The 72,089-nt window shown below is 42.3% G+C and overlaps 1 pseudogene; it reads left to right on the top strand.

The window, feature by feature from the left end:
* Positions 1–23,749: 23,749 nt before the first annotated feature.
* Positions 23,750–68,061, top strand: LOC148138756 (uncharacterized; annotated as a pseudogene).
* Positions 68,062–72,089: the final 4,028 nt, after the last annotated feature.

Raw genomic sequence — 72,089 nt, 5'->3', positions numbered from 1 at the left:
GACACGTATTTGATTGGAATGAGTCAGTGGTAGCATGGGCTAGGTTTGGAGGGCTGAATGGTTTATGTTTATTCTTAATTATTGTGTCCTTATATCTGAAACGATGTGACAATTTGATGATCAGTCAACACAGTCGTAAGGTAAGAATGAATGAAGGATGTCCCTTTCACATTGGTGTTGTGCTGTCTCTGATGCCCTCATCCTCAGGGAGCAGTGTAGACTCGGTTAGTGAAAATACTCAAGGCTGAGTTCGACAGATATTTGCTGGGCAGCAGAGTCAAAGTTTATTGGGAACAGACGGGAGACGGATGGTCAGACACACTCGGATCTGCCATGAACATTCTGAATGGTGCAACGGAATGGCGAACTGCTGGTACTCCTCCATGCGTTTTTACCCTCAATCCGCCCTGGAGACTGTTACAGAGGTCATAGTCCACGCGATTCAACCATTCAGGATCGTTACCATGAAACGGGAGTAGGAAATTCCACCACTTAAGAAGTTACATAGAAATATCGAATGAAATAATTTGGTTCTTTGAGTACATTACACAAGAAAGGAGGAGGCCATTAAATCCAGCCCAAGCTGCTACACAGGAAGCTGTCACTAACAGGAAATAGACAGCAGAGATAAATCTTTATTTACAGGTTACAAAGCTGTAACTTGTGTAGTGCCTCCGATCACTGTGGTGTCATCAATGATCAATAATCTGTGCCAAAGTTCAGGACGAATGCTCCAAAATGGTCACTCATAATGTCGTCAAATACAGTGAGCGAGTCTGCATTGTGATTTCAGACAAATGCAGTTAGTGAGCAAACCATCGACAGAAAGAGCATGAGTTATCTATTTTGGCAGGATGAATAACACATTTGTAAACAATTTAAATGGAGAGAGGTTGCATAATTCTGTGATACAGATGCTTTGTATATTCCTGGTTCATGAATAATATGTAGTTAGTCTGAAGATACAACAAGTGATTTGGAAGATAAAGAGAATGAAGTTGTTTGCGGCAATGGATATCAGGATTAATTAGCTGAATCTTTTAATGCATCTGTATCGGGAGACTGTATATGCTTGAGATCGGAATCGAAAAGTGTGCCACTGCAAGAGCCCAGCAGTCAGGTAGCATCCGACGAGCAGGAGAGTCGACTTTTCTGGCATAAGGTCTTCATCAGGAACGTGCACGAAACGTCGACTCTACTGCTCCTTGTATGCTGTCTAACCTGCTGTGCACTTCTGGCATCAGTGTTTTCGACTCTGTATCTGAACAAAATCATTGCTTCGTGACAATCTGACGCTTTATGTGCAATTGTGATCCCATAAACTAAATAAAAGATATAATTGTTTCAGTAGATTATGTTTACACGTTCCTGGAAAGAAGACCTTTTCTAATGAAGCATTATCAGTTTTGGTCTCAGATAAGAAATATTTTTGAAGCATGCACGATTTTGAGAATAATAAGCTGGATACATATTTTCTCCTGTCAGCGAGACTAAAATTATGGAATGAATTTTAAGAATAAGATGCATTGAATTTAATTCAAATACTAGGAAGATATCAAACGATTTTTAAGCATTAAACAGATGCGTGAAAACATGTCATCAAATTATAAAGCAGGATTCTTTATTGCCAATGAATGATATGGTGTAGTACAACAGCAATGATGCATCGACGTACTGTCAATTATCATCCATTGCAGAGAATGTTCACAAAGAGCGCACATGGCCCATTTTGTTGTTCAGTTGACATTATTTCATGTTTCAATACACAGAAAGATAAAAGTGTTAACACCCTAAGAAGGGGCAGCCTATTGCTCTCTTTCTGTCCTACTTTCTTCCGCCTGACAACAGGAAAACGATGAATTATCTTCACTACTCGTGAAGATTCCACATGAAAGATTAATTGGCAACTTTACTCTATATGAAGCAAAGGGAATTCGACCAATTCCAACTGTTCTGGGTTAAAAAATATATATTGCCAGCAATTTGTCTGAGCAGAATAACTTCACATTACAGAATAACACTTGTGACACTCTCCCTTTTTCATTTGTTATGAGTGCAACAAATATAAACTCTCGAATGCTGTTGTTTTTTTTTTCTATTTTTTCTTATTATGTGTGTGTACGTGTGTGCACGTGTGCGTGTGTTTTTGTGTATCTCACATTCTCCGCGAAAATGACCAAACTTGGCACTTATATCATTGGCCTTCTCACTAAACTTTGAAATTCGTTGTAACCAATGGAGGTATGGGCTGTAAAAGGCATCAGGGACCGGCTACACTGGTGGGAACACGAATGAAAAATTCTGAAACGGCTGTTCAGGTGGGAATTCTCCAGAACTTTGTGGTGCCTGGGTGTTTGCATTTATTCAATATTGTGTCTGTTAAATCGTCGGCAGGCAATTGAATGAAGGAAAGCTTATGCCTACAGAAACGTCCTGCTGAGACCACAACCAGATTATTGTGCCTGGTAGAACAGTGAGAAAGTAGCTAAAGACCCACTCCTGTTCCTCATCAATTGTTACTCTGGTTTGTTGAGCCTCTCAAAGCGTCTTCACAGGAGCAGATGAAGGCCACTTCCTCAAAATACCTGGTATGCAGGAACACAGGATATCATTCCGTCCCGCAAGACTGCAATGCACGGCCTTTTGTGGTTTGGAAAATGCGGTCTCAAATGCAGGCTCGGTTGAAAAGATGCTTCTCGTCTCTTTGCAGAGTGTGTCTCCTCTCTCCTCTCTGTGCTTCACTCGTTGATCATGTTATAGACACAGATTCACTGTGAACACAGCCCCTATACATCACCCAGAGGTGATTCACAAAATGTTTTGTTCTCTCGGACTGCAGCATTCAGTAACAGAACTTCCACGAATATTGCAACCATTAACTTTCTAATTACACAATATGAGAACATAAGGAACTGAATAAGGTAGTTTGGACGGTAAAGCATGCCGTGCAGAGGTATAAGATCATGGATGATCTACGATTGAGATCAACTTCGCTTTAATTCTCAATTCCTCACACCCTGCAACTCCATAACAGGGCAAAACAAATCCATAGATCTCCTCTTTAAATACTTTTCGTGGTAGAACTCTCCGAGCTCTCTCGACCAGATAATTCCTGACAATCACTACCCTCTGTGGGAAGAAAATGCGACCAAACATACACCATAACCTATTGATACATTCAAAGGAGGTGAATGCAGGGTCTCAGGGAAGAGTGACAAACTGTGATATCAAGGCAAAAATTGACTCAGGATGGTATGAAGGAACGCTGACAAAATTAAAGTTAATCGGAATCAGTCGCAATCTCTCCATTGTTTATGGTCATCCAGCGCCCAAAGGATGATGTTCGTGGTTGGTGGACATCAAACTTTTCAGTCCCAGAACATCTCTTTGGGAGATCGTTAGCGTAGTTACCTCAGCAGAAACATCTTTGGCTGCTTCATCAATGTGTTTGCCCCATCATAACATTAGAAGTGGAAATGGTCACTGAAGATCACACAATGTTCAGAACAATCTGACCCCCTCAGTTCCTGAAGCAATCTGTCCATGTGCACCAAAACGTGGACACATTCAGGCTATGCTGTTAAAATATTGGTAACATTCATGTAACAACACTGCCAGACCCTGCACATTTCCACATTTAAAATTGGAGCTCATACAGCATTTCAAGTTGGTTGCACACGGATATGTGAAAAAGTATTTAACCCATCGAAACTACTGAACAGAAACAGTGACTGCCTTTCAAACCCCTTGACTGTTACTCAGGAAGAGAGGGAACGTGGTCAATGCATCGAACTGTGAATCAGGAACAGGCGGAGCTCAAACAGGTATCTCGGCCGGTTCCAAGGGGACCAAGAAGAGCGTATTCAGACACTCAAGATCTGATACAGGAACAAAAGGATATCATTGATGCTCCATTGCATCAATTCAAACCAATGGAGCAGAGACTGATAGCTGAATCCATGATGCTAATCGTGGCTCCATTGTTTATTCAACACATGATAATTTAACATGGTTTGCTGGCAGTGAGGAGTTAAGCCAAATGTTTTGTGTCAAGTCTCAAGGACACATGTTCCATCTCCGAGAAGACAGACCCATGTTCTGCGTGGAGGTAAGAAACTGGGGGGAATAGTTAACTGTTTTAGAATGAAGGTAATGTGGCTGCTGTTGGATTGTAAATAACATGTGCAGGATCATACACCAATTGAACTGTATTAATGTGGGGAGAGTTTAATCAAAGACTGCCCCCCCCTCTCTCTCTCTCTCTTAATCGACATGGGGAGTTGGGGTGGATGCCACTTGAACTATCGAGAATCATGTAAACCGATGTAAAAAAAAACAATGGAATTTATCACCTTCTCGATGTCTGTATGTAACAAATGTTAATCCCCCCTCAAGGGTCAATGCAATAAAATCTAATTGTCCCATAGCGCTACAGATTAATCTTCACTCTGTCCTCATGGTACGATAATATCAGGGATTAGTCTGTTGATACTCCTTTGCACTCTCTCTGTGGAAAGGTGGTCATTCCTTGTAAAGGTGATAAAATTTGTACACAATACCCCAAATACTGAATCAACAACACTGTGAAGTTTGATTATAACAATTCTTGCCACCCCCTCCCCTCCCCAGCTGTCTCCATTTCTTTCTTATGGCTTAAAACACCCATCCTTCTCAATGCACTACTACTGACGTGGAATTTGCAAGTTCCATACATCTGTATGTCAGCATCAATAACCAGAGCTGTCTATGGAGACGAACATCACTCTCGGGAAGAATTTCAATGAGGTAGAATACGCTATAAGAGGGAATGGTCACCTACCTGAATGGAGATGCGCTGTCAGAATACAGAAACAGGCAGAAGAAAGGAGCTATCTTTCCTTTTGTTCTTCCTTCACGCACGTGTGCAGCCCTGGTCAGGCCAGTCTGTTATGCCTATCTTGAAGTGAGTGGATGTTTGAACTGTTCCTCAGGACAGTAAAGAATAAAACACATTACGCTGGCTTTTCAGTCAAATTATGATTTATTCAGGAGCTGCACTGAGGCTGAGGACGAGGCTGGGATATCATTATGGTGGTACTGGGCAGGGTAGGTGAGCAGGGAGGTTACAAAGATGTAAATATGTGCAGACCAAAAAGGATTTTTGAGTTTGAGAACAGTCTGGTTCCTCCTCGTATATCAGTGAGTAATTTGGAAATAGTAACTTGATAGTTATAAATTATTAGGGAAGAAATTTTTGAATGTCACTGAAGAGATTGATTGCACTTTGCAAAATTTACATATCATGTCCAGAAATTCAGTTCAACCAGATTTAATAGACAAGCAGAATGCTTCACAAAGAGCACCAATTGCTGCAAGGACAGGATAGTAATCACATTGAATACTTCGAAATGCATTTTGGATCCGCGATGCTAATGATATCCAAGCCTAAAAAGCCACTAAGGACCACAGCGAGTGCTGGTTTATGGAAAATATTCTGTCCGGAGTCCAGTTACTAGTGGTGTGCCACAAGAACCTGCTTTGGGATCACTGCTGATTGTCATTTTTATAAATGACTTTGGCGCAGGCACGGGTGGATAAATTAGTAAATTTTCAGACGATACTAAAGTCGGTGGTGTAGTGTACAGTTTGGAAGAATGATACGGATTGCAGGGCGACTTGAATAAACTGCACAATTGGGCTGAGAAGTGGCAAACGGAGTTCAATGCAGTTAACTGTGAGGTGATGCACTTTGGGGAGAATAACAGGAAGGCAGAGTACTGGGTCAATGGAAATATTCTTGGTCGTGTAGATGTGCAGAGGGATCATGGAGTCCATGTGCATAGATCTCTGCCACCCAGATGGATAGTGCTGTTAAGAAGGCATACGGTGTGTTAGGTTTCATTTGTACAGTGATTGAGTTGCGGAACAGCTACATCTTGCTGCAACTATACAAAACGCTGATGCAGCCACACTTGGAATAATGTGTACAGTCCTGGTCGCCACATTACATGAAGGAGGTGGAAGCATTGCAAAAGGTGTAGAGGATATTTATTAGGATGTTACATGGTCTGGATGGAAGGTCCTATGAGGACAGGTTGAGAGACTTGGGTCTGTTCTCATTGGAAAGAAGAAGGCTAAGGGGGCAATAGAGACGTACAAGATGATCAGAGGATTAGATAGGGTAGATATTGAAAAACGTTTTCCTCGTATAATGACGTCAGTTTGTACGAGAGGGCATAATTACAAATTGAAAGGTGATAGATTTAAGACAGATGTCAGAGGCAGGTTCTTTATACAGAGAGAGGTACGGGCGTGGAATGTCCTCCATGCTAATGTCGTCAACTCAGCCACATTAGGAAGATTTAAACAATCCTTAGATGAGCACATGGATGATTTTGAGACAATGTAGGGAGACGAGATGAGAATAGTTCACGGGTCGGAGCAACATCGAGAGCCGAAGGGCCTTTTCTTCGCTGTATTATTCTATGTTCTATGTTCTAAGCTTCTGAACCACATTCTCCAGCTTTGTCCCGGTAACCTTTGATCCACTTTACAATCAAGAACCTTATCTATCTCAGTCATAAACGCACACAATGACATGGCCTCGACAGCCTTCTGTGGCAACGAATTCCACAGATTCCGTTCGGAAAGGACTCCCTTTTCTCTAAGGATGTGTTCTCTCACCCTCATCTGAATGTAAACATCATCCCCACATCTACTCTGTCCAGGTCATTCAGGATTCTGCATGTTTCAATTAGATCCGCCCACATTCTTCTAATATCCATCAATCCCAAAAACCTGAAAGTCCTCATATGCATAGCTTTTCATTCCTGGGACAATTCTTGTGAAGCTTACATTTACAAAAGTACACTTCAGACTGTCAGTACCATTTCGATCAGTAACCTCTGCCTGTTTATTGTTGGTCTTATCTGTACTGGTGTTAGTCTCCAACTATTCCTCAGTCACTGCCCTTGTGGACCTTTTTTGTCTGGTTCCCATTCCTCCACCACATTAATTTAAACCTTCCTGAGTTACAATATCAAACCTACCTGCCAGGAGATTGGCGCCAGTACTGGTGCATCTGGTCCTTCTTGTGGCGGGGCTACCGACCCATTGATCCACATATCGGAAGCACTACCTCGTCTACGAGCTCTTTGGCCATGTATATGACTGCACTACTCTCCTGTTTTTCACCTCACTGCAATGTGGCATATTCGAGTCTCTCCAAAATCAATATATCTTTTTAGCATAACTCTGTCAAGACCCCTTTTTTCAATGGTTAGATTTGATAATATAAATTAAATGTGACCTCAAAACCATGAAAGAAGATTCCATTGAATCATTTAATGACGACAAGATCTGATTATGTCAACTCCACGAAAAATGTTTGACAAGATATATCTATTGAATATCGATTTGCAGATGGACGAGGCAAAAAAAAAAACAGAAGTTAATCCATAAGACCAGAAAAAATCAGAGCAGGGATGCCATTCAGCACGTTTCCTCTGCTTTGCTGTTCAATGAGATTTTAGCTATTCTGTTAATTTCACTGGCAGGATCTTTATCCAGCATCACTAGCGGGTCAGAAAGTGCCCAGTGACTTTGCGTGCACAGCCCGAAGTAAGGAGTATCCAGTGATAGGCGATGGGTTATTGGGAGGCCTAAGAGTGGCACAAGACAAGGCTGCATGCAGTGACAAATTGACTGAGGGACTGAGAAAGATGAAGTGGGAGACGATGGACACTGCACTCACGTAAGTCGCTGGGCAAGATTCCCAAACGCCCAAGCCAGCCTGAGCATCAGGGCCGCTTTTATAACAAACGAGTGGCATTTGCCGCATTTCTCCATCGACCAAAAGCAATACTACAGCTAATGGCCGAAACCTGAAACACATACAAAGACATACTGTGGAGAGAGTAAAAGAGTTCATGCTTCTAATGCAGGCACGGGAAGAAAGCACGAACTCCACACAGATAGGCACCTGGGAATGGAAATCCAAGCAGGTCCTTGGCACTATGAGGCAGCAGTGCTGTGTCACCATGCCAGCCCATGACGTTTAATAGTTTCATTCTTGTTTTCGACAGTCAGTTCAGTGGAACACTTTCATTCGGTCTGCGTAAGATTGGGAACGTTTTACAAAGCAGCAGATGGCAATTAAAAAGCAATAAGATGGAGAATATGAAATATGTAAGGTGGTTCACTACAGAAAAGGATATTATAGGAGTTTGGTTAACTTATATAAAAGAAAGGGGGCAAAAGTGTATAATTGGATAACGAAAACATGAGGCTGTCTATGGAGAAACGGAGAACGAACAATTCGTGGATGAACTGAACAGGTACTTTGCACCAGTCTTCAGAATGGAAGACACTAGTTTTATTTCAGAATCTCAAGAGAATCAATGCTACAGATGAGTGTGGTGATCGGCACTGAGAAGAAGGTGCTGGGGAAGCTGGAATGTTCAAAGTTGGGAAAATCATAAACACTGGAAGGATGACAACATAAAGTTCTGAAGGATATATCGGAGGAGATTGTAGAGGTTTTCGAGAATTTTCAGGAATACCTCGCCTGTGAGAATCTCTAAGAACTGGAAAATGGGTAATGCAAAATCTCTGAGTAGGTAAGTAAGGAAAAGAAACAAATAATTATAGGTCTGTTAGTCTATCATCGGTCATTACGAGAGTATTGAGTCCATTATTAACGTTGAGATTTCAGATACCTTGAAGGTGCATGATAAAATAAGGCTGAATCTGCATGGCTTAGTCACGTAGAGGTCCTGTGTGACAAGTCTGTCAGAATGTTTCAGAAAATAATGAGCAGGTTTGACAATGTAGGGCTGAGATTTGAGTGGCAAAATGGAAGGTCTGTTAAATTCTGTGGTAACTGAACATTGTTAATTTATTCGTTACAACTTGCATAGGTGGTGATACAAAAAAAAATTGAAAATATAAAAACAATTAAATACAAAATTAATTAAATAAATAAGAATGGAGGGTCAGGTGATGTGTTGCTTCTTTATGATATGGGAGCTGGTGGCCCCTATTGTAGTTGCCAGTTAACATATCTGTGGATAGTGTTGGTTGCTGGATGAAATATGGCTCAGAGTCGTTGGGCTGGAGTCTGACCACCAGAAATTGCGACACATCAGGAAGGAGAGTGATCTTGATGTTGGTGAAAGGAGACAGTCAAACTCCTCAGACTAACCAAATCAAATTTAGCGAAAACGAAGGAGTGGCTGTGAATCAGGAAGGGAGAGGGAGCCAGGGATAGCGGTGCGGGAGCCTGAACCCCTAATCTTGTTTATGAGGTTTTCTCGCTGTGTGGACAGGAATGGGGACGAGCAGGAGAATGAGATTCCTGACTGCTGCACTGTGGATGCAGCGAGCCAGTCAAGGAGGGGAAGAGAAGAGAAATGTTGTTGTAATCGGGGATAGCATACTTAGAGGCAGTGACACCTTCCTCTTTGCGCGTTTTGAGAAGATTTGTAGCTCAGATTGAGGTTCTGCATGCAACTTTGCTCGATGAACTGGAAGCTTAATTGTCAGACGTTACATCACCATACTAGCGAATATTTTCAGTGAGCCTCCAGACGAAGCTTCGTCCGGTGGCTGACTGAAGATGTTACCTGGTATGGTGATGAAAGGTCTGAAAATGAACATAGAAACATAGAAACATACAGCGCAGTACAGGCCCTCGATGTTGCACCGATCCAAGCCCAACTAACCTACACTAGCCCACTATCCTCCATATGCCTATCCAATGCCCGTTTAAATGCCCATAAAGAGGGAGAGTCCACCACTGCTACTGGCAGGGCATTCCATGAACTCACGACTCGCTGAGTAAAGAATCTACCCGTAACACCTGTCCTATACCTACCACCCCTTAGTTTAAAGATATGCCCCCTCGTAATAGCTGACTCCATACGTGGAAAAAGGTTCTCATGGTCAACCCTATCTAAACCCCTAATCATCTTGTACACCTCTATCAAGTCACCCCTAAACCTTCTTTTCTCCAATGAAAATAGCCCCCAGTGCCTCAGAGTTTCCTCATACGATCTTCCTACCATACCAGGCAACATCCTGGTAAACCTCCTCTGCACCCGTTCCAGTGCCTCCACATCCTTCTGATAGTCTGGCGACCAAAACTGCACACAATACTCCAGATGCGGCCGCACCAGAGTCTTATACAACTGCAACATGACCTCAGGACTCCGGAACTCAATTCCTCTACCAATAAAAGCCTGTACGCCATATGCCTTCTTCACAACTCTTTTTACCTGGGTGGCAACTTTCAGAGATCTGTGTACATGGACACCAAGATCCCTCTGCTCATCCACACTACCAAGCATCAGATCATTAGCCAGTACCCCATCTTCTTGTTACTCTTATCAAAGTGAATCACCTCACACTTACCTACATTGAACTGTATTTGCCACCTTTCTGCCCAGCTCTGCAGCTTATCTATATCCCGCTGTAACCTGACACATCCTTCCTCACTGTCAACAACTCCACCGACTTTCATATCATGCGCAAACTTGCTCACCCAACCTTCTCGCCCCTCCTCAGGCTCATTTATAAAAATGACAAACAGCAGTGGTCCCAAAACAGATCCTTGTGGAACACCGCTAGTAACTGCACTCCAAGACGAACCTTTACTATCAACTACTACTCTCTGTCCTCTTCCAGCCAGCCAATTCCTAATCCAAACCTCCAACTCACCCTCTATGCCATACCTCCGTATTTTTTGCAGTAGCCTACCACGGGGAACCTGATCAAACGCCTTACTAAAATCCAAATACACCACATCTATCGCTTTACCCTTGTCCACCTCCTTAGTCACCTTCTCAAAGAATTCAATAAGGTTTGTGAGGCACGACATGTCCTTCACAAAACCATGCTGACTATCCTTGATCACATTATTCTTATCCAGATGTTCATAAATCCTATCCCTTACAATTCTCTCTGAGACTTTGCCCACAACAGAAGTGAGACTCACCGGCCTATAGTTACTAGTGTTATCCCTACTCCCCTTCTTGAACAAGGGAACCACATTTGCTGTCCTCCAGTCTTCTGGAACTATTCCTGTAGACAACGAGGACATAAACTTCAAGGCCAATGGCTCTGCAATCTCTTCCCTTGCTTCCAAGAGAACCCTAGGAACTTTTCTACTTTCACCCTTTCTAGAATGTCCAACACCTCCTCCCGACAAAACTCAAAGCCATCCATTCTAATTAATTGTGACTCAGTATTCACATCGGCAACAATGTCCTGTTCCTGAGTGAATACTGACGAAAAGTATTCATTCAGTGTCTCTCCAATCTCTTCAGCCTCCACGCCAACGTCCCACTACTATCCTTGACTGGACCTATTCCTACCCTGGTCATTCTTTTATTCCTTACATACCTATAGAAAGCGTTATGGTTGTCCCCAGTCCTACCAACTAAGCACTTTTCATATCCCCTCCTTGATGCTTTTAGATCTCTCTTCAGATCCTTCCTGGCTACCTTATAACTATCAACCCCCCCAATTGACCCTCAAAGCCTCATCTTTACATAGGCCTCCCTCTTCACATGAACAAGGGATTCCAATTCCTTATTAAACCATGGTTCCCTCACACGACTCCTTCCTCCATGCCTGACGGGTACATACTTATCAATAGCTGCTCCTTGAAAAAGCTTCACATATCAATTGCTCCCTTCCCTTGAAACCTACGTTTCCAAGCCATGCATTCTAAGTCGTGCCTCACGGCATCATGATTTCCCTGCCCCCAGCTATAACTCTCGCCCTGCAGTGCACACTTATCCCTCTCCATCACTCGAGTAAAAGTCACCGAGTTGTGGTCACTGTCCCCAAATTGCTCACCGACCTCCAATTGTAACACCTGTCCTGGTTCGTTACCCATAACCAAATCCAGTATGGCCTCACCTCTTGTTGGCCTGGATACATATTGTGTCTGGTAACCTTCCTGCACACATTGGACAAACACAGACCCATCTCACGAACTCGAGCTATAGCCTTCCCAGTCAATATCTGGAAAGTTAAAGTCCCCCATAACAACCATCCTATTACTTTCACTCTTCTCTTGAATCATCCTCGCAATCCTTTCTTCCACGTCTCTCGCTGAACCTTTCAGTTCAGCGAGCAAACTTACATCCGTACACTTTTTCCTGTTGCCATGATCGAGAATGTTGAAGGTTATGTTGCCTGTCTGGTGCTTGGGTTTGGGATATCTCAGAGGGACTTGGAGTGGTAGAGTCCACGTAGACACCAACGACATAGATTAAAACGATGGCAGAGTTTCTGCTGAAGGATATTAACTTCTAGGAGTTAAGGTAAAAGCAGAACCAAACATTTAATAACCTGAGCCACGACTCGTGGGCACAGTGTCAACAAGAAAAAGCAGTTAAATGCGTGTCTCAATAAGTATCATGGAAAAATCGGTTTGAACTCTTGGGATATAGGCACCAATACTGGGGAAGAAGGGTACTGTTACACAGGGATGGTCTTTGTCTTTCCAGGGCTGGAACCAGAGCCCAAGTGAATCGCAATGCTAGGTCTGGAAAAAAAAGGCTTTAAACTAACTATGGGGCTTCTCTGTGTGTGTGTGTGAATGATATCAGACATAGGGGAATTTAGGAAACATGAATTAAAGGGTAGGTAAGTGTGCGGAACTCTGGAGAGGTTAATAAAATCTCCAGACAGAAAGTAAAAAGGACAGAGTATTTGGAAAGGGTTTGATAATCAAACCTCAAGTACATTGGGTAATTGAATGACAACAAAAAAGGGGATGGTTGACAGAGAACTTATAGTGATACATTTGAAAGCATACAAGAAAAGGAATTAGGTAAATGCACTTATGTCGCAGGTAGAAGTTGGCAGGTATGACGTGGTTGCAAGGCGATCAGTATTGGGAGCTGAAACTTCGAAGCTATCCAGTGCATCGACAAAATAGGCAGGTGGGCAGACAGGGTGGGTTTGCCTTATTAGCAAAAAATGAAATAGACTCAATAATAGGGAATGAAGGAGGGTCAGATGGTGTATAATCTGTGACGATAGAATTGTGGAACTAAATACGTGAAAAATAAACATAGTTAAATTTATGTACAGGCCTCCAAACAGTAGTCAAGAGCTGGGATGCAAGATTCACCAGGAGATAGAAAAGATGTGTTGGAAACACAAAGCTACAGTGATCATGGCATAATTCGGTATGCACGTGGACTTGCAAAATTAGGTTGGTAGTGGATTTTAAGAACAGGGATTTGTGGATTATCGGCTGCAGAGACGTAGATAACTTGTCACCACATGCAAAGGCATGCACTCATGCCACTCCCGAAACTGTAGAAACCGAGAGAAGTTCAAAAGAGCAGTTGACCAGGGTGTGGATTCTGCAGGCGGAGGAATATGGCGGTGACTTGTTGTGGTTCAGGCCTTTGTTCCAGGAAGAGTCCTGAGACCACCTGGTGGGTTATGGGATTGTACTTGCATGGGAAATAGTAACAAAAACGCTGAAGCTGTTGTCTACTGTCAAGGGAATCACGAATGTATGTGGGCTGGGGCTGGACCAGGCAGAAGATAGTCATGTTAGGAGAAGATCATCTCTGTCTGGCAGGAGCAGGCTAAGGCAATGGGTCCGCTGGGCATTTCTGTTTGTGGGTTTGCTGGGGAAGATGGAAGTGAACTGTTCTGTCAGTGAATCATCAGCCTGAGGGATGATTGTTCGATGGTAAATGACCAAATTGAATGAAGTCAGTTATCGCAGTTGATGCAATGACCTGATGTGCCATGGTGGAGTCATGATCCAGGGAAAGATCGGAAGAGGTATCTGAGAGCTGGCGCTCAGCCCCTACAATGTAGAGGTCAGTACACCAGACTACAACAGCACCACCCTTATTGGCACAGGCTTCAAAGCACAACCAGGCTCGGATCTAAACGCACAGAGTGTGGTCTGTACAGAGGGTGATAGGTTCGATTGTGAGAAGGGGAAGCAGAAAAATTTAGGCAACAAATGTTCTCATTAAACAGATCGAGTGCAGGTAAAAGCGCAGAGGGAAGGGATCAGTTGGAGGGAGGGTGTTGGTGCTGGGTGATGTGGTCTGTTGGACGCAGAGAGTACTCTTGTCCAAAGAAGTAGGCACGGGAGAGAAGATAGTGGAAGGAGAATTCAACGTCACGTCGTGCCCGAAATTTATTAATTTGAGGCCGCAAGGGATTAAAATGAGACATTTGCCGGACGTTGAGTCCTGAATGTTCTCAATCTGAGAGTGGAAGGTTAGGAGGGACGGTGAATAGATGACGTGAGGTGAGGTTGGGGGAGAGGATGGAGTTCAGGGTATGGTAGGAGAGGGGAGAAAGGCTCCAGAGGGCCATGGGCATCCCAAAGGTGTTGCATATTGTAGGCTTTGATGCTTGAAAGGAAATGAAAACGGTTTGCAACGTGAATGAGCCAGAGGGTGAAAGAGAATTGCAGATGGTGCAGCCTTGAGACAATGGGCCATGATGCTGTTGGACAGAGAAAAAACGTTGAACTCAGTATGACTGACATCGCATGATCTGTCCTCAGCAAGTAACTAACTGAAAACGATCGGGATCGTAATCTTATTGTAATGTCCTGTGTACACTGGGTTAACACCCAACCAGCAAGATCTGACATTCCTGAGACTTCAGACCAAACTGTGAAAACATAATTCGTGTGTTGATATTTTTACAGAGCAAGTTCAAACATGGTTTTGGAAGGCACGAGCAAGAGAGAATTTATTTGTCATCCCCAATAAGCTCTGGGGAATATGTTGGAGATCTGCCTTCCTGAACCGCCTCTGTTTAAGTGGTGCAGCTACATACACAGATTTAAGTTGATTACAAGAGTTTTACCAAATGTTAATGAAAGAACAATATATATGTCCTCATTCAAAATGGCATGTTACTTGCATGTTACTTGGAAGACAACTTTTAGATATTGCTTAACCATTGCTCACTTATGAAATTACCAACATAGAGTTTCCATCCGATTCCCATTGATCATCGTCAAATTGTACTTTGATAATGATGGAAGTTACTTTGGTCCCAGCTCAAATGACATTGGAACATCAGTTAAAATAATAGAGCAAAAGGGCAGAACTCATCTTGTTTGAACAATATGCTCACTGTCCTCACAATGTTTTAAGGAATACTGATGCTTGGACTCCTGATTCTGAGCAGAGGTTGTTCTACTTGTGATGAGGCTGTTTGGTTAAGCGCTGTTACAGACAGAGGGAAAGAAGCTCCACTCTGTGTCACGGGCAATAAAACCACCCCGTTCATGTTGCATCTGACAGTGGCAGACACACACAGAAACAATTTAGTGCAAAATTCAAAGGGAAGACAAACTGACAACTCAGGTCACAGGTTCATGTTTCAACTGTACAAAACTTTCGTGTGGCCGCACTTGGGGTATTGTGTAGATTCTGATTGTCGCATTATAGGAAGAATGAGGAAGGTTCGGAATGGGTTCCGAGGAGATTTGCGAGGATGTTGTCTGATATGGAGGGATGGTCTTACGATTAAAAGCTGAGGGAACTGAAACTATTTTCATTTGGATAAATAAGTTGGAAAGGTAACTTAATTGAGACGTATAATGTAAATTTTAATTCATTGAGGAGTGGCACGATGGCTTCGTGGTTAGCCCTGCTGCCTCAGAACACCAGGTACTCGCGTTCGATTCCTGTGTGGTGCTTGAATGTTCTCCCCGTGTCTGCGTGGGTTTCCTTGAGGTGCTCCGGTTTCAGTCATTTCAGGTTATTTGCCGATTGTGTTATGTGCATTAGTGACCGGTAAATATAGGATAGGGGAATGATTAGAGGTGGTTTACTCTTCGAAGGGACGGTGTGAATTTGTTGTGCCGAAGGGCATGTTTCCACACTGAAGAGAATCTAATCTGATGATTGGATAACGAGAGCCTTTTTCTTCAGATGGTGACAACTAGCACGAGGGGTTATAACATGGAATTGAGTGGCAATAGATATAACACAGATGTCAGAGATAGTTCCATAACTCAGACAGGAGTAGAGGCATGGAAAGCTCTGTCTGTAACAGTAGCAAATCCACCAAATTTAACCGCATTTGTATGCTCATTCGATAACCATACGAACGGATTGGAATAGTGTAGGTTAGATGGGCTTCAGATTGGTTTCACAGGTCGGTGCAACACAGAGGGCCGAAGGGTCTGTACTGTTCTATGTTCTGTATTCTATAATACAAGGTAATAGAGCATTTAAGAAGCAGCTGAATAAGCAATTAAAATGCCTGGGCTCCAGTTCTCGAGGTAAGTGGGATGAATTCAGTTTGTTGGTTATTGGCTGGAATAGATATGTTAGGCCTATTGTTATGCTATTTGGCTCTATGACCTTCAATGTTAAAATCGAAAGATGTAGTCTCACTATTTCCATCGCTGTTAGCAGCACATGTTGAGGAATACAATCTCCATGATCACACAGCATCCTGGCTTTAATCGAGATCATTGTCCCTTCACTGTCACTTGAACAGAAGCCTGTACTGCTCTTTGAGACATATGTGTTAATGTCCTTGCACCACGAGGATCACCGCGATTCACCATCATATTCTGAATGGAAATTAGAAAAGGCAATAAATGCTTGTCTAATTGATTGAATTTACAGGACAAAACAAAGGAAAATAATCGGCACGATTTAAGTCATCCATTCGACCGATCTGATTCCTAAAGCAGTTTTAATAAGGTTTTCACTTTGTCCTAAGTCTCCGACCTTCTGTAACACCATGAAACTTCCACAGGTGATTTCCCAGTGCTGTTTAAAATAACAGTTCGAAGTTGTGCTCGTCATTCAGATAGGGAGAGTCATTATGGCCAAGAGAATGCTTTCATTATTTGTTCGTATCTAACAACAATAGAAACGTAGAAACTAAGATCAGGAGTAAGTGATTGGACAACTTGAACTAAGTCCGCCGAGCAAAAATATCGTCAATGATCTGATTGTGATCTTCATCACACATTCCTGCCACGCCTTATAACGTTAGTGTATCATTCTTAGTCAATAAACTGCGTCTGTGGAAAGAATAATCAATGTGTTACCTTCTCTCATTCTCTGGGAAGAGAGGTTCACAAACGCACGACCCTTTGAATAGGTTAAAACAATCACTATCTCCTTCACTGGGACATTCTCCAGTTTCACAGTCCATCCATTTCTGGAAATCTCTTGCACGAATTGAATTATTGTTTCAGCATTCAACTTGAAAATACTGCTTAGAGCATTATGGATTTCAATGGGATCATATGCCATTTGTCTGAACTCCAACAGTTCCAGGGTTAATCTGGACAAGACTTTATCCTGAAATAAATGCTCCTTACAGGAGTCAGTTGAATGAATATTTTCGAGACTGCTTTTTATGTCATTATGCTCACAGCACTCTCGATGTGGTCCCACTATTTCACTGCAAAACTGTAGAGAATCTTACCTACTTGTGAATCTATTCTGTTTCAGAAGGTATTAACATTTGCATTACATCGAAAAAGCATGACTATCTATTTATCGAGGTGCGGGATGGTGGCTCAGTGGTTATCACTGCTGCCTCACAGTGACAGGGACATGGGTTCGATTCCAGCTTCGGGCGACTGTCTGTGTGTTGTTCTCCCGTGTATGCATGGATTTCTTCCCACAATCCAAACATGTGCTGTTTACGTGAATTGCCCATACTCAATTGCCAATATTGTTAGTGAGGTGCATTTGTCAGAGGTAAGTATAGGATAGTAGAGTAGAGGAATGCATTTAAGTGGGTTACTCCTGGGAGAGTCGGTGTGGCCTTATTGGGCCGAAGGGCATTTTCCCACACTGTAGGGATCCTCTGCTTCTAACTCTGACAGTGAACAAATTGCTAACAAACTGAATAATCACTCCGTACTTAAGTTCTTATTGTGCAATTAACAAGATTCTACTGGTATTCTGCTTCAAAAACACAGACTCTAGTAATAGCTCCATTGTTAACAAAAGCAATAAATCTTCGTTTCTCAAAGATATTACAGAATATATTCTCCTGAACTTTCTGTATCTCCTTCCTCCTTCAATATTTGAAATGCCTTCTCGCTTGTTTTTTAGTGTCAAGAGTATTTGCTAAGCCTACTGTGTGCATTTACAGATTGATAATGCCTTTTCGTCAGAGCAGGGAGACTTATTGTGCAAACCCAATATTTCTTCCTCCGAAGACATTGTGCTCTCACTGCTTTTTCAGATGGCAGTTGACTCTCCAGATCTATCCAGCTGCCCCTCTCTTATGAATCCCTCGTGGACAGAACAAGTTCTCACAATATTAACACTAAAATGGATCATTCATCTCCAAGTACTTTTTAAAATTAACTGGCTGAATTGAAACTGTTGTCTGGGTAAAACTGCTGTTTGGACCGAAGAACTGAATGGCTTTTCTACATTGTGTCAATTTGGGCACCTAAAAACTGCTTACCCACATACACTTTTTTTTCACTCTGTTTTACGCAAAGAAAAGCAATTTACATCTTCAAAGGACATCACAGTGTTACCCCCAATTTCATAAGTTTCCCATTTTTGCACACCAATTTCGTGACTATGGACTGATGTCCACTTGTTATCTTAACTTTCTTAAATTTTCAATTTTTATATTCTTCCATAAGAGAGCCAGAGTTTGTTTTTGTCAAAAATATAATATTTTCATCGCAGTGTCCAAACTATCACTTTGCAGCAATGCTAACATTTTTTTAGCCCCATTATAGACAGTCAGGAGCCCGGAAGAACAACGCAGGACATGGAGCATTAGGAGGTGGACAAGTCAATGTAAGGGTGTAACCCAGAAACGTCGATTTCTCCACCTTCTGAAGCTGCCTGACTTCTTACACTCTCTCGTCTGTCTATTTTGGATTCCAGCATTTGCAGTTTTATTGTCTCTTGCAGTCCCAACACCCAGTTCCAAGCCTGCAATTGCAGAAAAGAAACTTTAGATCTCGAACGAACGGTCAACTCGCTTCGCTTCCAACCTAAACAGTCATTTTCCCTTTCAAAGACACGAAACTTTGACATTTTCACCTCCTGTGGTTGCCTGGTTTATCGCATTTTTCCACACTCCTGCCTGTATAACCTTGGCAGCAAAACATTTTAGCATTGCTGCAACCTCACAGTCTGGACACGGTGTAAATATCTTGCATTGCCAATTCCATTGGAATGTGGCCACAATATTTCTGAACATGAGAGTTAAGGACAATCTGTCTGACTGTAACATTTTGATTTTGTTTTCTCTATGCAATGAAACATCAGGAATTGGGATGAGAAAAACGGCCATTCCCAAGCTTGGTCTGGCAAAAAAACAACAAGACCTGATTGTGGTCATATCTCCCACATGTCTGTCTTATTCCTCATACACGGAGCCATCTTGCACCTCCCTCAACCAAATCCCTCGGTTCCCGCTATCCCAACAATTAAGAATGACTAAAAAAACATAGAACTGCCGATGGAACAATATTGGAACATGGGAATTATGAGTGGGAGTAGGCAATTATTGTCCACTGCACCATGTCATATGACCATGGCTAATCTTGTCCCGGTCTCAACTGCATTTTTCTCTTTGATCCCGATAACTCTTTAACCTGCTTTTCATCAGAAACATATATATTTCTTTCTGCATTCTGTGGATTGACTCTGCCTCCAGGACACATTTCGGTAATGAATTACATAGATTGATAATCCTCTGAGAGAAGTAGCTTTTCCTTATCTCACTCTTGAGTAGACCTACTCTCACTCTATGTTTATGACGACATGCTCGAGACGGTCCTCTAAGGGGACATTTTTTCAATGTCCACCTTCTGTCGGAGTAGTCAATTCTCCTGCTCCTGGGATGCTGCCTGACTGGCTGTGCTTTTCCAGCACTACACCCTCGACACAAATCTAAGGTAGCCCGTTCTTGGATTTGTTCCATGGCATGTTGCTCTCAGAAATAATTCTTCACACACTATATTAATCGTTCTTCGATGCTACCCTTGTAATATTGGTTATTTGAGGCCCAATGCATGTTCATTCCATGGTTCTGTCCTTGGTCCAAGCTCTCATTATTTTCTACATCAGAATTATATTTGGCGGGGTAGGGGGGAGGGACAGAGTACCTGGAAATTACCCCTCCCAAGTTATTTATTTCCTTGCTTTTTATCTGTACTTCTACTCATTTTCATATTGTTCCATGATGCCAATATTATTTCAGCGTGCAATCTTGAAATCACCCTGAACAAATACATGAATTCCACATCCTGTGCCTTCATGTCTATCCTTCTGGAATACTGAGTGCCCATGGACATTTAATTGCCCAGTCCTGATCTTCCTGTAATCATGCTTCAATAATCCCTGCCAGGTAATACCCAGTTTTCTCAGTTTGTGCTGTCAGCTCATCAATTGCATTTGAAGTATTGTGTACTTCTGGGTACAAGATTTTTAAAATTGTTTCATTTATTTGTCTTTCCCCTTTAATTATTTGTTGTGCACTAGCTTCTTAATCTCACAAACCTCACACACTCACATCGCCCACACTATCCACCCTTGTTTGTAAATTCCTGCAAAACTACACCTCACCTCTATCATTTATTCGGACACAAATCCTTCCCTCACCATAGTAATTAGACTGGCTGTACGTGATCTTCTATTTAACTCTACCTTCCGCTCCGTATCTTTGTTTATTAGATTACTCCACTTGACTTGCACTAGCAAATCTTCTGACAAGGATGTTGGATCTCCTCCGGTTAATGTCCAAACTGTCCTTTTTGTACAAGTCCCACCTGCCCTGGAAAGGATACCAATGGTACAAAAACCTGAAACCCTCACCCCTGACTAGCTCTTTAATCTTATCTTAAATTACGCTATTTTGTCAATCCTTAGATCTTTACCATTTGACATGAAAAGTAATCCAGAGACTATAGTGACTTGTCCTCTCTCTCTGTCTCTCTCTCTCTCACGCACATATGGATATACTCTCTGTATATCTATCTATGTATCTATCTATGTATCTATCTATCTATCTATCTATCTATCTATCTATCTATCTATCTATCTATCTATCTATCTATCTATCTATCTATCTATCTATCTATCTATCTGTCCGTCTATCTATCTACCTGTCTGTCTGTCTATCTATCTATCTATCTATCTATCTATCTATCTATCTATCTATCTATCTATCTATCTATCTATCTATCTATCTATCTATCTATCTATCTATCTATCTATCTATCTATCTATCTATCTATCTATCTATCTATCTATCTATCTATCTATCTATCAGTCTATCTGTCTATCTATCTATCACACACACATACATACACACACACACACATATACACACGTACACACACACGCGCACGCAAATACAGACAAATAGATAGACACACAAAGATAGACACATCACATCGTAGAAGAATGCCAGTAACCTTAAAAATAGTCAGAAATGAAGGATTTAGTTGAAGGAGGGACAACGAAATTCGATTAAGTCTTCCTGGAGCAGAATAAAGGTATGAACTAATTGTTGTGCTCAAAATTCTGAAAAGCATTTGCAGGAAAAAACAAGAATAGTTTCATTTGGTTGGCATTACAGCATCTCCGAGTTCCAGTTTCAAGACTGTCTGGAAAAAGAGCTCAGGGTGAGATAAGGAAACATTTCTTTATTGAGACAGGTGTTAGAATGTTGAATGCACTGCTTTGCAGAGTTGCGGATGAATATTCAAAAGAGAACAGGATATATATTTCCAAGTTATGAATTTAAACGTCTCCAGGGATTGGGCTGGCAAATGGGAGAGCTTGGGAGACTTTCGGGAAGTGATGCACACACAGTGGCCTAATGAACTCTTCCTGCACATTAAAGATTTGTACTCTATCATGTACAGATTCTACTGTTATGAAGATGAAGTCCTGTACTGTACCTTTAAGCCAGTATGAAAGCTGCTTTGCACTGAGAGCTTTCAGACATCTGTCATGTGACTAACTAGTGGTCTCGGACAGTACTGGATAATTGAAAATATTTAACATTTATCTGTGAAAAACTACTTGCGTTTTCGGTGTTATGTCCATCCGAATTTAACCAATCAGTTTACATTTTGCCCAAGGACACTAAAACCCAATTGAGTTTGAATTTACTGTTTTAATAACATCAAAACAATGAGAAGCTCTGACCTTTGGGCGACACAGAAGCCGGCATTTTGAGAGTTAGTCAGAGAGCAAGCAAGTGTCAACGTCAGGGTATCTGCCAGGGTATTACTGTTTTGACTACCATTCGAATTTAGTAAATCAGTTTAAATTATGCCCCAGGATACTAAAACCGATTTGAAGTTGAATTTATTGCTTTTGCCAACCTCGAACAAGTGGGACAATTCGATGTTCGGGGTATAAAGAAGCCGGCAGTTTGGCAAGTTCGACAGAGACCAATTACCATCTAGAGAGAGAATGCCATTCAAAACAAGCTCTCCCAAAGGTATCTTTTTCTTATGAAACATCATTTTACAACTGAAAAAGGGACTTGACTCGAGAGTCCGGCCTCCATTTTCAACAGACCGCCCAGGAGAGTAGGAAGAGAGCAGAGCGGGCTGTAGACCTTTTTTTCGCACTTAACAAACGACTTACATCAAGAGTTGGGCCTCCATTTTGAATGGAGCGGCGAACAAAGAGGGCGGAGTGAAGCGAGGGCTGCCGGGTAGGTCAGTTTATTCCCAGTTTAAAAACAGGATTTAACTTGAGAGTTGAGATTCCATTTCGAATAGACTGGTGAGGAGAGTGGGCGGAGAGAAGCAGGGCCCGATGGGAACAGGGAGGGTAGAAAATGAGGTGGGGATGATGCATTCCGAATCAGAGATTGCATCACAGCTACACAAATGAAGGTTGTCGAAAAGATGTGTCGACTGTCAGTAAGGGTGGAAGTTCGGAACAGCTATGGATCAGTCACCTATTTGGAGGGGAGGGGGGGTGTCTACAGATACCTAATAGTCATGGGGATAATTGAAGAAAGGATAGGTTGGCAGATTTTTGAAAAATACAGATGTAGCAGGGTTGTTGTTAATGGTTGCTTTAACTTTCCCCATATTGACTGGATCCACCTTCGTGCAGATGATGTAGGTGGAACCATTTCTGTCAGGTGTGTTCAGGAGGTCCTCCTTACTCAGTTTGTAGACAGGACGCCATGGGGAGAGACCATTTTGGATTTGGTGCTCGGCAATGAGCCAGAACTGTTGTCAGATGTCACGATGGGAGAACACTTTGGTGACAGTGGCCACAACCGCCTCACATTTGCCTGAGTCTTGGAGAGGGAAAGGAGCAGTTTACAACGGAAAATATTTAATTGGGGAAAAGGAAATTATGAGCCTGTCGGACAGAAGTTACGAAGTGCACATTGGGAGCAATTGTTCCACTGAAAGGTCACAACAGACACGTTCAGCTTGTTAAAGGAGCAGTCGTTAGGATTAATGCACAAATTTGTTCCTCGGAGAGAGGCAAGAAGCAGTAAGATTATGGAGTTTGGATGACGAGAACAGAGGAGGCTCAAAGGGAAGAAGGCTGCTTCAGTAAGGTGGAGCAAGCAAGGGTCTCGCACAGCTTTACAGGATTGCAGGCTTACTATAAATGAGCTCAAAAATGGACTGAGGAGAGGCAGAAGGGGACACGAAAAATCCTTGGCAGGAATGATTAAGGAGAACTCCAAAGCATTTTACTCATACGTGAGGAATATGAGAATGATCAGGGAGAACTTAGGTCCAGTCAGGGATAGCATAGGGAACATGTCGGTAGAATCTGAGCAGATAAGCGAAGCCATAAATGAGTTGTTTGCTTCTGTTTTCACAAAAGAAAGGGACCTGCTTGTGAATGAGAACTTTGAGGAGCTGGGAAACAGTCTTGAACAGGTAAAGATTGACGAAGTTGGTCTGCTGGAGGGTTTGCCAAACATTAAGGTTGATAAGTACCAAGGGCCAGACCAGATTTATCTTAGGTTGCTCCGGGAAGTGAGAAAGGATGTTCCAAGAAGCTGGCAAAGACCTTTGTTTCCTCACTCGCTACGTGATTCGTACCAGAGGATTGGAGGGAGGCGAATACTGTTCCGCTTTTCAAGAAGAGGAATACGGAAGTTCCTGGCAATTACAGAGCAGTCAGTCTTACGTCTGTGATTTACAAAGCTTTGGGAGAAAAAAAAATCTGAGGAATAGGATTTATGACTGTTTGGAAAAGCATAACGTGATTAAAGGCAGTGAGCATGGCTTTGTGAGGGGAAGGGTCGTGCCTCAAAAATCTTATTGAGTTCTTTGAGGAGGTAACGCACGACAGGCTCATGAAGGTCGAACAGTGGATATGGTGAATATGGACTTCAGCAAGACATTTGACAAGTTGCCCCATGGTAGGCTCATTCAAAAAGTCAGCAAGAATGGGATACTGGGAGATTTGGCTGTCTTGATTCAGAATTGTTTGGCTACCAGAAGGAAGGGACTGGATGTAAATGGAACGTATGGAGTTGAGTTGTGATTGGTGCCCGTCGAGTTCTGTCCGTGTGTCTCTGCTCTTTGTAGTTTGTTTAAATGACTTGGATGAGAAGGTCGAGGGGTAGTTTAGTAAATTTGCTGATGACACAATGGTTAGAGTTGCCGTTGATAGTATCAAGAGTTATTGCAAGCTCCAGTGCAACATAGACAGGATGTAGAACTGGGCTGGGAAATGGCAGTTGGAGACTTTGGGGAGGGTGCAGAGAACGTTTACCAGGATTTGACCTTTACTGGAGGGCTTGCTTTATGAAGAGAAGTTGACTAAACTCAGACGTTTCTCTCTGGAGATAAGGAGGAAGAAAGGTGATCTGGTCGAGGTATACAAGGTAATGAAAGGCATGGATAATGTCAATAACCAGAGACTTTTCCCCAGGACACGAGGGGTCATAGTTTTAAGATATTAGGAGGAAGCTATAGAGGCGAAATCAGAAGCAGGTTCTTTACACAGAGAGTTGTGAATGCATGGAATTCATTGCCAGCGGTGATGCTGGAAGCAGACTCATTCAGTGATTGCTGTACATGCACATTGACAGTAGTGAATTGGGGAGCGTTGGTATGTTAGGAATAATCCTCGGCACCACATCGTGGGCCGAACAGCCGGTTCTGTGCTGTACTTTTCTCTGTTCTCTCTTCCAAAAACCCGAAAATCACCCATGGAGATCAGCAGCCATGGGATGTCAGACACCAACAACGATAGGCCGCTGTGTGGTTTTGAAATTAAGTTGATGCAATTTTAGTGCATGTTTATTTGGATAGTATGTTGTTATCGAGTTGTAGGCAGGTAATAAGTATTTAAGGGAATGGGTGCTTAGAGTTGTAAGTACTAAAATTTATGAGTTCTCTGTCTGTCCTACTTTAACGGATTATAAAGCGAGTTGAGCTTTTCTGGGTGTTTGGGTTAAGTAACAGGTTTCACAGCACGACGTAAGGGCAGTATCCAATTACTTCCTGTGGTAAACGCTGGTAAATTACCTGATTATATTTGGGAAAACCGTTTAAAATGCAAGTGTTGCAAGGTCAGCTTCATTATGAAGTTAAACAAAAATAGATAAGTAGATAAGTCCAGCAGACTTATTTTGAAGCGCCATTGGAGAGCTGCTACTTCATTGGATCGACCTGCTCTCAAAGCCTGTGTTTCCAACTAAACCTGTTGGACTTTAACCTGGTGTTGTCAGATTTTTAACTTCGGCCACCCCAGTCCAACATCAGCTCCCCCACAACATTATGAATTCTAATTATTACTTAGCGCATGAATAAGTTAATTGTTATTATCCTGTCACTAAAACAAACATTTCATTGCTTTGTAATAAAAGTGTTTGAAAAGGCTTGACTTTTCACTCACACGAAAATAAGTTCATCTTTTTTTCACTAACTATATTTCACATTAAATATCATTCATTCTGAAAGTGCAAGTTTTCAAATTATTGCTCGCGACAATTTAATAAATATAATCAATTATTTAGAGTTACTATTCATGGTGCATGTTAAATTATTGCGATTTCTGCATTGTTCGCAAAAAACTGAAGCTCGTATATTTCAGTGAGAAAGTGAATTGATTGGTCATAGTTAAATGTATAAGAACGTTATTTCTATTTAATCATTCTATTTTTGCTCACTCTGAACACGAAATCATTCAGAGGCCAAGCACTTTCCAAATGTTGGAGGGGCAAGGTTTTCATTTGGTTATGAATACGCAATTATGATCAAAACAATGTTCAGATAGAAAGTATTTTATGCAATATAAAAATATGCATTCATCATTTTTTGTCATGAAATGTTGACAGCTTATATTTTAGTTCTGTAAATATGGAATCAACCCAACTGTTTTCAGAGATGATGCAATTACTGTTCAGTTGAAAATTATAGTTCACGTCTTGCAGAACTTCGCGGCTTTTAAACTCAATTAGCCTGCTAACGAAAGCCAACACGCCATATATCTTCATAATAACATTATCAACTTGGGTGGCAACATTGAGGGACCTATGCACACGTAACACAAGATCCCACCGTTCCTTTACATTGCCAGGAATCCTGCCTTTAATTTTGTTTTCTGCATTCAAATTGGACCTTCCAAAGTGAATGACTTCACACTATTCCTGTTTTAGCTCCAACTGCCACTTATCAGCCCAGTTTTGTATTCTGTCAATGTCCCGTTGCAACGTCCAACAGCGCTCCACAATATACACAACTCCACCAACCTTCGTATCATCGGCAAATTTACTAACAACCCTTCCACTGACTTGTGCAAGTCATTTATGAAACTCACAGAAAGCAGAGCTCCCAGAATAGATCCCTGTGGATTTCCACTGGTCACCGAGCTCCAGGCTGAATACGTTCCATCAAACACCACACTCTTTCTTCTATGGGCCAGTCAATTGTTGATCCATAAGACAAGGCTTCCGTGTATCCCATGCCTTCTTACTTTCTCAATAAGCCTACCATGGGGAAACTTATCGAAGGCCTTGCAAAGATCCATGCACACCGCATACACTGCTCTGTCTTCATCAATGTGTTTTGTCACATCTCCAAAGAATTCGGAAAAGTTTGTGAATCATGATCTCCCCCTCACAACGCCACGCTGATTATCTCAAATCAAACTGCAGCTTTGTAAGTAATTATAAATCCTTCCATTCAGAAATCTCTCCAAACATTTGCCCACCACTGATATAAGACTTACCCGACTGCAATTCGCCTGGATATCCCAATTCCGTTGCATGAACAAGGGAATAACATTTGTTACCTCCAAAATATGGCAGCACTCCAGTGGACCGTGAGGACGCAAATATCTTCGCTATAGATGCAACTGTCTCTTCACTCGCTTCCTGGAGAAATCTCGGGTATATCCCATCTGGCCCAGGGGATTTATCCACCCTTACGTTTGGACTTCAAACAGTTTGTAAATCATCTCCACTTGTCCCTTTCATAATGTCCTGTTCAACCAATGAATTGACTGCTTTCCATTGATACTCTCCATGCGGCATTATACACAGTGATGCTTCCTGAGCAAGTACAGTTCTCAATATCCTTTGCATCATGGAAGAAATTAATGCTTTCATGATGAAGGGCTTATGCACAAAATGTTGACTCTCCCTCTCCTCGCATGCTGCCTGACCTGCTGTGCTTTTCCAGGATCAGAGCTTTCTCATCTGACTTTCCACCAACTGCGGTCCTCAAATTCTCCATTACTGAGGGGTGAGTCAAAGCGTGCTGTGCTGGAAAAGCTTAGCTGGTGAGGCAGAATCTGAAGAACAGGAGGATCGACATTTTGAGCATAAGCCCTTCATTAGGAATGAGACATGTGACCCATGGGGGCTGAGAGATAAATGGGAGGGGTGTGGGGCTGGGCTAAGGTATAGTTGGGAATACGATAGGTTGGTGAATGTGGGTGTGAATGTGATAGGTCGGAGAGGAGGGTGAAGTGCATAGGTAAGAAGGAAGCTGAGCATTTCAAGAGGGCATTGAGGAGATGGAAGTTTGGAAATGAGGAATCTGGTGAAACCTGCAATTATCCCGTGTTGCACGAGAGCCCCAAGGCGGACGTTGAGGCATTTTTCCTCCGGGCATTGCATAGTTAGGGTTTTGAGGTGAAGCAGGCACAGGACTTTCATGTCCTTGGCGGAACGCGAGGCGGGGTTTAAAGTGTTCGGTCATGGAGCAGTGCGACATTTTCATGTTTATGTCCCCCAGGTGTTCTCTGAAATGTTCTACAAATTGGCGTCTGGTCTTTCCAGGGTAGAGGAAACCACACTGGGAGCAACAGACACTGTTAATGACGTGCGTGGAACGACAGCTAAATCTCTGTCGGATGTGGAAAGATCATTTCGTGGCTTGGATGCAGGTGAGGGAGGAGGTTAGATTAGGTTACATTAAATTGCAGCGTGGAAACAGGCCCTTCGGCCCAACAAGTCCACACCGATCCGCCGAAGCGCAGCATTTACCCCTTACCTGACTTGCGCATTTTTGGACTGTGGGAGAAAGCCTGGGCACCCGGAGGAAGCCCACACAGACACGGGGAGAATGTGCAAGCTCCACACAGAGGCGGGAATTGAACCCGGGTGTCTGGCGCTGAGAGGCAGCAGTGCTAACCACTGTGCCACCGTGCCGCCCATGTACCGGGGCGCAAGTTTTGCACTTCCTGCATTGGCCCGCGAAGGTGTCGGGAATGGAGGGTCGTTTGATCGGTGGTGTGGACCGAACTAGGGAGTCGCAGAGGGAATAGTCTCTCTGGAACATAGATAGAGTTCGGGGAAGACAGTAAGGCCCAGATATATAATGATGTTCAAATAAGTAATGCAAAGAGGAGATATATTAAAACTAAAGGAAAATTTAAAGAAACGCAAATATTATTTAAACATAAAAGCCCGAGTAGTGGGGTCCGTTTGTAAGTGGCAGAAGTGGTGGAAGACTTTGTAATGACTTCAAGGTTTTTTGGGGTGGAATATGAGTACCAGTGGGGTTCTATCTTTGTTGCGATTGGGGGGCTAGATTTCAAGCGGAGAGGTGCGGGACGTTGAAGAATTGCGTAGAAGTGGATCATCGACCATGTGGGGTGGTAACTTGCAGTCTTTAAACAAAGAGGTCACCTGGGATGGTCTGTTGTGGAATTAGTCCTGCTGGGAGCAAGTGCGGCAGAGGCAGTGGAATTGGGAATTATGGATAGAGTTTTCACAGGAGGCAGGATGTGAGGAGATGTAGTCCAGGTGGTTGTGGGAATTGGTGAGTTTGTAGTCCATGAAAATTCGGTCGCTGGAGATGGAGATTAAGAGGGCTGGGAAGCGGAGGGAGGTTTCCAAGATAGTCCTGATGAACTCAATTCGGGTGAAAGGTGTTAGTGAAGTTAATGAACTGTTCAATATCATCGTGGGAGCACGGGGCGCTCCCAATACAATCATTGACATAGCGGATGACAAGGTGGGGAATGGTAGCTGTGCAGCTTTGAGCTTCCTCAAAGACAGCAACTGCCCCTCCTCCGCGGTCGATTGTGCCTTTCAGCGTATCTCTTCCATTTACTGTACATCCAGGCTTGAACCCCACCCGTCCAATCACAAGGACAGTAACAGCTTGTCTACACATTCCACCCGAACAACCTCCCCCTCTGCCATTTCCACCAGCTACAAACCGACCCCACCACCAGAGGTATATTTCCATTCCCAGTCCTTTCTGCGTTCTGCAGAAACCATTCTCGCTGCGCCTCCCTTGTCAGGTCGATATAACCCCATTAAACCATTCTCCACTCCCAGCACCTTCCCATGCCAATGCAAGAACAGCAAAACCTGCGCACACACCTCCACACTTACCTCTGTCCAAGGCGCTGAAGGAACATTCCTCATTCCAACCACCCACCGCTCCGAACTATCTCCTTCAAAACCACGTTCAACTATGTATCTCATTCCTACTTCCCACACCCCTCTAATGTATGTCACATCCCCCTTGGGGGACCAGCCGCATTCCTGTTGAAAGCTTTATGCTTGAATGATGGATTCTCTTTTTCCTCGTGTGCTGCCTCACCAGCTGTGCTCTTACAGCACCACACATTTCGGGTCTGATCTCCAGTCCTCCCTTTCTCCTCCATTAGTGGTGTTTGGCACAGTGGCTCAGTGGTTAGCCCATGGGAGCCGGCTCCGAATTTCAGCCTCGGATAAATGTTTGGAATTTGTATGTTGTCCCTGTGTCTGCGAGGGTTTCCTCGTACAATGGAAAGATCGGCAGGTTAGGTGGATTGACCATGTTAAAATTGCCGGTATGTTGGGTGTATTAGTCATGGTAAATATAGAGAAATAAGGGACTGGGCCAGGCCGGCTTTCTCTTCGGAGGGTTGTTGTGGACTCTCTGGGTCAAAGTACCTGTTTACAGACTATAGCGTTTCTAAGTACTTTTGGCTGTCGCCGCTGCATGCTGAGTGGAGAATTAATCACCAGAAATTTATGGTATATTGAGGTGATACCTCAGTTCTAGAAAGTTGCATTTGATGAACACATTGTTTTAAAAAAAGAAATTAGAATTCAACAAATTTTCATTCAGTCTTAGATTACAGTTTTGGTTCACGGATTGAACATCCTGATAACAAACAGGGAATGTGTGTTGAACTCCGAGGTACAGAGATTCGGTGTGCTAGATGCCCTTCACCTTAATGCCGGGAGTATCATTGGGCAGGCAGATATGGTAAGGGAATGAGTTTGCATGTCAAAATGTAACATTATTGCCAGCACAGAGATGTGGTTGAGGGACGTCAGAGATAACAACTCTACATTCTGTGGTGCAGGAGCAATTGGCAGGACATGAGAGAGTATAAAAGAGAACATGGTGTTGTTTTATTAATTATGGAGTAAGTGATTGTAGTAAGAACGGAAGATGTCTGGGAAGGGTCACAAAATGGGGCTTTGTGGGTGGAGTGTAGGATCAATACAGTGACAGACACACTGCTCTGGATACATTATCGAACTCGAGATACAAGAAACTACAGGAGCACACAAATAAGCCATTTACAAAGGTGTGCAAAATTAGGATAATTATACTCAGGTTGTTCAATAAGACAGTTATTGGGGTAGTGATGGCTTCCTACGAAGGGACAGAGAGTTTGGAATTCCAAAGAGCTTCTTCTTTAATATGTCGAAGATGCAACAAGGGGCGATGGAAAGCTATGCCCTCTTTGTGGCGAATGAAGCCAGGCAGTACTGGGGGAGCATTTTTGGTCCAGTGTCAATGACTCATTCATTTTAATCTTCGTAAGGAAAAGACAAAAACAAAGTTTTGAAAAATAAAATGTTTTGGATTGGGGAGGTAGATTTTATTAAAATTTAGACAGTATCTCACCAAAGTACAGTTCCTTCTCGGTAAAACTGTAGCAAACATCGTGGGTGGGATCACATGATCAAAATGGAAATGATGAGAGTGTCAGCCCAACATGATATGCCGAATATGATATTTAGGAAAACAAGTCCAGAGAACCTTGGATGTCGACAATTATTCGGAACTCAATTAAAAAGGAAAGAGAAGCTTAACGCAGGTATAGAGTGAGCAGGTCAATAGCGTCCCTTTCAGAGTATAGAATGTGTAGGAATAAAGTTAAAAAATAATTAGAAGAGCGAAAATGAATGTGATGAAAGATTAGCAAGAATGCAACTATATTTTGTCGGTTTATTAAGGGAAAGAGGATAACAAGGGAAAGCATGCTGAATGCTCCAGACCAAGAAGGCAATCTGTGCACGGACTAGACAGTATGTTAAAGACGTACTACATATCGATTTTCACTTTGGATAAGCAGTTCCGGGAGAAAGGGAGAGTGACCCTGTAATCCTTGAGCAGATTGACAGAGATGTTGAGGACGAATTGTAAATTCATGCTGGAGAAATAGTGTGCAATTTCCAGATCCGGATGAGCTGTATCTTAGGTTGGTGTGGAAGACGAGGGAGAAGTTTACAAGCTCTGAAACATGGTTTCTTAGCGAGCAAATCTACGCCCTAAACCTCAACCTGAGTTACAAACCTTCACAAACCTTGCAAAATCATGGTTTATTTTTGTTTTGCCTCTGGCCATAGAGGGTTGCGATAGGACAGGTTAAAATCTAATATACATTCAACTTTCACAAAGAGAGTTAGAAATAAGACAAAGGCATTAAAAACCATCAAATCTCACATTATTAGTAGGGGGACAGTTGTCAGAAATTCTGAAGGCTCTTTCCACTGCATCATTAAATGTCTTGAAGGCTGAGATAGACAGTATTTTAAACAAGGGTAACGGGGAAATCGCAGACAAAATGGAATAGAGGACTATAAGAATAAAAAAAAATTGATTGAGAGGAAAGGCAGTCTCATTGAGCAGATGGGCATTGTGTTGCTCCCATGTCGTATGGTATTCACTGGAACACCAACCTGTCTCCCTTTGGAGTGAGACACAGAAGTTGGTGGGAATATCTCACTATTTCAGAGTGTGGCTGATTGTCAAGTTTTGAACATCGTGGTATTCAGCACAGGGTCACACACATTGAGGCGGTGAAAGTTCATTCAGAGCCTGGAGCTCTGTCGCAACCAACTAGTAGACTCCACAGAGATAAGTAAACTATCATAGAGTCACAGATTCTTACAGAGACAGTCCCTTCATCCCAATCTGGACCATGCAGACCAAAATATTCATCCACTCTAATCCCATTTCCCTGCCCTGAGCCCATGCCATTTTAAACGTTTCCTATCCATATATTTGTCTAAATGTGAAAACATGTAACGAGGGAAAACATGAAATATTTGATGCTATCAATCTTTTCTTTTGGAAATAATGAATGTTGGTCTATAACGCTCAAGTTTTAATGCAATCACCTTTTAGTCTTTTTTAGCAATACAGATTAAACACTCATTTCCTTCACACACTCCTCATGCTACCATCACCAAAGGGATTAGTTCGGTGAAACTCCTTGACATTGTCTCTCAATTGGAAAGGAGATCATTCCTTATCAAAGACAGAAGTGATGTACACAGTGCCCCAAGTACTGTCTCAACAACATTCTATCACTACAGGAAGGTGTCTTCACTCCTCTACTCGAATCATTTTGCAATGAAGCACAGTCTGCAATTTACTGTGCCGAGTACTTCTGTCCGTGAATCATGACCAAGGAAATCCAGCTCCATTTCTCAAAGAGCACTTCCCACCATCTCACCTTCTTTTATATATTTGCTCAGTCTTTTCTTCGCTCGTGAACAGCGACACTTCAAGCACAGCCTCACTAACAGCAACGCCAGTATTGCCAGTAGAGATGCGTGGGGAGGTTGTGGAGGCGATGTCCCTGCGGTATTAATCCCGATACCTACGTAATGACTGAGAGCCCGGCTTCGAATCCCACCATGACAAACTTTGGAATTTGAGTTCAACAATGTATAATGAATTAAGAATCGAATAAAACTACGAAAAAGTTTTGGATTGTCAGAAAATCCTTCCTGGCCAGCATTCTCATGTTCTTCACGGGAAGAAACTGCCATCTTCACCTGGTAGAACTTACAATTGACTCCAAAGCCACAGCAATGTGTTTGACACTCACTTGCCCTTTGAAATGGCCAAGCCAGCCACTCAGTTATATCAGTCACTAAAACGCCTCAAAGAAATGAAACCAGACAGACATAAGCACTGACTACTGACAGCCCACAGACTGCAGTGGTTTGGGAAGGCAATTCAACAACACCTTCTCAAGGACAATGAGGAAAGGGAATTAAGTGCTGGCCCAGAATCCCATGAAGGAAGAAAAGAAGATCATCACACTCAGGGAAGAAAGATAAAGGTACATAACTCCATTTAAACAGGAACTTTGATGTATACCCGACATAATATTTCCGAATATGGGGACAAGAGAAAAATAAATAACACTAATTCAAAGTTTGTGAGAAGATTTGTAGCTCGGGAGGTCGTTGTTGTGGTTCTGTTCGCCGAACTGGAAATTTGTCTCGCAAACGTTTCGTCCCCTGTCTAGGTGACATCATCAGTGCTTGGGAGCCTCCTGTGAAGCGCTTCTGTGATGTTTCCTCCGGCATTTATAATGGCCTGTCTCTTCCGTTTCCGGTTGTCAGTTTCAGCTGCTCGCTGCAGTGGCTGGTATATTGGGTCTCGGTCGATGTGTTTGTTGATAGCGTTTGTGTATGAGTCCCATGTCTCTCGGAATTCCCTGGCTGTTCTCTGTTTGGCTTTACCTATAATGGTAGTTTTGTCGCAATCGAATTCATGTTGCTTGTCATGTGCGTGTGTGGCTACTAAGGATAGCTGGTCGTGTCTTTTCGTGGCTAGTTAATGTTCATGGATGCGGATCGTTAGCTGTCTTCCTGTTTGTCCTATGTAGTGTTTTGTGCAGTCCTTGCATGGGATTTTAAGCACCTCTCCCACAGACAGCTCACAGACACGGAAAGAACAATACTGGCCAAGGGACTCAACTATAACCACAGGGACGCCAAGACAGCAGACATCTTAGCAGCACTAGAATGCACACTCAGGAACAATGGACTGACAGAAGAGACACAACAAACAGTGAGACAAAGTCTCGTACCTCTGGTAACAAGAAAAAGACAAAGACACAACCTCAATACCAAGGAGAGGGAAGCACTAAAATCACTAAGAAACGATAAGAACATAATAATACTACCAGCAGACAAAGTCAGAATAACAGTCATCCTGGACAAAGCAGAGTACATCTAAAAATCACAGCAACTACTTGCAGATACCAACACCTACCAAAAGTGGGAGTTTGCCCCCACCCCACAGCTCACCAATAGGATAAAGAACACACTGAGAAATCTACAAAAAACGGACAGATAACCAGATCTGACCTATAAAGAATGAAACCAGAAAACAACAACACCCCCAAATTCTATGGACTACCGAAAGTGCACTAACCAGACATCCCACTCAGACCCATAGTATCACTACCAGGGACACCATCACACAAACTGGCGAAATAACTACAGCAGAAACTGAAACACCTGATCAGCGGATCCTGACAATCTGTACAATCAACACAGGAATTCTTGGACATCATCAGAAATATACACATAGACAAGGAAGAAACTATGGTCTCATTCGATGTAACGGCACTGTTCACCTCTATTGACAGAACCCTAGCCAGAGAAACAATAGCCAACCTGCTGGACATACAGAACAGACAACTGGACGTTGAACCTATCAACAAAGACTGCATAGTTAAACTACGAGACTTGTGCCTCACAACACACTTCACATCCAACATCCAGATATACGAACAAATCAACGGAACACCCATGGGCTCACCGATCTCTGAACTCACAGCAGAAGCAGTAATGCAAAGGTTTGAACAAACAGTCTGACCACAAATTCATCCCAAACTCTGGGTCAGATATATTGATGACACCTTTGTAATCATTTAAAATACAGAAATAGAGAAAACACACCAGATCATCAACCCCACACTCACAGGAATCCAATTCACGAGAGAAGAAGAAAAGGATAATCAACTCCCATTCCTAGACGTGATGGTACAGAGAACACGTAATGGAAAAATCACCACCAAAGTATACAGGAAAGACACATACACAGACCAAGTCCTGAACTATGAAAGCAACCATCCCAACACACACAAACGAAGTTGCATCAGGACACTATTCAAAAGGGCCACAACATACTGCAGCACACCAGAACTGCAAAAAGAGGAAGAGTAACAAGAGGAATACAAGGTATTCGCCAAAAACGGATACCGACGCAATTTCATCAACAGATGCCTAAGGGAAAGACAACGGAACGAGGACATGCCGAGACCCAAAGGACTAGGCACACTACCGTACACCAGGAACATCTCCGAACTGACAGCCAGACTACTGCGACCACTAGAACGTATAACAGTACGCAAACCAACAGCCACTCTCAGACAACAACTCACTCTCAGACAACGAAGGACCCGATACCCAACATGAGCAAAACTAATGTAGTGTACAAAATCCCATGCACGGACTGCACATACACTACATAGGACAAACAGGAAGACAGCTAACGATCCGCATCCATGAACATCAACTAGCCACGAAACCACACGACCAGCGATCCTTAGTAGCCACACACGCAGATGACAAGCAACATGAATTCGATTGGGACAAAACTACCATTATAGGGCAAGCCAAACAGAGAACAGCCAGGGAATTCCTAGAGGCATGGCATTCATCCACAAACGCTATCAACAAACACATCGACCTAGACCCAATATACCGGCCACTACAGCGAGCAGCTGAAACTGAGAATCGGAAGTGGCAGAGACAGGCCACTATAAATGCCGGAGGAAACATCACAGAAGCGCTTCACAGGAGGCTCCCAAGCACTGAGAATGTCACCTAGACAGGGGACGAAACGTTTGTAAGACAAATTTCCAGCTCGGCGAACAGAACCACAACAAATAACATTAATTTTGTTTTCTATTTCCATTCCACATGATCATCAACAGTGATGTTGTTTTTTTTTCTATCTTTATCTTTCTCTCTCTGTTCAACTCACGTCTTCTTCCCTCCACAATAGACGTTCCTGTCAACAGCATCAATCTCACTATTCCCCAGCTGTGTTCAGTTCTCACGTCTGGACATTCGACTCGAAATGCCAATTATGTTTCTCTCTCGAGCCGATGTTGCCTAAACTCCTCGGTTTCTCTGGTACTTCCTCATGTTTTTTTTAATTTTCGATCTCTAGCATCATTATTTGTTTTACTTTACCTTTGATTTTGCCATTACATAGGATGCCTGGCAAGGATATTCATTTGTCGTGCTCACGAAACGCACATTATTGAGGCCACTCCTTAAAGTAGCACAGAGGAAAGCATATTGTCGTTGTCCTGAAGTCACTCTTAATCCCAACCAGGTAATAATGTTAGATTTATTTACCCAAGGACATCAGTGAAATAGAAAAACTTATATGCTGTTAGTTCTATCATTGACATTGGAGAAATTCAATTTTATTTCCATTTCCTGTCAATTGAATTGAAGTTCTGACATCATCTTTGGTCGCACGTAATGCATGGCCTTTCGTATAATAAGTTTAAAAATGGTTTGAATGGTTCTGCATTATATTTCCGGCAACATTATTACTTTGACACAGTACCCCAATCATGAAAATACTTTCGAGACAAGAATAAGGATAGTGATCGAAATATTTGCAACTGAAAAAGTGCTTAGAAGGGAGTTGGAACCGTAAAGTCTGAATTTTACCAAGGCATAGATAGTCGTTTATTTTGCAACAACACGGACACAGTGGTCGAGATTTGGGGAAATTACGAATCCGGTAGTGGAGAGGTTTGGCAATGGAAGGAGTATCGAGACATCAACCAATTCAGGGCAAAAAGCGATCTCGGGATTGTGAACATTCTTTTTGTCACATGTTTGTCTGGTGGAGGGGCAGGTCTTAAATATGCAGGTAATGAATGAGTTTGTAATTAAAAGTGAAATCAATAGTTTCCTTCTTTACAAATGCAATAGAAATAAGCAATGAGGTTCACCTTGGTTTATTGGATTAATAAATGGATAGCGACAGAGAGACTTACCAGGAACACCAACAATAGCGAGAATGGGATAGTAACCCGCCTGAATAATCAGCAGTAAAGAGTATATTCGCCATGGCAATGTTGCCCAAAGGGCAGAAATCCAGGAAAGACCTAAGGATAAACTCCTGTCCATTGTTGTGAAGCTCCACTCTAATATTCTCAGATTTTGAACATTCTTCCACTTGTCTCTGCAGCTGCTGATCCCTGTTAGTTTTGGAGGTGATGCATCTGCTGCGACAATCGGATGACACATTGCAAGAAACCACTTATAAATAAGAGAAGGAAAATCTCCAATGACACAATTGGAATCCATGGAGACTGATGTTGATCACAGTCACGGAACAAACAGTTCCTGCTAACTCCTTCCAGCATGGACTTTCAGTTCACACTAATAACTGAATTGGATTGGATGTTGACATCTCTGGTGATTGGTCTCATCTCCTATCGTCAATTATCTTGTGAATTTAATTGTAAGGGGGGATGATGCATGTTTTCTTACCACAGGCTAGATTATTGCTCTGTGTCGTCCATGTACAATGCTGTAACACGTCTGAACCCTCCCTCACCCCAAAAAATACCAAAATCAAGATGTTCTTACTGTGCTGATCTCTTCTCAGAACAGGCACCCATCAACAGATTACGAGTTGGCATATTTGTCTTGACGTGACAAAGGAAGTATGGATTTATCTGAACATCCCTCTCGTTGTTTTAATTAGGAAATTATGTATCTTCAACACACAATACGCTTCATCAATTTTTATATGAATTTCAAATATGTTAATTCGATTTATTGGCTTTAAAGCAGTGAGACTTCCATTTATTTGACTTCAGTCCAAAGCCAAATGTGATGTTGACGATAACCTGGTTCATTAAAATCCATTGATTAATGACTCGGCAACAGAATGAATATGACATTGTCTCGGACACAGAAAATAGCGATGCCAGTGCCTCTGGAGACTTGAGGGGAGAATAGTAATATCTCGCAGTCACGAGTATTCAACTATCACTTGTTCAGATAAACAGAATGAATTGAAATGGAGACCAAAGGAACAGATGACATTTGGGAGATGGATTCTGAGAGGCAATTTGGATGGAATAGGGCAATTGTGTTTTGCACAGACTGTTTAATGACAGGTGATACAAGTTGATAGGTTTGTTTCCATCTGGACAGGATATTCAGAAATAAAAAGAGACGCAGATAAGAAAATGTGTAGGGGTACAAGGAATTACAACGCAGTAACCATTGGAATGTAACTCTTTCTGATCTGGTACACAGATGATGGGCTTTGCGACCAACATCTTTGCTGTAATTATTCTGAAAAAAATGTATTAAAAGTTTTCAGAGCCTTAGTGGACAAGCCTATTCAGAAAGGACATAGAGATTTCATCAATAGTCCATTCTTGTTGTTTGACAAAGTTTAGCTGTCTCTAAAATGCACCTTAAATCAAAATGAATTTGCTGAGATTCACGTATTTAAGAAGATATTGGGAAAAATATATTTTTTGAACTTAAAGAAGAAACAGTCTCCAGTGTAACACAAAAGTCACCAGTACATGTGATGGCAACAGGAATGGAGCACATTGTCCAAATATAACTATGTTCAATATCTAGCCCCGTCATGAAAGGCATAATATTAGAGATAATGGAAATTTGAAATGCACGCTCTAAATAGTGAAGACATTCAACAGGTGAGGCAAGATCTGAAGAAAGAAAAACAATGTTCACATATTGAGCCTGATATGAACCTGTTCTGAACAAGTCATATTGGACTCCGAAAAGTTAGTTCCATTCCCCTCTGCTCCGATGCTGTCAGAACTGCCGAGTTTCTCTCCAGTATTTTCAATTGTGTATAGGCAGGAGACAGAGAGTATGCTGGAGTATTGCTTTTCGGTCTGGAGGTCTGTGACCAGACGTGCTCCACAGACATTTTTCCAGGGTTATCAAATAAATGATTTGGATGAGAATATAGAAGAGAGGTAAGTGAGTTTGCCGATGACACCAAAATTGTTGGCACATTGACAGTGAAGAAGATTTTCTAAGATTGCAAAATTCTCTTGATCAAAAGGGTCAATGATCTGATAAATGCAATTTCAAGTTCAATCTCGATAAATACGAAGTACAGTCAATAGGGTGTATTTCACGCTGTCTGATGCAACGGAAAAGGAAGATTTGTTCATCATCTCCTGGTGTTCAACACAAAGATGTCCTCCTTGATCTTTTAGAGATCTTACCCTCTCCTTCGGTGCTCTATTGCTCTTCAATGAGTTGTAGAATCACTTTGGATAATACTTAGCTCTATCTATCAATGTTATCCCATATCCACTTTTTGCCTTCCCGATTTCCTTCTTACGAATGGACCAAATTATTTATAATAATGAAGAGATTTAATTGAAACACATTGTCTATATCCAGAATAAGATTCTCTTGTGTTTGAGTAGAAGCTCACTAACTTAATTCATCAATTATTCCTTAATTTGCCAGACTCACCCTTCAGTCTACTACGAAATCTATACCCTCTAAACACTTGTCGGCACACTGTTGAACACATCTACTTGTCAGATTGTTAACTGTCTACTCAACCAAAAGTTGAAAGTCTTCGTCTCATACCATTAAAATTGTTCACCCACATTTACTTCAACCACCAAACCTGTCTATTGCGTAAAGGAAGTTCTAAATTTGTTCCGTCTCTCGTAGGGACAAGCACGCATTGATTGCAAAGAAATTATTTTACACATTTGACAAATTTTTCACTAACCAAACCTTCAACACTATGGTAGTCCAAGTCAATGTTTGAAATATTAAAATTGCACGTTATTCCAATATTTTTATGCTTACAAATATCTGAGAAATCCTGACATAATTTGTTTCTGAATTTCTTTTTAGAATTACCTTTCTTAGTTACAGTTAATTTATTTCTTCATCTAAAATGTAAGGATCCAACCCCATGTCTCATTTTCTACCCTTGCTACAGCACCTAACAATGGAATGCTCGTCTTGAGCATATCTCAACCAAGTTTCTGGAGCAGCCAGGATGTCGCAATCGCATGTTCATAAACATGCTGAGTTCATCAGCTTTCCAAGTAAGACGCATCGCATTGAAATGAATACTATTCAGAATTATTGTATATTCTGTCTCTCTCATCTTTCTTATCTAACTGGTGTGCTCTCATCACATTTATAACCTTTTCCATCCATCCTACCGTTTACACTGCTACTTAGGATACCCCCATTTCCCATCTCAAACAATATAATGTCTCCCGACATCGAGTGAGCAAATCGCCCTGCCTTTCGCTTTAGATTAGACCAGTACTTTGTGGACAGGTATTTTGTATCCAAAACACATTCCAATTTCCCGAAAACCTAAATCTCTGAACAACCCACCAGCTCTTCAGCCATTGATTTTTCTCCTTTAACCTTTTTGTTTTGCTATCCCAGTTGAGTTTTTCATTCAGGATACAACAGAAATTGCTATTTCTAGTGTTTATTTTTTAATCTTCTGCCTCACCTTTTAAATTCAGTCTGTATTGCTTTAACCCTTTCCCTGGAAATGCCACTCCCGACCAACATTACAATAATTTACAGCTTCTCAATCTCACCTTTTACAACATGCTTGAAATTTTTCGAAATGTTCAGTTCTTAATCCTTGCACGAGAGACGTCACATACCAGCCTGAGTTTAACCTCACTGCCACAGAGTCTCCTAGTTATGGCTCTGACAGGAGAGTGCCTGTAGCAATAAGTATACTAAATATTGTCAAATGCTGATTAATATAAGAAGCGTTCCCAGTCCCCAAGAACTGACCAATCTTCCATTTCCTACGGAGACTCTAACCCTTTCAAAAGTTCCAAGAATTGAACATTTATTTGATTTAGAAATATTCACCTGAGACTTTTGAACTAATTTCTTATCTTTCATGACAGTCACCCATCAATCCGACTGATTTTGCTGGATAATACATTTTTATAAATATTCTAGACTACCCTGTCTAGATATAGCCTTCATAAAGGTATGTATAAAGGCATAACACGATTTGTTGGCTTTCATTACCTACAGGGAATAATGTTCAAATGGAAAAATATGAATACATGTATGTGTATATATCAAACGTATATAATTAAACAAAATCAGGCATTTAGGGAATTAAATGATGAAGAAGATTCCTCTTCAGTAAATAATACAATGAAGAATATTTTCTACAGCGCTGAACACATGTAGGACCCTCCAGAATTAAAGCACAGCTTTCTACGTAAAAAAAGATTGGTTTTTCGAAACGAAAAGCTTTTGCAGTGTCAAGAAAAATAAACTTTAAAAATATATATTCTACAGACTTTTCTAAATTCATTGTAGATCACCCTGAGAAAGCTCGATAAAAAACAAATTATTTGAAAACAAATATCATTTTTTTTGTTTGAATGGCTTTTTCTGTTCTGTTTCTGCATGTTAATAAAACAACATGGAAAAATAATCTTATATTAATAAACTACAATGACTATATTAACTGTAATAAATACGATTATAATAAATCTTTAACTATGCCTGCTATCTGAGGAGCTGCTGTAAAATCCATAATGGTCTCTGAATACTTTTAATACATCTTCTTATACAATATGGACAACAGTGGGCGTATATTCTCAAAATTGCTTCCAATTCAAGGTAGACTTAATGACATCGATTGATCTCTTATCCTGTGTCTATAATGTAGAATTTAACAGAATCTTTATCCTTGTAACTATAGCTCTTTCAAACAAACTTATAAGAATATGCGCATCACTGCTCACGAAAAATTCGTCAGCTCTAAATATTGCAGGGAGTGTTACAAAGAACTATATTCAGGTTCACGTAAATTTCAAATGTTGCAGTGCAAGGCACCTAAACCTCGTATAATATTAATTGCACACAAGCCATATGAATAAAGCATACCGAAGGGCAAAGAATAAAAAGGGAATTCAGCTCCATGTCCAATATAGAATTTGTGGCTTCCTCAGAAAAAGACCTCAACTGCATCACGCTGTAAATTCACCAACAAATGAAGAACAAGAAACATACATTCTCAATTCTTCTTCTGTGAATAACATCTAAAGCACAGGAAGAAAATCAAGGCTTATTTATGAGCTTCATAAATGATGATGATGTGAACGCGACAGATGGAGTTTGGGTGTATTGATAAACAATGGTATGGTTGACACAAAGATTCGCTGTGTGGCTCACTGTGAGCTGGCAGTGCTCAGGAGGGTATAAACTGTTTTTTTTTGGGTGGCCACATCAATGCCTAATTAAATTGAACACTGATAAATGCGAGCTGATGTTTTTGAGAAGTAGCAAGACAAGAGAGTGCTCAAACTGAGTAGAAGTTCGATTTGATTTTGAAACAGAGGGGGTTGAGACGGCTTCCTGTTCAAGAGCACGAGGGGCATAGACAGGGGGAACAAAGAACGTCTATTCCGATTACTCGAAGGTTCAATAACAAGGAGATATACTTGTAAAGTGAAAGTGGTCTCATCATCAATCTGTAAAAGTTCGAAATAACTTATCTACTTCGAATTGTATTCGGTTTAAAAATAATTCAACATTTATTTTGCCATCCAAAAAGCTTGTCATTAATGCAGTTTGCTTTGGTGACCAGGGTGCCCCATTTCTTCTGCCTCAGTTTTGCAATCTATCCATGAAAAATTACACTGTTTTTCCATTCAACCCGTCAACGTGCTCCAACACAGACATATTTTCCCAACTTTGATCCAAAGACCCACCTAAACCTCTTTATAGAATCATATCCACTTGGTATTTTCCATTTCTAACCATTCTAAAGTTTGCATTCTTCCACAACACATTCAAAATATTTTTTTCCAAATATATAGATTATGGCCACATTCCAATTGAATTGATAATGCGATATTTTGTACTCAGTATCAAATCTATCAAGTTGCTACAATGTTGAAGTCTTTAGGAGTCACGTAACCCATTTCCCAGCCTACAGTTGCAGAAAATAATCATTAAATCTCAAAAGAATTGCCAAATGTTTACTTCTTATCAAAACGGTCATTTCTCCCTTTATTATGAAATCAGCATGTTAGTTATGGATTATCTGTCTGACATAGTGTTTCGATTTGATTTAGTCATGGCAACTAAACAGCAGGAATTAAGAACAGGGATAGTCCACCCATTTGCCAGACCTTCTCTGGCAATCAGCAAGGGCTGACTGCGGTCTTTTGTCCACATTAATGTCTTTTCCCCGACACACAGAGCAACCTGCACTTCCGTCAACCAAACCTCTTGGCTCCTGACATCCTAACAAACAATGGTGAATAAAATCCCAAGAAATACATTTGTAAAAACACCAGAACAAAATGAAAAGTAGCAGTGGGAATAGGAAAATCATCTCTTCGACTCACTGCAAAGTTTAATCTGAACATGGCCAATCTTACCCTGGTCTCATTTGTCTGCTTGTGCCCACAGCCCTAACCCTGATCGTCATCAGAAAAATATTTATTTCAATCTTGAATCCAATGATTGATTCTACCTCCACGATACTCTGGTGTAATGAGTTCCACAAATGTACAATACTCTGAGAGTAGTTTCACCTCATCTGACCTTTAAGCCTATCTACTCTCACTTTATATCTATGACTACGTGTTCGAGAACTGCCTCACCTGATGAATATCTTTCATACTTTCTTTGTGTCAATCAGATTCTTCCTCAGTGTTCTTCACTCCAGCTAGTACAAGCAGAAGCTAAGTAACTGCTCCTCGTACGACAGACATTTCAATCCTGGAATCAATCGAATGAGCTGCGTCAGATGTGTCTCCAATGCCAGCAAATCCTTCCTGAAGTAAATCGAACAAAACTGGACATAATACTTGAGATGTGGAACGAAGATCTTATCTAATTTTAAAAATGTTAAAAATCAGACAACACCAGTTATAGACCAACAGGTTTAGTTTAAGCACAAGCTTTCGGCAGTTTCCTGACAAAGAAGCAGTGCTCCAGAAGCTTGTACTTCGAAATAAGACTGTTGGACGAGAATCTGGTGTTGTGTGATTTTTTAATCTTTATCCGCCCGAATCCAACACTGGTTCATCCACATCATAACATAAGATAATTGTAGTAACACTACTTTGAATCCACTTTCTCTTTTGCATAATTGTCAGGCTTTTATTTCCATTTCTTAATATATATTTCACTTGCGTATCTACTTTCTGCAAGTTTTGCAAAACTATGCCTCGAACCTATATGGCTGACGTACTTTGAATCCGTTTCCTATTTAATTGATCATTTGCACTTTAACGTTTTTTCCCGCCAAAGCAGACAAGCTCGCACTTTTGAAAGTTAATCTTTATCTGTCTGTTGCTGTCCCAAACTCCCAGCCCATCAATATTCATCTGTAACCTCCTTGTCTCCTCATCACAACCTGTTTTAACACCTATTTTAGTCGCATCTTCAAATGTTGTTGCTACACTCTGTCTCTCCTTCCAGGTCATTCGTATAGATTGCACATAGCTTAAGTCTGAGAGATGAACCCTGCAGCACCTCACTCGTTTCAGTTCACCAGAGAAGGACCATTTAACCAGATGCTCGGCTTTCTGGAATTCAGCCAATCCTCTCAATCATTCAATACTCTACCCAAAACCCCTTGGGATCTAACTTTCCAAATCAGCCTTGTCAAATGCCTTTTGGTTCTATACTAAATCTAGATATACGACTGGATCTTCGTTATCCACTTTGCTGGTTACATTCACAGTGAACTCCAGTAGTTTGCCAAACATAACCTGTCCATCATGAAACCATGCTGATACTGGTGAATCCATGTTTGTGCTTCCAAGTGTTCAGTTATTTCCTACTTTGGGATTGACAGAAGCACTTTCCCAGTACAGTGGTCAAACTCACTGGTCTATAGTTACCCACCTTTTAGCTACCTTCTGTTTTGAATAAGAGTGCCAGATTACTAATTTTCCAAAACATTGGCAACGTTCCAGAATCCAAGGGTTTTTTTTTGAATATCCTAACTGACACATCCACTATCTCTGACGTCACGTCCTTTAATACCACAGGGCGCAGGCTATCCGGCCAGAGGGCCTTACCTGTTTTTAATCCAATCAGTGTACTTCATGCCTTCTTCCTCGGCATCTTACTTCCACGATGGTCCTTTGCAGTCGCTTAAAATTTTGGGAATAAATTATTTTCCAATGTGAAAAAAGGAAGTACTGGTGATGGCTCTGCCAGTTCGTTCTCTAAAAAGCCAATATTGCTTTCACCATTTTTTTTCATGTTATATACTCGGAACAGCATTTGGTATCAATATTTATGCTTTTTACTCGTTTTGTTTAACAGCTTTTTTGATTTTGTTTAGGGTAAATGTTTGCTTGCATTCATTCACAGGATAAGGGCATCGCTGGGTTAAACAGCACTTATTGTCCATCCTTGATTGCCCAGACGGCAGTTAAGCGTCATACAAATTGCTGTGGGTCTGGACTCACACGTCGGCCAGACCAGGTCAGGATACGGTTTCCTTCCCTGAAGGACGTTAGGGAATCACATATTTTTTTTCCAAAAATGAGCAGTGGACTCATTATCAACATTTTGTTCTTAATTCCAGAATTCTATTAAATTTAATTTCCATCATCAGCCCTGGCGGCATTTGAGCCCAGGTCCCCAGAAAATTTCTTGGACACCCGGATTAGCAGTCAGTGATAATACCACCAGGCCATCAGTTTCACGTTTTCATTGACATCCATGTTAAAACATGAATGCCTTTTCACTGTTTAATAATTCGTGTTCCACTCAGGATTATCCTTTAATTGAGCGACTTTTACTATATCCCTCAGTCTATGCCACTGTTCTTCAACTGAACTGTCAGTTAATGTTTTTGGCAACCCCTTCCTCAGGCCTTTATAATTATCATTACCCAACACTAATACTTGCGTCTTTGACTCCGTCTTCACTCGTTCAACCCGAATGTAAACGTCAGCATGCTGCAGTCACTATTTCCTGGACTACAATATCATTTATCACTCCTTCTTCATTACATGACACTAAACCTAAAAAAGCCAGTTGCCTGGTTGGTTCCATGACATGTTGCTTTAAGAAACAATCCCTCGTACATTCAATGAATCATTCTTTGAGGCGACCATTCCCAAATCGATTAATCCAGTCCCTACGCACGTTCCAGTTACGCATAATTACTTCGGTGCCCTCCTCTCTCAAACCATCAATATCCCGTGGTTCATGCTATTCCCTACTTAGAAAGCAATTTTGGAGGGGTGGGGAGGGGGTGGGCTGTTGGCTGGAATTACACCGATCAATCGGTTTCTTTCCATGTGCGTTATTTTGTCCCAGGCTGATTAATCATTTTGGTCCCTCGTGTTACAATCATTTCTGACATAGCCTTGATATCATACTTAGAGGAGAAAGTGAGGTCTGCAGATGCTGGAGATCAAAGTTGAAACTTTATTGCTGGAACAGCACAGCAGGTCAGGCAGCATCCAGGGAACAGGAGATTCGACGTTTCGGGCACAGGCCCTTCTTCAGGAAGAAGGGCCTGTGCCCGAAACGTCGAATCTCCTTTTCCTTGGATGCTGCCTGACCTGCTGTGCTGTTCCAGCAATAAAGTTTCAACTTTGATATCATACTTAACCAACATAGCAAGTCCATCTGCTCTTCCTTATTTTCAGAATACTGAGGAACCTTGGATATTTAAATCCCCACTCCTGACCTTCCTGTAACCACGTTTCAATAATTCCTATAAGGCTATCTCTTTTTGTCTCTGTTTGAGCTGTCAGCTCATTAATATTATTCCAAATATTGCATGCATTTAGGTACACATTATTTAAATATGTTCCCTAGATCTCTCTTTCCATTTTAATACTTTATGTGCACTACACTTTCCACACTCTCCATCATTATTTATCGATCCCCGAAAGTACTGAGCCTCTCATTTACTCCAACTTCCAACTCACGTTTTTAAATTGTTATGATTCCTTCCCTCTGAGTGGTCGTTAGAATGGCTGTGCCTGTTTAAACTTTCAATCTCGAATTTTTATTCCTTTTTTTGCCCTGATGTTTTGTTTCCCAGGCTGCTACTTTATTAGGTTAAATCCACCCAAGTTGCACTATCAACCCTCCCTACCATGATGTTGGTGCCACTCCAGTTAAGGTGCAACCTGTCCTATTTGTACTAGTCTCACCTATCGTGAAAGAGATCTCAATGATCCAAAAATATGAAACTATCTTCACGCACCAGCTCTTTAGCCGCATTTTAAACTGTACTGTCTTCCTCTTGTCTCACTTCCACGTGGCACGGGGAGTAATGCAAGATTACAACGCTAGTGATTCTACTTTTCAACTTAGGCCGAGCTCCCTGCACTTTCCTTGCAGGACCTTGTCACTCTTCCTTTCTATGTCATTGTTGCTAATGTTAACCACAGCCTCTGACTGACCTCCCTTCATATTCACTGTGCCCTGAGCAAACTTAGTGACATCCGTGAACATGGCACCAAAGACCTTCCTTATGTAGAACTCACACAATCATAGAAACCTACGGTGTGGAAACAGGCCTTTTGGCCCAACAAGTTCTCACCGATCCTCTGAAGAGTAACCACCCGGACCCATTCCCCTCCTCTATTACTCCGGATTTACCCCAGACTAATGCACCTAACCTATATATTCTTGAACACTATGATCAAAGTAACACACCCAGATGCATTCCACATACCGATTACTCTGCATTTATTCCTGACTAATGCACCTCACCCACGCATCACTGAACACTATGATCAAAGAGTATCCCATTCAGACGCATTCCCCCAATCTATGACTCTAAATTTACCCCGATTAATGCAGCTAACCTGCACATCCTTGTATACTATCTGTGGACATTTGTTCACTTTCCCAAATGATGAATAAAATAGATTCTTACATTTTTGTTGACATCAAACAGCTTGGAAACGTTGTACATTTTCTGAAAAAATATGGGAATGCAATGACATCTCAATCTTTCGTTTCAGTGCAATTACAGGGGATTGTTCACAACACATAAATATACAGTTGCACACCCAAATTCACAAACAAAAGCACAAATATACAGAATCATAACAACGAAGAATACCAGTAACTTTATAAGTAATTAGAATGATTACTGCAATGAAAGGTTTAGATTCAGAAGAATGAGAGAAATTGGAAATACTTTTTTCTTGAAAGTTCTAACACAATACTGGGTTGAAGATCAACGGGTTTATTTGGAAGCACCAGCTTTCGGAGCGCTGTCCTACATCGGGTAGGTAAGGTCATGAGACACAAAATTTATAGCAAGACGTATTATGGCTGGTGCAGTGTCAAGCAACGAAATGATACACTGAATAAACATGGATTGTTAAATATTTGAGTTTGAGAATGGGTTGCAGTTTTCGGTACATTGATATGTAAATCCCAAAACTCTTTTAAGTCACCTTCTCGGATAACTTAATAGTTTATAACCAAAGGTGACATCTCAGCTCAGACAATGTGTTAAAATGTGAGTTTAGAGTGTGTCTGCATCCCATGCTTGACTCAGACTGTTTCTATTTCCAAAGTAGAATTTGCAACTTCTTACATATTGACTGCTTCTTTTGACTGCCTGATTGTGTATTTTTGAGCAAAATAGAACGTATCTGCAAATATAATTCTGCAAATATAATTATATTTGAACTGATGTGGTGAGTTATGCAGATTTTAAATTCTTCAATGCTTCTTGACAATATACAGTCCAAAGACATTTCGTGTTCTTCTTTATAAACCTGTTGGAGCTGTCACCATGCTACTGAAGTTTGCAACAAACTTCCTGTAGAATCCGTTCTGTACCAAAAAATGTGACACCTATTTCGTCGAGTATGGCCGTGCAAATCCCTCCAGGGCTTTTATCGACACGTTCCTTGGGGTCATCCATTCATTTCCGATATATGTCCAAAGAACGTCACCTTTTCCTTCACGAATTCTGTTCCCTTTAAGTTTATTTCTAGTTTTGCTTTTACAAATCATTCAAAGACCTTTCCCACGGTAACCTGTGATATTTAAAAGAATAACTAGAGATCACCACATCATCAGGATAAACACACGATTTCTTAAGCTAACCACCACTCTGTTTGTGAGACTTTCGAATGTGGCTGGTGTGTTCTTCATTCCAACACTTTGACTTGATACAAGCTATTTGTAGTTACAAATGCAGGAAGTTCTTCTACTGCTTCTGATAAAGGTACCTGTGTATACAAATGCAGGAAATCAACCATTGTGATGTAACTAGCTTGTCCAACTTTCTGTATGCAGTGCTACAATGTTAGTATTTGATAGTAGTCCGGATTTGTTACAGTGTTGATGTTCCGATAGTCCACAGAAAATGGTTGAGTCCCATCAAGTTTGGAAATTAACACTATCTGCGACCTCCATTCAATCTGATTCAGTTCGATGATGTGTCCATTGAGATCACATCCACTTTCATTCTGGGCCTGTGTGAAAGGAATAAGACTGTAAGGGCATTGTTTTCTGGAAAAGCATTCCCTACTTGAATTTTATGCACAGTAGTATTAGTCTTTCCATTTTATTTCTGCATACGTCCTTATACTGCAGCGTGAGACATTTCAACCGAGTTCTTTGCTCTTAGCCCATTGTTCAAGATATTCCTTGTTATTTAACGTAATTTGAGGCACATCGAAATCCTCGACATCTGGACTTGATTCCTCGTATTTCAGTTTGGAATCTAACACCTGTTTCGATAATTCCCTGTCTCCATAGACATAGGTTTTCAAGATATTCACAAGGCATGCCCGATACATTTTCTGTTCCATCCAGCATCTTTGCCAGATAATTTACCTCAATCAACTTTTCTTAATTTGACAGTGATCACTAAACCTACCTTTGAAGGGATCTGCTGTCACTGGTAACAATACTAATATGTCATCCCCATGTGAAAATGTCCGCATTTTAGAGTTTTGATATGGCAAACGATTCTTTCTGTGCTGTTCCCTCTTCAATGGCTGTTTAGCTAATTCATCCAGCTGATTTAGTCGTTCCTCACCTCTGATATATATATTCCAAATGCAATATTTCTGATTTCGGTCCTATCAGTTTTTCATGAATTAGTTTCAACGACCCTGTTACTATCTGTCTAAATATTAACCCAAAGGGAGTTAAATGAGTAGATTCATTTGGGGCATCTTTATTGGCTTTGTAACAGACAATTTAATAAAACAAATCATTTATTAAGGTTAATGCTCAAAGTGTATTTCGAACTATTGTTATATCTAAATTATTTGGAAATAGCTAAAACTTGTACATTTCAATGAGAAATTAAGTTGGTTAATTAAATATAAATTCGAAAGAATGCTAACTACTTTATTGTTCAATCGTTTGTCAACTGTGAATATGTAATGGTTTAGAGAATAACAACTTTTGAATTGTTAGAAAGTCAATGTATTCACTTGAATATGTAATTGTGACCACCACGACAATGAGACAACATATTCCCTGTTCGGTATAAGATAACATGTATATGCTTTATTTTTATATCATAGCGTGCTGTCCTGAGTTTATATTTTATTTCCATAAATATAACAACAATCTTGGCAATTATTTTAAATGCCGAACAATTATTGGGGTAGTCATGTGTTTTTAAGAGGGGACAAATATTTTGCATAATATTGCTGAGAGCTTTTTATGTCAATATGTAGAAGATACAACTAGGAACGGTGCAGTGCTGGGCCTCATAATGGGGAATGAAGCCAGACCGGAGTTCCATGCACGATTGGGATCGCTTTTTAGGACCAGTGACCCTGGCACATACATTTCAATTTGTTAAGTAAACTATAAGAAAAGGTCTTCAACGTAAATGGTTTGTGGACATGGCAGCCAGAGTTTATTACAAATACCTCATGATCTGACCAAAGTAATCTGTGTACAAAGAACAAAGAATATGGAAAATTTACAGCCCAGAAACAGGCCCTTCAGCCCTCCAAGCCCGACCGGGTCCAAATGTACTATCGAAAACTGTCAGCCAATTCCTAAGCATTTGTATCCCTTTGCTCCACACCTTCATATGCATCTGTCCAGACGCATCTTAAATGAATCTACCATGCCTGCCTCTACCACCTCTGCTGGCAACGCGTTCCAAATGCCCACCACCCTCTGTGTGAAGTACTTGCCGCCTTTCCACTTCTCACCTTGAAAGCATGAACTCTCGTTATTGAATCCTTCATCCTTGTAAAATGCTTGTCTCTGTCCACCCTGTCTATACCTTTCATGATTTTGTAAATCTCAATCAGATCACCCCTCAATCTCCTTTTTTCTAGTGAAAATAAACCTAACCTTCTCATCCTTGCTTCATAGCTAGCACCTTCCATTCCAGGCAACATCTTCGTAAATCTTCTCTGCACCCTCTCCAAAGTCTCTACATTTTTTTGGCAATGTGGTGACCATAACTGTACACAGTATCCTAAATGCGGCCGAACCCAATGTCTTGCACAATTACAACATGACTTGCCAGCTCTCATACTCAATAGCCCGTCCAATGAAAACAAGCCTTCCATATGACTTCTTGACCACTCTATCCGTCTGTGCAGCAACCTTCAGAATACAATGGACCTGCACTCCCAGCTCTCCCTGCACATCAACTTTCGCCAAGTCTTTTCCATTCATTGTATAATTCATTCTAGAACTATACTTGCCTAAATTCATAACCTCATATTTGTTTGGATTGAAAGCCATCTGTCACTTTTTCGCCCAACTGTCCAGTCTATCTATATCCTCCTGTTCTCTGACAGTCCCTTATGCTTTCTTCTAATTCGCCAATCCATGTATCATCTGAAAACTTGCTAACCATACCAACAGTGCCCTCTTCTAGATCATTGATGTATATTACAAACAACAGTGGCCCCAATACTGACCTCTGTGAAACATCACTGGTCAACCTTCTGCATTTTGAGAAACTCCCTTCAACTACTACTTTCTGACTCCTGTTGCTCAACTAATTCTTTATCCACATAACTAGAAAACCCTGCAAACCATGTGACATTAATTTATCCATTAGTCTACCACGGGGAACATTATCAAACGCCTGACTAAAGTATATGACATCAACAGCCCTTCCTTCATCTAACAACTTGCTCACTTCCTCGAAGAACTCTATCAAGTTGGTACATTTACTTCTCGGTAAAGTTGTAGGACAACAGTGTGGAATGTGGTGGGGGAGTGGTGCTAATACCCAAAATGGAATTCATGAGCGTATTGGCCCAACATGTTACAATCTCAGATCAAGTTTTGGAAAATAAGCCCAGAGAAACTTCGCCGTCTAAAATATTCAGAACGGAATAACAAAGTAAAGAGAAGCTTAAAGCAATATAAAGTAAGTCGATTAATGAAATTCCTCGAAGAGTTCAGGAAGTATAGCGCATAACTTAAGAAAGTCAGTAGAAAAGCAAAACGGGTCATGAAAAAACATTAGTTGTTGTGATTACTAAGAAGCCCAAGATTTTCTACTGGTATATCAAAAAAGGAGGAGAACATGGGAAAGAATGGGTCCTATTAGGTTCCAATGAGACAGTCTGCGCACAGAGACAGAGAATATGCTAAACAGGTACTTTGTGTCATTCTTCACTTTGGAGAATCAGTTGCTGTATTCCAAGATCAACAGTGTGATCCGTAAGCAGACTGATACAGAAAGTGAGGACAAATCGAGTAAAGAGTGGACACGTACCCAGATCTGGATAACCTGTATCTTACCTGATATGGGAGAAGAGGGAGGAAATTATCAGCTATAATATTGTTCTCTTATTTCCTATTGGCCACAGACAAGGTCCAATAGGAGAGGACACAATCGATTGTAGATTCAACAAAGTGTGCTAGAAATAAATGAAGATATTGAAGACTACCCAGTCTCACATCAGTGAGAGGGAAACAATTATGGAAGATTCTGCATGGTAGAGAGCTTGGACCATTCAGTATCTACAAGGCTGAGAGATACCTTTTCAATCAGTCAGTGAATGAAATGCTGCACGGAAAATGCAGTAAAGCTGAGGATTATGAAAACAAATATAATTGAACTGAAACATTCTTGAGTTTTATTTACATCTGGATTTTGCAACATTTTATGATTTAAGAAATATACTGCACATCAATTTCTCCAACAAATTGGATAATTTCACATTTCCGCATGATATGAAATTTTCCCTGATCTTGCTCATGTGGAGGCCTGTTCAGTATTCAAAAATCTTTAGATCTAGCCCACAGCACACGCCTCCAAACAAGAATGACGTTTTAAATCCTTCATTCGGTTTACGGTCTTTTCACCAATAATTAATCCATACGAGTACATTCATCGTGATAAAATTGTTCAGGCCCAGAAGTCCCATAGTGGTTTCACTGGTCATTGAAATGAGCATCATCACCTCCACCCACCATGTTGCCTTTCCTCCGTACTCTCCCTGACTCAATCTGAACACAATCTTCATCTTTTATTTCCTATTTTGAAAACCACTATAACTACCTTGGTTGAAAAACATTCTCGTCTGAGTAAATATTCTCAACAGAATCAAAGGCAATGAACGAAGTACAGTATCTTATAATTCAAATTGGCCCTTGACAGCCTTCTGTACTCAACACTGAATTGATAAGGTTTATGCTGTGAACGCTACATCCATCTTCTTCCCTGTTCTCGTTGATATTGTTTAGTTCCTTGTTTACACATTAATACCTGAGATAGGAACACTTTTGCTAAGAAAAGGTCTTGACATATTCGGGCAGATATACGGACTTAGGCAACAAATCAGCTGCGATATTCTTAAATTTTGGAACAGGCGCAGGGGATTCAACGACCTTGTCCTGTTCTCATGGTTTAGTGTTCCATGTTGCAATGGCATGGCAACCATGCGGCCACTTAAAAACTCATTTCTGCACATAGTTGTTTAATTAAATTACATGGAGTCATTGATTGCAACAAAATGAAGTTGAATTGCCTTTAAACAAGCTAAGGACATACCTGGCGCATTATGCTGTACATACATAAGATTAGATTAGATTACTTCCAATGTGGAAACATTCCCTTCGGCCCAACAAGTCCACACCGACCCTCCGAAGAGCAATCCACCCAGACTCATTCCATAAGGAAGGGTAAACTTGTATAGCAGATTGTTTGCCATCGCATCCAGAATATTCACTGCCTTCTACAAAAATCTCAACGGAGATTGTGTGTTCCAGCTCCAAGATACATTGCAGGAATTTATCTATTTTATTTCGACACCATTTAATCCCCGCCTCAGGCAACTGTCTGTATGGAGTTTGCACATTCTCCCCGTGCCTGCGTGGACTTCCTCCGCGTGCTCTGGTTTTCTCCCACAGTCCAAAAATGTGCAGGTTAGATGAATTGGCCATGCTACAATGCCCGTATATTAGGTAAAGGGGTAAATGTAGGGGAACGGGTCTGGGTGGGTTGCTGTTCAGAGGGTCGGATTGGACATGTTGGGCCGAAGGTCCTGTTTCCATACCGTAATTAATCTAATCTAATCTAATCTAATCTAATCTAATCTAATCTAATCTAATCTAATCTAATCTAGCCCTTTCTAGACCATGACCATCTGGAATGGCAAGGACAACAGAGCCATGCGAACACCATCTCCTGCAGGTCTCACCTCAAGCGATTTGACCATCTTGACAGGGAAATATATATCTGTTGCATGGGTGTCGCTTGAGTAAAATTCTGGCTTTCAGTCACGCACATTATTATGGGTGGACCTGCACCAAACTCGCTGCAACGATTCAAGTAGGCAGCGCACAACCAACTTGTCCAGAAAACTCTATTTGGGTAGTAAATGATGGCCCAGCCAGCAATGCCTGGTGCCTATCAATGAATTTTACAATGACTTTTCCCTGTTTGGTATTTGGGTTCCCCTTGCTGAGTTAGTGAATAAATTTGGTCTATATCTTTGAGTTTCAGGAAATTGCTAAGTGATTTGATTTAAAAGTAAAAGCTTCTCAGTGGCAAGACCTTCGTAGTGCAGACGCTGGGAAATTTCGTCTGAGTATCTGGGACTCCAAAACAGGATGATAGAATTTCAGGGTAAGGGGAAACTTATTTGGCACTGAGATAATGTCAGAAACTTTCAGTCAATGCATATTAGAGTGTTTATATTCGCCATCCCAAGGAGGATGCACTGTCAATGAATACAGTGAAAATTTACAGAGCGATGCAGGAGCTTAAGGATGGAGGAGCTTACAGTGACAGCGAGGTATTGGTGCAGGAGGGTATTGCAGATTTGGGAAAGCTGCTATCGAACAGAGAAATCACCTCGATAAGGAAAGGTATATGTGCTGAAAGACATTAAAAAATTCGATAATGCTGGAGGAGACGGAATAGTTTACTATGAGAGGAGGATTAGTGAAGTTTCAGAAGTCTATAGCAACAGGTTGGTAATGATTGCTAGAGTTTGTTCCAGAGGTAAGGACGGATATACGCCCGGGTGGCATCCACAGTGATATGAAGGGATGAAGATGCTGAAGGAGATTACAGCAATAGGGAGGAGTGAAGGGTCTGGAGGCGTTTACAGAGCTAGGAGTGGTGTAGTGGCTGGAGGAGTTTAAGGTGATAGGGTCGCTTCCGGGGAGTGGAGGAGGCTACAGTGATAGCGAGGGTTTTAGGGACTGGAGGATGTTACAGAGATAGGGAGGGTCCTAGGGACGGGAGGAGGCTACAGTGATTGGGAAATGCGTAGGTTCTGTGAGAGATTACAAAGATAGCCAGAGATGTATTGGTTGGAATATGTTGCAGAGATAGAGAGAGGAGTAGGGACTGGGGGATGTCTGAGAAATAGGAATGCATTACCTGGAGAAGCTTACAGAGATAGGGAGAGAACAAGAGACTGGAGGAGGTTACAAAGAAAAGAAGTGGTATAGGGGATACAGATTGTCACAGAGATGGGAGGGGTGCAAGGCCTGGAGCTCGTTGTAGAGGTAGGGAGAGCTGGACAAGCTGGTGGAAGTTACGGAGAGAAGAATCTGTGTAGGAACTGGAGAAATTTATGGATATAGGAATGGGTATAGGTATTGGAGGGAGTTATATGTATTAGAACAGGTATAGCTAGTGGAGAAGGTTACAAGTATAGTTATAGTGTAGGTGGTAAAGAAGGCAAACGAGACAGTGATTGGTATCGGGGCTCGAAGAGTTTAGAACGTTAGAGGGGGAAATAGAGGCTGGAGATGATTACACCGATAGACAATGATGTAGATTCTGGATAAGCTGACTAATATAGGGGTGGTATATGCTGTGAAAGCTATGACTGATGCAGGAATGAGTGTAGGTGCTGGAGCAAGATATAGAATTAGGAAAGAGTGTATGGACTAAAGAAGGTTACAGCTCGAGGGAGAGATGGAGATTCTGGAGGACATGACAGAGAGGAGGATGAGAGTATGTTTAGGCAAGGGTCCAGGGATAGGGAGGAGAATGGGATCTGGAGGAGTTTACACCAACATTAAGGGCTGACTGACTGGTGGTGATTAATGGGTTAAGAAGGATTGTTGGGGCTGGAAGAAGTTATGGAAGTATAGAACAGTACAGCACAGTATAGGGTCTTCAGCCGTCATTGTTGTGTCTACCTTTTATTCTACTCCAAGATCAAACTGGCCGACATACCCTTAATTTTACTACTATTTTTGTTCCTATCCATGAGGTGCTTAAATATCTCTAATATAGCTCTACCACTGCTGGCAGTGCATTCCACACATGCATCAACCTCTACAACTGACACCTCCCCTAATCCTTTCTACTTGTGATAGACATATCTATCCTGGGGAAAACATTAGCTGGCTTTTAGCTCTGTCTATGCCTCCCATCATCATGTACACCTCAATCAAGTCACCTTTCACTCTCCTTCACCCTTCTTCCCTCCAATGAGAAAAGCCATTAGCCTACTCAACCTTTCTTCCGAAGACACGCCCTCCAATCTAAGCAGCATGTAAATCTCCAGTTAACCTCTACTGTGCCCTCGGTAAGGCTTCCACATTCTTCCCATAATGAGGCAACCTAAACTCAAAACTATATTCCAAGTGAGGTCGAACCAGGGCTTTATTGAGCTGCAGCATAATCTCACGGTTCTTAAATTCAATTATCGTTGTAATGTAAGCCAACACAACATACAGCATCTTAATGATCCTATCGATTTGGGTTACAACTTTGAGAGATCGAAGTACATGGATTCTGATATCCCTCGGTTCGTACTCGCTGCCAAGAATCCTGCCCTTAAACCTGAAATATGGAATCAAATTCAAACTTCCAAAATAAATCACTTCACGCTTTTCCATTTTGAACTCCATCTGCCACTTATCAGCCCAGTTCTGCATCCTGTCAATGTCCCCTTAGAATCTAAATCTACACAATGCACAACCCCACAAAGCTTCATGTCATCAGTAAACGTACTAGCACGCCCTTCCACTTCCTCATCCAAGTTTATAAAAATGGCAAAGAGAAGAGGTCCCAGCACGGATCCCTTTGGAACACCATTGGAAAACGAGCTCCAGGTTGAATACTTTCCATCTACCATCAACCGATCTGTTCCATGGACAAGCCAATTCTGTATCCTGTCAGCCAAATTTCACTGTATCACATGTTTCCGTACTCTCTAAAAGAACCTATCATGAAAAACGTTATCAAGCAATTGCTAAAGCACATCTACACCACATCCACTGCCCGAACTTTTTCAATGTATTTGTCACATCCTCAAATAATTCAATAAAGCGAATGAGGCATAACCTGCACTCACAAAGTCCTGCTGACTATCTCTTATCAAACTTTGGTTTTCCAAGTAACTACATATCCTGTGTCTCCGAAAACTCTCCAATAATTTGCCCACCACCGACATAAAAATTCAGGTCCGTAATTCCTAGGGTTACCCTGATTCCTCTTCTTGAAGAACGGCATAAAATTTAGCAATCTCAAATCATCACGGCCTTTCTCCAGTGGACTGGAACAGTGCAGCAAGTCAGACATCATCCAGGGAACAGGAAAAACGGGCATAATCCCTTCTTCAGGAATCCAGTCGACAGTGAACATGCAATGAGTATTGCCAAAGGCGCAGCAATCTCTTCACTCTGTTCCCGCAGTAACCTTGAGTATAATGAATCTGACCAGGGGAAATTATATATCGTCATGTGTTTCAACATTTCCATCGCATCCACCTTCTCCATATCAATCTGTTCGAGCATATCAACCTGTTTCACGTAGTCCTCACAAAGGAAAACTTTTCTCTCACAAGTGAAGACCTCTCAACCTTCTTCTTTCCAACGAAAACAGCCTCAAGTCCCTCAGACCTTCCTCGGAAGACCCTCGCTCCATACCAGGCAGCATTCTTATAAATCTCCTCTGCACCCTTTGCAAAGCTTCTACATCCTCCTTATCATGTGGTGACCAGAACTATACACAATACTTCAAGTGTGGCCGCACCAGAGTTTTGTGCAGCTGTAGCAAAACCTCATGGTTCCAGAACTCGATCCCTCTAATAATAAAAACTAAAACACAGTATGCCTTCTGAACAACCCTGTCAACGTGGGTGGCAACTTTCAAGGATCTGTGTACCTGGACACCGATATTTCTCTGCTTATCTACACTACCAAGAATCTTACCATTAGCCCAGTACTTTGCATTCCGGTTACTCTGACCAAACTGAATCACCTCAAACTTGTCCGTATTAAACTCCAAATGCCACCTCTCAGACCAGCTCTGCAGATTTTCTATGTCTCTCTGTAACCTACAAAGTCCTTCATCACTATCCACAACTCCACCGATTTTAATGCATATGCAAATTTACTAACCCACCCTTCTACGCCCTCATGCAGGTCTTTTATAAAAAACAACGAACGGCAGTGGACTCAACACCGACCCTGCGGTACACCACAGGTAACTGGACTCCAGGATGAACATTTCCCATCAACCATCACCCCCTGTCTTCTTTCAGCAAGCCAATTGCTGATCCAAACTGTTAGATCTCCCACAATCACTTACCCTCGCATTTTGTACAATAGCCTACTGTGGGGAACCTTATCGAATGCCTTATCGAAACCCATAGACACCGCATCAACCGGTTTACTCTCATCTACCTGTTTGGTCACCTTCTCAAATACCTCAATAAGGTTTGCGAGGCACTACCTACCCTTCACAAAACTATGCTGACTATCCTGAATCAAATTATTCTTTTCTAGATGATTATAAATCCTATCTCTAATAACCTTTTCCAACACTTTACCAACAACTGAAGTAAGTCTCACTGGTTTATAATTACCAAGGTTGTCTCTACTCCACTTCTTGAACAGGGGAACCACATTTCCTATCTTACAGTCTTCTGGCACTATTCCTGCACACAATGACGATTTAAAGATCAATGCCAAACGCTCAGCAATCTCCTCCCTGGCTTCCCAGAGGATTCTAGGATAAATCCCATCCGGCCCAGGGGACCTACCTATTTTCACACTCTGCAGGATTTCTAATACCTCTTCCTAATGAACCTCAATCCCACCTAGTCTCGTAGCCTGTATCTCAGTATTCTCCTCGACAACATTGTCTTTTCCAGAGTGAATACTGTTCAAACCTATTCATTTTCTCATCAGAATTTCTTTCACCCTATCTTCCCTTGCTTGCCTCTCTGGGACAAACCTATCTAGCATTCGCAGCAATTGCTTCCCAAATAACCTTCACATGTCAGTTCTGCATTTCCTTGAGAATTTATGCTCCACGTTCCAGCCTAATCACATTGTATTTCTGAGCCCCGATTAAATATTTTCCCATACTAATGTATCTCCATTAGTAGAAAAAAAGGTTACAAAGTTGTGATCATTATCACTGAAGTGCTCTCCTGTCGAGAGACTTACCAACTGCCATGGTTTATTGCCAATCACCAAAGCCATCATGACCTCCCGTCCAGTCAGCCTATCTGCATATTGAGTCAGGAATCCTTCCTGGGCACACCTAGAAAAATCTGCTCTTTCAAAACTGTGGGGGAGCACTGAGGAATTTCCGGTCAATATTAACGAACTAAATCTCCCATGACAACAACCCAGTTACTTGTGCATCTTTCCAAAATTTGCCTCCCAACCTTTGTGACACTTGCTCTGACATTGAATCTGCAGAGAAATCCACCTGAACGACCTCCTTTTCTTCATCAATGATATACCCCTGATTCGAAATGCCGCTGCCCCACTTCTTTTGCTTACCTCCCTATTCCTCTTGACACATAGAAACGTCGGAACATCCAATAAATGTTCCTTATTCTGTGATATTCAAATCTGCGTAATAGCCATAATATCGTATCTCCAAGTATTTATCCATCACGACTTTCATCGTCCTTATTCCGAACACTTCTAGCATTAAAACAGACACCCTTCAATCTATCACTCATACTGCACCTTCGTCCTATCAATTATATATCCTTGCTCATAGACTCTGTGCACGCAGTATCTGCTTGTTAACCAGATACCCCACCATATGATCTATCAGTTCGGTTCCCATCCCCCTGTCAAATTCGTTTAAACTCTCCCAAAGCTCTAGCAAACCTCTCGCCCAGGACATTGGTGCCCATCCAGTTCAGGTTCAACCCATCATCCTTGGACAGATTCCATATTTCCCTGAATGTATCCCAATGTATCGCATATCTGAAGCCCTCCAACCTGCAAGAACTCTGCAGCCATGTGTTCATCTGCACTCACTATCTGTTTGGAGCCTCACTAACATGTGGCACCATTAGCAAACCTGAGGTCACTGACCTGGTCGTCCTGCCTTGTATCTTCCAAAATAATTCCCTACATTTACATTTCTCCTCCTCCCACCAATCCTCAGCTCTGTGATTGGTACCAATTTGAACTACGACTTCTGGCTGCTCACTCTCCCACTTTGGGATACTGTGGACTCGCTTCGAGACATCCTTGACACTGTCACCTGGGAGGCACCATACCATCCAGGAGATTCTCTCGCGAACACAGAATCTCCTGCTTGTTTGTCTCACCGTTGAATCTCTTTTCATTATTGCGCTCCTATTCTCTCCTCTTTCCTTTTGACCCGTAGAGCTTAGCTCAATGCCAGAGGCCTGGCAGCTGTTGCTTTACCCGGCAGGTCATCTCCCGCAACATTGTCCAAAGCTGTATATGGCAGAGAAGTAAACGGCCACAGGCGACCACTATACTGTCTGCTTATTCCCTTTCCCTCTCTAGACGGGCACTCACCTAATTTACAATGTAATTTAGGTGTGACTCTATCTCCCCCTCAGCCTCCCGAATGATCCAACATTCATCCATCCCCAGTTTCCAAACGTGGAATGTGAGGAACTGCTATTCGGTGTACTTCTCATGGGTAAAGCCAGCAGGGACTCGAGTGATGATATTTAATTCCCACATTCGGCAAGAGGAACATGCAACTGCCCTTTCATTCCATCTCCTCTAAATTACTAAAAGAGTTCCTTTATATTAAACAAATTGAGCTTACCAACCTCCACAGTCTTTTTTTTTTTCTGTCCTTAGAATAAGAGGATGGGTGAGAGTCACTATCCGTGCACTGTTTCGGGTTTAGTTGCTTGCCCGACATCTTGAGTTCTTTCAACCAGCAATCCTCTTGTCCACTTCTGCTCCTGTTCACCCTTCACTCAGCTGATTCAAGAGGTAAGCATTTTATATTCAAATTTATCTTCCCTCGGCTCACATTTCTTTTGCTTACCTCCCTCTTCCTCTTGACACATATAAACGTCGGGCTCACACACTTTTCACATTCACTGGTGAAATGGACGCTGCTGATTCAAGAGTTAAGTATTTTAGAATGTTGAGAAACACAGGCTGGAGGAGATTCCAGCAGTTTGGGGGAGGGTGGGTGCTGGAAGAGAACGTAAAGTTACCGAGTCGTGCAGGTGCTGGATGACAACACATTGATAAACTTGATGCAGATGCTGGAGATGGTTACTGTGATAGGGATGCAAATATGCTATAGGTGATGATTGAGAGAGTGAGTAACGTCAGTGCAAGAGAAAACTATAAATATAGGAAGATATGTACCGACTGAAAAAAGTGACATTTATATGGAGCGGTGTAGGAGCTCGAAGTCAGCAGAGAGTGTAAGTGCTGCAGGTGCTTACTGAGATAGGTAGGGACACATTGGCTTGAAACGTTTATAGCGATAGGGAGAACTGTAGGTGCTGGAGTTGCTACCAGAGATATAGATGGAATTAAATGTTGGTGGAAACCGCAATAAAATGGATCATTGAAGATTCTAGAGGAATCTACAGAGGTAGCAGTGGTGTATGTACTAGAGGAGATTACAGAGTTAAGGATGACTTGGGTAAGGAGCTGTTGGAAGTTACAGAGAAAAGGAAGGGTATTGGGGCTGATGGGGGTTTGAGAGATAGGAAAGGATGTAGTTGCTGATGGAGGTCATAACAACAATGAGGCCTCTCATATTTTTGATGTGGGTCTCAGAGATGAAGAGGGAAGAAGGGGCTAGAGGATATTTCAGAGATGGGAATGTACGGCTGGCGGAAGTTGCACAGACCGGAGGGACGACTCGATCTTACAGAGATAAAGAAGAATGGGGAGTTGGAGCATATTGCAGAGGTATAGTATCATGCATACTACAGGAGACTACAGCGATCGGGAAGACTGGAAAAGCTGTAGGAAAATTGTCAGGGCAGAAGCAAGTTTAAAGGATATGGAGGGCTGTTATGGCTAGACGATATGACAGAAACAGGAAGGAGTGTAGAAATGGAGGTGTGTCTGGAGGCTGGAGGAATTTATAGAAATATGGAGGGATCTACATGTTTGAGGAGATTGCACGGACGCGAGGGTTTTGGGTTTAGCAGGATGGTACAGAGATCAGGAGGTATTTAGGGGCTGGTGCAGTTGATGGAGATAGGGCAATAAGAAGGACATGGATGTAAAAGAGACACTGTGGGATGTATATGTTGTAAGTGGTTATAGTGAAGGGAAATGTTTAGATTAGATTACTTACAGTACGGAATCAGGACCTTCGGCCGAACAAGTCCACACCAACCCGCCGAAGCGCAACCCACACATTCCACCAAATTTACCCCTTTACCTAACACTACGGGCAATTTAGCATGGCCAATGCACCTAACCTGCACATCTTTGGACTGTGGGAGGAAACCAGAGCACCCGGAGGAAACCCACGCAGACACGGGGAGAATGTGCAAACACCAGACAGTCAGTCGCCTGAGTTGGGAATTGAACCCGGGTCTCTGGCGCTGTGAGGCAGCAGTGCTAACCTCTGTGCCACCATGGCGCCCACTAAAGCTGTCGTATGTGATGGATTTTACAGAATTAACGAGGGTACTACGGTATGGATGCGTAACAGAAATAGGGAAGTGTGTTTGGGCTGGCGGATGCTGCAAAGTTAGGAAAGGTTGTTGAAGGAAGAGTTTTCTGGCATGGAGAGGATTGAAGGTGCTGAACGAGATTACAGAGATGAAAATGGGAGGAGTGTATGCAGGTGGCGAATGAGATACAAAAGTGTGTAAAATATTAAGGAAAAGACAGGTATTGAAGGGAGTAGTGTTAGATGGTGTAAGAGATTGGGAGGGCTGTCGGTTTTGGAGAAAATCGCAGCAATGAAGAGGGATAGATTAGCTGGTTCAGGTCACAGAAATAGGGAAGGGTCTTGTAACTGGAGAAGTTTACCGAGGAAGGAAAGGGTTTAGTAGCTCGAGGGTGTCTCAGAATTAGGGAGGGCTGTAGGGGCTGGAGCAGGTTACAGAGGTGGTGGGGTATAGTGTGTAGAGGAGATTACATAATTAGGGAAGTGTATAGTGCCACAGGACGCTACAGAGATGAGAGGAGTGCAGGAGCTGGATGGGGTCACAGAAGTAGGGAGGGGTGTAGTATCTGGAGGAGGCCAGGGAGATCGGGAGAGCCATACAGTTGGCCATGATTACTACGATGGGGAAGAATGCAAGTGATGGTAGAATCTATGCAGATACGAATGGTTGTAACGTGCTGGAGAATATCAGTCATTTAGGGAGTTTTGTAGAGGTCGAAGGAGGTGACAAAGGTCAGGAGTGGTGAATTGACTGGAGGAGTTTCCTCAATTGGGGAAGAGTGCAGTGGCTCGAAGAGGTTACAGATTGTGTGTGTGTGTGTGTTTGTACGTGGGGGTGAGGTGTGGTTGTAGTGGCTGGATGAGGTTACAGCAATGCGGTAAGATAGAAATGTTTTGGACATGAGCATGGGCATATATTCTGGAAGTTAGCAACGTTATCGGGAGGAATGAAGATGCTGATGGAGGTGACAGACATCAGGACAGTGTAGCCGTTCGACGAGGTTTACCAAAGTTGGAAGCAGCAGAGTGGCTGGAGGATGTTATAAACATAGGGAGGGGTGGAGGTGCGAGATTTCCATGCTGGGATTGGATGTCGATGCTGGAGGAGGTTAAAAAGATAGCGAAGAGCGTATATACTGGAGGACGTTACAGCATTCGGGTGGATTTTAAATTCAAAGGCAGGTTAGAACGACATGTAGGTTTTGTAGGGACTGGATTAAGTCACAGAGATAGGGAATGGCGTAGGAGTTGGAGGAAGTTACACATACAGGGAGATGTGTCGCTGCTGGAGGAAGATAAGGTGGGATGCACATAGAACATAGAACATAGAAGAATACAGCGCAGTACAGGCCCTTCGGCCCTCGATGTTGCGCCGATCCAAGCCCACCTAACTTGCTCTAGCCCACTATCCTCCATATGCCTATCCAATGCCCGCTTAAATGCCCATAATGAGGGAGAGTCCACCACTGCTACTGGCAGGGCATTCCATGAACTCACGACTCGCTGAGTAAAGAACCTACCGCTAACATCTGTCCTATACCTAACCCCCCTTAATTTAAAGCTATGCCCCCTTGTAATAGCTGACTCCATACGTGGAAAACGATTCTCACTGTCGACCCTATCTAAACCCCTAATCATCTTATACACCTCGATCAAGTCACCCCTAAACCTACTTTTCTCCAATGAAAACAACCCCAAGTGCCTCAGCCTTTCCTCATACGATCTTTCTACCATACCAGGCAACATCCTGGTAAACCTCCTCTGCACCCGTTCCAGTGCCTCGACATCCTTCCTGTAGTATGGCGACCAAAACTGCACACAATACTCCAGATGCGGCCGCACCAGAGTCTTATACAACTGCAACATCACCTCAGTACTCCGGAACTCAATTCCTCTACCAATAAAAGCCAGTACGCCATATGCCTTCTTCACCGCACTATTTACCTGAGTGGCAACTTTCAAAGATGTGTGTACATGGACACCAAGATCCCTCTGCTCATCCACACTACCAAGTATCCGACCGTTAGCCCAGTACCCCATCTTTTTATTACTCTTACCAAAGTGAATCACCTCACACTTAGCTACATTGAACTCCATTTGCCACCTTTCTGCCCAGTTCTGCAGCTTATCTATATCCCGCTGTAACCTGCCACATCCTTCCTCACTGTCTACAACTCCTCCGATTTTTATATCATCAAACTTGCTCGCCCAACCTTCTAACCCCTCCTCCAGGTCATTTATAAAAATGACAAACAGCAATGGTCCCAAAACAGATCCTTGCGGAACACCGCTAGTGACGGCACTCCAAGATGAACCTTTGCCATCAACTACTACCCTCTGTCTTCTTCCAGCCAGCCAACTCCTAATCCAAACCTCCAACTCACCCTCAATCCCATACCTCCGTATCTTTTGCAGTAATCTACCATGGGGAACCTTATCAAACGCCTTACTAAAATCCATATACACCACATCTACTGCTTTCCCCTCGTCCACCTCCTTAGTCACCTTCTCAAAGAAATCAATAAGGTTTGTGAGGCACGACCTGCCCTTCACAAAACCATGCTGACTATCCTTGATCACATTATTCCTATCCAGATGTTCATAAATCCTATCCCTTACAATTCTCTCTAAGATTTTGCCCACAACAGAAGTGAGACTCACCGGCCTATAGTTACTAGGGTTATCCCTACTCCCCTTCTTGAACAAGGGAACCACATTTGCTAGCCTCCAATCTTCTGGCACTACTCCTGTAGACAACGAGGACCTAAAAATCAAGGCCAATGGCTCTGCAATCTCCTCCCTTGCTTCCCAGAGAATCCTAGGATAAATGCCATTAGGCCCAGGGGACTTATCTATTTTCACCCTTTCCAGAATTTCCAACACCTCTTCTCTACATACCTCAAAGCCATCCATTTTACTTAATTGTGACTCAGTACTCACATTGACAACAATGTCCTGTTCCTGATTGAATACTGACGAAAAGTATTCATTCAGTGTCTCCCCAATCTCTTCAGCCTCCACACGCAACTTCCCACTACTATCCTTGACTGGACCTATTCCTAACCTAGTCATTCTTTTATTCCTGACATACCTATAGAAAGCCTTAGGGTTTTCCGTAATCCTACCAACTCAGGACCTTTCATGTCCCCTCCTTGCTGCTCTTAGCTCTCTCTTCAGGTCCTTCCTGGCTACCTTATAACTCCCAATCGCCCCAATTGAACCTTCACGCCTCATCTTTACATAGGCTGCCCTCTTCCATTTAACAAGGGATTCCAATTCCTCATTTAACCACGGCTCCCTCACACGACCCTTTCCTCCCTGCCTGACGGGCACATACTTATCAAGGACACTCAATAGTTGCTCCTTGAACAAACTCCACATATCAATTACACCCTTGCCTTGAAGCTTACTTTTCCAAGCCACACATCCTAAGTCATGCCTCACAGCATCATAATTTCCCTGCCCCCATCTATAACTCTTGCCCTGTAGTGCACACTTATCCCTCTCTATCACTAGAGTAAAAGTCACCGAATTGTGGTCACTGTCCCCAAAGTGCTCACCTACCTCTAATTCTAACACCTGGCCTGGTTCATGACCCAGAACCAAATCCAGTATGGCCTCACCTCTTGTTGGCCTATCTACATATTGTGTCAGGAAACCCTCCTGCACACATTGGACAAACACTGACCCATCTAAAGAACTTGAGCTATAGCTTTCCCAATCAATATCAGGAAAGTTAAAGTCCCCCATAACAACCACCCTATTACTTTCACTATTCTCTTGAATCATCCTCGCAATCCTTTCTTCTACGTTTCTAGGACTATTAGGAGGCCTGTAAAAAAACTCCTAACAGGGTGAGCTCACCTTTCCTATTCTTAACCTCAGCCCAAACTACCTCAGATGGCGAATCTTCATCCATCGTCCTTTCCACAGCTGTAATACTATCTTTGACAAGCAATGCCACACCTCCCCCTCTTTTACCTCCACCTCTGACCCTACTAAAACATTTAAACCCTGGAACCTGCAACAGCCAATCCTGTCCCTGTTCTACCCATGTCTCCGTAATAGCCATGTTCGACGAGGTGACAGAATTAGCGACTGTTGCTGGGGGATACTACGGAAGACTTCAGGAAATGGCGGAGCAGATTTATGAAAAAAAAAGGAGGAATGCGGATCGTGAACGAAGTTACACAGATGGACAATTGCCGAAGCTGGAAGAGGGTGCATAGATAGGGAGAAATGTTGGTGTTGGAGGAGGTTAACCAGGCAGATGTAAGTGTAAGTGTTAGAGGATGTTAGAGAGATAGGGAGAGGTGTAAGAGACGGAGGAAGCTACAGAGTGAAGGAGGGTTGGAATAACTGATGGGGGTCATGGCGACGAGGAAGGCTTTTAGGTCTCATCTTGGCATTCAGATAGGCGGGTTGAAATACGTGGTGGAGATTACAGAGATTAGGAGGTCTGTACAGACTGCAGCAGATTGCAGAAATTAGTCGGGTTATACGGGCTGAAGGAGGTTACAAAGGCAAATCAGAGTGGAGTGTGGAGGGCGTAACATACAAAAGAAGGTTTTAGTCGCTGGAGGAGGATACAGAGAATAAAGAGGCGTGAACATGCCTGAGCAGGTAAAAGAGATAGGGTAAGTTGTAGTTCATGGAGGAGCATACCGAGGTGGGGAGGGCGGCCCTGCAGAATCTTACAGGGATAAAGAGGGATGTAGAAGATGGAGGAGGTTAAAGTATTATGAATGATGGAAGGGTTTGGAGGAGATAAAAAGTGGAGGAGAGGCTGGGTCTCATGAGAGGGGGTTGGAACAGGGAAGGAGGATTTTAGGGATTTTCAGAGCAGTGCAGATGCTGGACGATGTTAAAGAAATGGTGAGGTGTGAAGTCTGGTGGAGATAATCTTAGTTTCATGGGCTGGAGGAGGTTACAGCAAGACGAAAGCAAGGCTGGAGACATTATAGAGATAGCGAGGCGTGTGAATGCTGGAAAGGGCACACATTATTTGTTCAGTTGAAGGATATGGTGAGTGATGTAACAGCTGGACGTTAGAGAGATGGGAGATGCGGAGGCTGGAGGGAGTCAGAGAGATAGGGCAGATGTAGGACTTGGAGATGGTTACACAGATGTTGGTGTCGGGGATGGATGTTGTTACAGAGGCAGGGGGAGCATTGTGGTTGGAGATGGTTAGCGAGATAGGAAGCGGTATGTGGACTGGAGATAAAAACTCGAGCTGGTTTATTAGATCGGGAGGGGTGAAGGGGCTGGATGTGGTTAGAGCGATAGTGATGTGGGAGCTAGAAGTTGCAAGTGAGAAGGGAGGGGTGCGGGAACTGCAGTTCGATTGATATATAGGGAGGCGTGTGGGGGCTGGAGCTGAAATGCAGAGATATGGAGCAGCGCAGGGACTGAGGGTGGTTCGAGAGATAGGTAGGGATGAGGGGCGGCAGGTGATTAGAGGGATAGAGAAGGGTGTGGGGGCTGAATGTGGTTAGAGAGGTAGACAAGGGTGAGCACATGACTTAGTTCGAGTCAAGGGCAGGGTGTGGGGGCTGGAGATGTTTAGAGATACAGGGAGGTGTCGGGTACTGGAGGTGGTGAGAGAGATAAGGAGGTGTTTAGGGTCTGGACGTTGGTTGCGAGATAGGGAAGGGTATAAAGGCTGAATGTAGTTAGAGAGATATATAAGCGTTTGGGAGCTGGAGTTGTTTGGAGACAAGGGAGGGATGTGGTAGCTGGAGATGTTTCGAGGTAAATGCCATTTTTAAGGTCTTTTAAATGGTCATTAGATAAATATGTGGATGGAAATGGAATAGTCTATGATAGATGGCCTTCAGATTGGTAAAAAAAAATGGTGTGACATTGAGGGCCGAAGGACCTGCATGGCACTATGATGTTCTCTGTTCTGTGTTTTAACACAGGAGGGCCTGCCAAGGACAGCACTCGGCACACATGAAAATGATGTGAAGTTACCAAACATATCCACTTATTCACCAAATAGCATAAGCTGCAAGTGACCATAGATCTAAGTGAAAACATAACCAACAAATCAAAACTCATCTCTGCAATCCTATCACATGCAGTTTGGTGAATGGTGGTTGGACAAACAAACAGCTGACTGAAGGAAGCGTCAACACAAATATACCCTTTATCAATGATGGAAGAGTCCAGCATAACGATAGAAAGGATAAGGCAGAAACATTCACAACAATGTTCAGGCAGAAGTGTTGGTGTGATGATCTATTTCAGGCTCCTTCAGTTGGCAGTCTTCAGCTAATTCGATTCATTTTGTGTGGTATGTCCAAGGGGCTGGAAGGATTGGGTAATGCAAAGTCTGTGGGCAATGATAAAATTCCATTCAAGCTGCTTCTGCTGGGCTACAGCATTGGCATTGACGTGGCATTGTGGAAAATTATCCGGGTGTGCCTTGTACAAACAAAGACACAATATCAGTCAATGACTGTTCCTTTGCTCTAATCCCCATCATTAATAGAGTGATGCAAGGTCTCATCTGCCGTGGTATGAAGCAGCACTTCCTCAGGTTGGGCTCTTGCCAGGGCCACTCAATCCCTAACCTCATTGAAGCCTTGGTTTAAAGATGGACAACAAAATTTTAAAAATACTTAAATCTCGAAGTGAGGCGAAAGTGACTGCACTTAACATCATCATAACTCGATTTGTCCAAGTGTGGCATCAAGGATTATCAGCAAAATTGGAGCAAATGGAAATCATGGAAACTTCTGCACTGGGTGAAGTTATACTTTGCACAAAGGAAGATGATAGACAGCACAGTCATCTCAGCTTGAGGAGAGCTGTGCAGCAGGTCCCCAGTTGGAGATGTTTCTGGATAAGCCTGTAGATCAGAAATGGAAAGGTGAGTCACTATTCTCCCATGGGATGATAGGGTTGCTGTTGTAGGTGGGTAGTAAGGACTGAAAAGTACACAGATAAGGGCGGTCAATGAGTCATAGAAAACCCTAGAGTAGGCAAACAGGCCATTCGTCCCTACAACTCAACACTGTGCCTCCAAAGAGTAACCCACACAGAGATGTTGATTGACTGCAGGAGGTTACATAGAAAGGGAGGCTTGGAGTGACATAGGAAGTTATAGATATGGGGGCTTGGAGTGACTGGAGGAGATTATAGAGATAGGGAGGCTTGCATTTACTGGAGGAGGTTATAGATATATGCAGTTTTGGAGTGACTGGGGAGATTACAGTGATAAGGAGGAGTGGGATGACTTGGCGTGGTTGCAGAGAGAGGGACAGTTTGCGTGACTAGAGGAGTTTTCAAATATTGGGAGGCCTGCGGATTCTGATCGACATTAAATAGATAGAGAGGACCAGTCATTCTGGAGAAGATTGTGGAGATGTGCGGAGTTGTGGAGGCCAGAGAAAGTGGCTGAAATTAGGAGCAGCAGAAGGTTACTGTGGCAGGGAGAGTTGTAGAAGGTAGTGTTCGTTATAGAAATAAATATCATTGCCGTTTCGTGAGGATGGAATAGGTAAATATTTCCAATGATTAAGGAGATTACATGCATTGAGAGGAGAGTAGAAAGATGAAGATTTTCCTGAGAGATGAACTGGGTTTTAGAGATAGAAGAGGTTCATTTTAAAAGTGAGCGTTGATGATATGATTTGATGTGATAAGGAGGATAGTTGGAACAAGATGAGATACACATATAGGGAGGAGCTGGAAGAGGTTCCTGCGATAATGAGCTGGAGTTGGTGTTCGCGTTGAATGAAATTAGTAATAGGGAGGTGTGCAGAAACTGGATGGTTCTTCAGACTGAATGAGGTAAGAGAAATTGACAGCTGTCAACTCTGGAGTTGGATAATGAAGACGGTGTTACATGTACACGAATGGTTGTGGTTCCTCCCGGAGGGCAGTGGGATAGGAAGGCTGGTAATGAGGTGAGGAGGAAGAGTTATGGAGAATTGTAGTCTTGGTAGAAGTTCACGGTGATGGAGGAGATTGCAGAGACTGGATGCGTACGCAGACATCGAGAGGGTTAAACTGGCTTCCGAGCGCAATGCACAGGGACGGCTGTATGGATTGGAGCAGGTTGCACAGGCAGGAAAGACTGTAGGGACTGGAGGAGTTTATACAGACAGGATGGTCAGTAGGGTCACTAGACTGGTACAGAGGTCGTGTCGTGATGCATGACGTGAGGCACGAATGTTGTAGTGATTGAAAATTATAGTGATATGATGTGCTATAGATCCTGGAGGAAGGGTCACAGAGGGGGAGGTTCTAA

Source organism: Chiloscyllium plagiosum, unplaced genomic scaffold, assembly GCF_037043375.1.
Source record: "Chiloscyllium plagiosum isolate Xiang-an unplaced genomic scaffold, Cpla_swu_hap1 HiC_scaffold_39, whole genome shotgun sequence".
Classification (NCBI taxonomy): domain Eukaryota; kingdom Metazoa; phylum Chordata; class Chondrichthyes; order Orectolobiformes; family Hemiscylliidae; genus Chiloscyllium; species Chiloscyllium plagiosum.
The sequence above is the reverse complement of the archived record's forward strand: the minus strand, read 5'-3'. Positions and strand labels throughout refer to the sequence as shown.